Source organism: Pinus tabuliformis, chromosome 3_1 (assembly GCF_031772625.1).
Source record: "Pinus tabuliformis cultivar Carrire ecotype Pingquan chromosome 3_1, CPIR1, whole genome shotgun sequence".
NCBI classification, from domain to species: Eukaryota; Viridiplantae; Streptophyta; class Pinopsida; order Pinales; family Pinaceae; genus Pinus; species Pinus tabuliformis.
The window spans coordinates 112,720,268-112,792,356 of record NC_142301.1 but is presented as its reverse complement, the minus strand read 5'-3'; the positions used below and the strand labels follow the sequence as shown (position 1 = coordinate 112,792,356).

Genomic DNA, 72,089 nt, shown 5'->3' with positions numbered 1-72,089 from the left:
AACCTAGACTAGCACCGAACCTTTACCATCAAACTTATGTGAGAAATTTGGGAATTAGAATTCTTAAGTGATAACAGGTTCCAAGAGTGGGGGGATTGCCGAGTAGCTACTCGATGGAGGTGCCGCTGATGTTGTTGCTTAAGGGGTCCCTAGTACCGGGGTCGGGTTTCCAGGGGGGTTGTTTAGAGAGCCGACAGATGAAGGTGGGGGAGGGTAATGAAAAGATTCAAACATAGGATTAGGGTGAAGGTAGTCAGATGCAAAGTTAAATGCAGAGGGAGATTGCGGCAGGGAGGATGGTACCGGGCATACCGGAGGAGGCTCGGAGAAGGTCACGGTGGAGTTGGACGGTCCCTAGATCGAGGGTAGTCCAGCGATGATGGTCGTTAGATCACAACAAAAGGGGAGAAGGTCTTCCACGGTAGAGCGAGGAGTTCTCCAGATGCTAACATCCTCCAATGGGTCCTCGTGCGTTGATGTGATTGAATCCATAATCACATCAACACAAGAGGACACAACATTTTATGTGGAAGCCCTTAAAGTAGAAAACCAAAAACTATTGTTGTTGTTATTCTTCAATTCATTATATATATTTTTAGGCACTGATTTGCTATAGGAACACAGGTACCCAAGATGTGAAGGAAGCTACTTGTAATAGGCTACAACTTGATTGAGGCACCAACCTTGAAAATGTGTAAGCAACCACTTTTTATAGGCTACAACCTAATTGAGACACCAACCTTGAAAATGTTCAAGCTTCTACTTTTTGTAGACTTCAACTTGATTGAGGAACAAACCTTATTATAGGCACCCACCTCCTTCTCAAACTTCGTGTGGACCAATTTTTAAAATATTTAAAACTAGATCCACATACTCTCAAAATAATATAAGTCTTCAAAACTAATCATGATACTATCAAAATGAGTTTATTAAGCTGTCATATCCTATTAATACCTTGTTACACCTTGTTCATAAATATGGTCACATAAAACTCGTCTTGGAATATGTTTTGGCCATATACACAACACTTATTGCACCCTGCTCATAATCCCATAGAACACATATAACTGATTCTAGGCATCAAAAATATATCATCAAGGATTTAATGCTTTCAAAATTCTTCACAATCAAATACTAATCATCATTCTTCTTTCATAATCAAATTTGGCTTCATAATGACCCAAAAATCATATAAAAAAAAATAAATTAATTATTCAATAGAAAGGCAAAATATGGGCACGCCCTACAAAATGGACAAAGTTTGGTGGACATTCTACATAAAGGATACTGTAGATGGCTTAATTATTCGAAAAAATGTATTTCCATAGAAAAATAAAAAAAAAATTAAATCATCTGCATGTTTGAACCTATCAGTTCACAAAACATTAATAACATTTTAACCAACTGTGCTATACAATACCTTGTGCAAGGGTTGAGCTTCCAATTTATTTGGGTCAATTCAGAGAGGCCTTTCCATGTCATGACTTGCAAGATAATAATTGGGCTAAGCTCATCACAATTATGATAAATATGGGCCAATCAATAGTGTTAAGCTATCACAAGAGCCACTTAATAGTGCCAAGTTATCAAACCAAAAACACAAGAAAACTCTGAGTCAATCAATAGTACGAAGTCGTCGTGTGAGCTAATCAATAGTGATAAGTCATTGTGTGATCCAATCATCAGTGCCAATTCATCATGCGATCCAATCAATAATGTTAATTCATCATGCCAAAAAAATTGAGCCACTCTAAGAAAATCAATAGTGCCAAGTAATCGTGCCAAAAACGACAAGCCAATCTAAGCCAATCAATAGTGCTGAGCCTATCGAAATTCCTTGTAGATACGAATTGCTAATTGTAATTTACTAAAACAATAGACTTGAATCCACTCTACTCATTAGTGGAAATAATTAAACAATCTCAAAATCGCAAAGCACACAAGAGAAATTATTCAATCAACACATTATACAATGATTTCCTGGGGAAGGCCACAGCTAAAAACTCCCGCTATCCATATATTGCATTATTAAAAAAATATCAGAAGATTACAATGCTTTGGTCAAGCCCAAGAAACCTCTGCGCTATCTCTATCTATCTCACTACTTCCTAGACAAGCCCATTCCAATACTTAACTAATTTTTTTCTTTCCCAAGTCCCTATTTCCTTGTATTGTTTCCTTGGGAATTAACCCCCTATTAATTAGGGGAATTCCTCAATTAGAATTGTGCAATCCTCTTAGGAATTTCTCTAAATACATGCACCACCTGTACAATTCAAATGATTATACAACTGATAGTACATTATCCCTGAACTCCAATCTCAACCGGGTAACTCTCAGATTTGACATGCATGAGTTATTTATGAGTGAATCATTAGTTAACCGGTTGAGCACATGAAGCAACACCCCACTATCTAACCTCCTACTAGTTACTCCATCAGTTGGAACTAGTTTAACTTACTTTAAATCAGTTAAACTAAACTTATTAATTACAACTCAAAATAAACTCAATCAGGGCTCCTATAATGTACACGACACTCCACATGACACCAATTAGACCCTCAACTCGAATTAACTGGGCTAACTAATTCAATTTAACTTAGTTAACTTTTACAAGTTGTCTTGTGATGTGGAATTACAATTTTTTTCCTAATTTAATTCAAGGACAAAATTAAATCAGGATTTTTTTATTGCATTTTCAACACTCCCTCTCAACAAGAAAGGGATTATCAGATACCCCAATCCTGCCTCTATGGAACTCAAATTTTCCTCTTGACAGTGCCTTAGTCAAGATGTTTTCATCTTGTTCCTCTGTAGGAATGTACTCCAACAACGTGATTCTCCTCTACACACAATCTTGTATATGGTGATACCGGATGTCAATATGCTTGGACCGATCATGAAAAACTATATTCTCAGAGAGTTTGATACAACTCTGATTATCACAGTAAATCACTGTAGGATCCATATGCTAACCAAATAACCCAACAAGGATATTCCTCATCTAGATATATTCACAAGATGCTTGACTAGCATCCATGTACTCTACTTCTACAGAACTGAGCGCAAATGATATCTACTTCCTATTGTACCAAGAAATTGTTGCTGACCCAATACTGAAGATCACCTCTGATGTGGTCTTCCTTTTGGATGGACTCCTTGCCTAATTTGCATCTATGAAGCCTTGAAGCTTCACACCTCTGTCTGTTTGTACGAAAGATCAAACTGAGTGGTGCCTCTGAGGTATCTCAACACATGTTTACCTACCTTCCAATAAATTTCGGTTGGCTTAACCATTGCTTGCTAAGATGGTTAAATACAAAACATATGTTTGGTCGTGTGTTCACCAAATACATAAGTGAACCCACAAGGTTCTTGTAAATAATAGCCTCCACTACTTCACCTGAAGTAGCATTTTTTTCCTCCATTTCCCTACTAGAGGAATCTCCATGGGTTTTCTTCTCTCCATGTGGAACTTCTTCAGTATCTCATTGGCATACTTTCCCTTTGAGAAAAATAATTCCTCATCTCCTTGCCATACTTCCATACCAAGGAAATATTGCATGAGCCCCAGGTCCTTCATCTCAAATTCTCTTGGAAGATCCTCTTTGCAAGATTTTACCAACTTTTCATCAGCTGTTAGAATTAAATCATCAACATATAATACTATAATCAACAATTTACCTTCAACCACAATATGGTAAAAGTTTGCATCTGCTTCACTTTTGGTGAAGCCCAACCTAGTGAAATAGTTGTCAATCTTGGTGTACCAACCACGAGGTGCTTGTTTCAATCCATACAATGCTCAATTGAGCCTTCACACATGAGACTCTCTATTGAAGGTCCCAAATCATTCTCGATGCTAAATGTACACCTCTTCCTTAATCATTCTTTTGAGAAATGCTAGCTTCACATCCATTTGATGTATATTCCATCCCATCTGTTCTTAAGTGCTAGAATAGATATGATTGAAGAGAACCTTTCTATTGCATTAAAGGTGTCTTTGTAATAAATTCCATCCACCTGAGAGAACCCTCTGGCCACAAATATGGCATTTTGTTTCTCCACACTCCCATTTGTTGCTTGGTTTACCTTGTAAAGCCATCTGGAACTCACCACTGATTTGTCTGCTGATCATGGGACCAATTCCATAACTTTTTTTTTTTTATAATGGAGTCATACTCCTCTACCATGGCATCAACCCATACTAGTTGTTGCGCTTCTTCCTCGAATGAGGATGGCTCAATCTCTACACTCACGCTCATTAGAGCCATGTAGCCAATGTATTGATCTGGTGACCTCCTGTGTCTGTGCTATGATGATGGTTCTCCCACAGCCTCTCTAGCATCATGCATCAATCTGTCAACCTCTTTGTTGCACTTCCTTCCATCTCTAAAAGTCTCTACATGAGTGGGTGCTTACACTCTCTACTCCTCTGCATGTGGCTACTCCACATCATCCTAAGGTTCTTCCTTTGGATCTAAATTATCCTCATATCCATGCAACTGAAGCTCCCTCTCAAGGGAACATATGATGGCCTTCTCTTCATAGAACTTCACATCTCTATGAACCACTATCATCTTGTGAGATGACAGGTACACCCGATAGTTGTGAGGTGTATCAATGTATCCCACAAATATTCCTAACTCAGTTGTTGGAGCTAGCTTTTTCCTTTCATCGTTGGTAACATAATAGTAAACTGATGAACCAAAGATCCTGAAGTGTCCCACATCTAGTTTCTTACCTGGAAAATATTTTTTGGTGTACTCATCCCGAGAATCGGATGAGGACTCTAGTTCTACACATATACAACTATGTTGCATGATTCAGTCCACAAGTGAAATGGTAGGCCCTGATCATGTAACATTTCCTGTCAGCTCCCAAAATACTTTTGTTCTTCCTTTCAACCACCCCATTCCGTTGTGGGTTATGGGGTGCTATTAACTCCCACTGAATTCATTTTGATGCACAAAAGTTCTTGAATTCATTCAAAACATATTATCCACCATTATCACTCCTGGGATCCTTGATGTTCCTACCAATGTCTTTCTCAACAAGTGCTTTAAATTCTCAAAATTTAGAGAACGTCTGATCTTTCTTCTACAGGAAGAAAATCTAGTACTTACGAGAGAAATAATTTACAAATATTACATAATACATGTGCTTGGCCATGAAGGCTTTTGAGAATGGTCCACACACATTTGAGTGAACTCTTTCAAGGATCGCTTGCGCTTAACTATCCTTATCATGAAAGGTGGATTTTGTGTACTTCCCCAATGTACACCATTTTCATGTATCTCTATGCTCTAGTGCACCCTTGGGAAGTCATGTAGAAATCTGTTGTATGATCTTCAAAGCTCCATGGTGCAAGTGACCTAATATTCTATGCCACAATTCGTTGATGTGCCAACTTTTCACCTTATCTTCTTTTCCGCTCAAAGTAGCACAATATTCTACATCCAATTTGTAGAGGTTATTCACCTGAAGCCCAATCTGCTTCATTTTTCCTGAGGCTATGTGACGAAGAAAACCTTTCCTTTGATAAATATCACATCGTAGCCATGGTCCTCCAGCATAGAAACTAGAACCAAATTCTTCTTCAGACCCAGAACATACATGACATATTTTAATGTGAGAGGAGAACCAGACTCCCTATAAAAAGTAACAGTATCGATGTCATTTGCATTATACCTTCCATTACCTCCCATTTCAATGTGCATATGTAGGTCCTTCTCCTCTAATTAACTAAAGAATTCTTTATTGCAAGTCATATGGAATGAGGCTCCTCTATCAAGATACCACACACTACCCATCATTGATGTCACCATGCAAGCAATGAGGGTGAAATCCAACTCAAATTATGAAGCAAGAGCTTCACTTGTCACTCTTCTTGAGGGATTCTTTCCAGTCTTCTTGTGAAGACACTTTGTGGCATGGTCTCCTAGCTCATGACAGTGAAAACATTTAATCTTCGACAAGAACTTCTTCTTGCCACCCTGAATGGAATATGATTTGGAATGGGATGAATTACCTTTCCATTTATTTTCCTTTCTAGCTAGGGCACAGTTCTCCTCATCATCATGCTTGGATGATGATCCATCTCTGGTGTTCTGTCGAATATCTTCTTGCACCAAGTCGAACCACAAATTCTCCCACTCTGGTGGATTCTTCGTCCCATTTACCAAATATTGGTAGTTGTGCCAGCTTTGGGGAAGGCCTAGAAGTGTTATGCTGACTAGATCATCTTCAATGATTCTAACACCAACACTTCCAATCTCATCCCAACATTGTGTGAACTTGGTCAATTACTTTGGTATTGTATTACCCTTCTCTATATTTAGTTTCCTAAGCTTTTCCTTCAGTGATAGCTTCCTACGGTCATAGTTATTCTGAAATAGGTTTTTCAAGACCTTCCACATTGCATATGGAGTCTTCTTCCCGTGAAATCCTTATAGTATGATCCTTCTTTCCTTTTCAACATATTTATTCCACTCTACGAGATCTTGAGCCTTTTTTGTTGGAGGCTTAGGAATATCAGTGTCTATGAATTCCTTCAGCCCGTTATCTTCCAACACTACCTCCATCCTATCCTTCCAAGCAATATAGTTTGAATTACCCTCAAGGGAATATTCAAGTCTCAATACGTAGAATGAAATCTTGCTGACTTTGAAGAATCATACCGCAAATTTGATTTCACCTACAAAAGGCAAAATCATATTCTGATCTTCTAAAGTGATTTATGCTCTGATACCATGTATAAATTCCTTGTAGATTCAAACTGCTAATTGTAATTTACTAAAACAATAGACTTTAATCTACTCTAATCATTAGCAGAAACAATTAAATGATCATGAAATCACAAAGTATACAAGAGAAAGAATTCAATTAACACATTACACAATGATTTCCTAGGGAAATCCACATCTAAAAACCCATGCTATCTGTATATTTCATTGGTCAGAAAATATGATAAGATTACAATGCTTTTCTCACGCCTGAGCAACCTCTGCATCATCTCTATCTGTCTCACTACTTCCTAGATAAGCCCAGGCCAATACTTAACCAGTTTTCTTCTTTCCCAAGTCCCTATTTCTTTGCATTGTTTCCTTCAGAATAATTGCTTATTAATTAGGGAAATTCCTCAATTTGAATTGTACAATCCTCATAGGACTTCCTTTGACTGCATTCACCACTTGTACAATTCAAATGATTATACAACTAATATTACACTAGCATTGAACTCCAATCTCAACTGGGTAACTCTCAGATATGACATGCATGAGTTAGTTATGAGTGAATCATCAGTTAACTAGTTGAACACATGAAGCAACACCCTATTGTATGACTTCCTACTAATTCCTCCATTATTTGGAACTAGTTTAATTGAACCTAACTCAGTTAAACTGAATTAATTAATAACAACTCCTAATAAAATCAACCAGGGCTCCTATAATGTAAGAGACGCTCTACATCACTCTAGTTAGAACCTCAACTCAAATTAACTAATCCAACTAATTCAATTTAACTTAGTTAACTAGTACAAGTTGTCCTGTGATGTGGAATTACAATTTCATTCCTAATTTAATTCAAGGACAAAACTAAATCATGAATTTCTTGTTTCATTTTCAACAAATTCATCATGCCAAAAACAACGAGTTAGTATGATCCAATCAATAGTGCTAAGTCATTGTGCCAAAAATAATGAGCTAGGATGAGCTAATTAATGGTGCCAAGTCATTGTGTGAGCCAATCAATAGTGCCACATCATTGTGCCAAAAATAGAGAGCTAGTATAAGGAAATCAACAATTTCAAGTCACCAAGTCAATTCTGAGCCAATAAAAATGAACCAAGTCTAAGTCATATGATTCAATCGATAATTCCAAGTCACCAGGCCAAGTATGACCTAATAAAAATGAGCCAATTTTAAGCCATATGAGCCAATCAACAACGTCAAATCATTGTTCTACAGGGTTTTGACCCTGCGATCGATGAACATAAGCAATTTAGAGTCACCATTAAGACATGCCTTCACATATGATCATTGTTCACGATCCTTACTCTTAGTCACAATCATGCCTCCCATATATATACATGATAAGGGCCACATTTTATGGATGAGCTCACCCATGCAACCATGTTGTTGGAGGAGGCATTTGACTTATCCCACTAGTCAGACAGAAAAAGTGCTAATTGTCCCTACCAACTAACCCCAGTCAATTCAACAGTCTACATTGTAATATAAGATTAACTAATCATAGCTTAAATACCATAATCAATCAAACAATTAGACCTGGGTAACTATTCCAAAAGTACATATGTGTGTGTGTGTGTGTGTAGAGATGTAATGACCGTCTTCTGATATATAATAAGAATATATCTATTTTCTGCTTAGCTATCTCTCCATTACTATTTTCTCATACCTTTATATGCTTACTGTATAATTGCTTGAAGTTTGTCTACTGGTAAACATGTTCTCCATTCACTAAATTACAACATGGGTTCCATTGTCGGTAGTCAAAACTAGATTCATATATGGTGCAATAATAAATGTTAACCTTAGATGAGATACAATTATGGTGGGAAGCAAAGATTAATAATTATTTGAAGAATTACCCACGTAGAAATCTCTTGTTGTTTGCAGAATCCAGAAGTAATTTCTTTACAAAAGCACATGAGAACTTTATAGAAGGTGCTCCAATAGAAATCAAAATGCTTCTCGACAATTTCTCCCATGAAAAATCCTCAAAATGAAACAAATGCATGATTACTACTGAAATCACCGAATGAACCTACATGAGTGGCTCGAGTCAGTTCTAGAAGGCTACTGCGAAGAACAAGCGATAGAAGACCGGACCTCTATTGAACATATAAAAGCTAGATTCTACAACGATTTTTTCTACACAATTCCAACTCTATTACACAACTTTCTTCTTGATAAAGGGAGGATGGTACCGGGCATACCGGAGGAGGATCGGAGAAGGTCACGGTGGAGTTGGAGGGTCCCTAGATCGAGGGTAGTCCAGCGATGGTGGTCGTTAGATCGCAACAGAAGGGGAGAAGGTCTTCCACAGTAGAGCGAGTAGTTGTCCAGATGTTAACATCCTCCAATGGGTCCTCTTGTGTTGATGTGATTGAAGCCATAATCACATCAACACAAGAGGACACAACATTTTATGTGGAAACCCTTAAAGCAGAAAACCACAAACTATTGTTGTTTTTATTATTTAATTCATTATATATATTTTTAGGCACTGACTTGCTGTAGGAACACAGGTCCCCAAGATGTGCAAGAAAATACTTGTAATAGGCTACAACTTGATTGAGGCACCAACCATGAAAATGTGTAAGCAACCACTTTTTATAGGCTACAACCTAATTGAGACACCAACCTTGAAAATGTTCAAGCTTTTACTTTTTCTAGACTTCAACCTGATTGAGGAACAAACCTTATTATAGGCACCCACCTCCTTCTCAAACTTAATGTGGCCCAATTTTTACAATATTTAAAACTAGATCCACATGCTCTCAAAATAATATAAGTCTTCAAAACTAATCATGCTACTATCAAAATGAGTTTATTAAGCTGTCATATCCTATTAATACCTTGTTACACCTTGCTCATAAATATGGTCACATAAAACTCGTCTTGGAATATGTTTTGGCCATATACACAACACTTGTTGCACCCTGCTTATAATCCCATAGAACACATATAACTGATTCTAGGCATCAAAAATATATCATCAAGGATTCCATGCTTTCAGAATTCTTCACAATCAAATACTAATCATCATTCTTCTTTCATAATCAAATTTGGCTTCATAATGACCCAAAAAGCATATAAAAAAAAAAAATTAATTAATTATTCAATAGAAAGGCAAAATATGGGCATGCCTACAAAATGGACAAAGTTTGGTGGAAATTCTACATAAGGGATACTATCGGTGGCTTAATTATTTGAAAAAATGTATTTCCATAGAAAAAAAAAAAAAAATTAAAAATCATCTGCATGTTTGAACCTATCAGTTCAAAAAACATTAATAACATTTTAACCAACTGTGTTATACAATACCTTGTGCAAGGGTTGAGCTTCCAATTTATTTGGGTCAATCCAGAGAGGCCTTTCCATGTCATGACTTGCAAGATAATAATTGGGCTAAGCTCATCACAATTATGATAAATATGGGCCAATCAATAGTGTTAAACTATCACAAGAGCCAATTAATAGTGCCAAGTTATCAAACCAAAAACCCAAGAAAACTTCGAGTCAATCAATAGTACCAAGTCGTCGTGTGAGCTAATCAATAGTGATAAGTCATTGTGTGATCCAATCACCAGTCCCAAGTCATCATGCGATCCAATCAATAATGTCAATTCATCATGCCAAAAAAATTGAGCCACTCTAAGAAAATCAATAGTGCCAAGTCATCGTGTCAAAAATGACAAGCCAATCTAAGCCAATCAATAGTGCTGAGCCTGTAGAAATTCCTTGTAGATTCGAATTGCTAATTGTAATTTACTAAAACAATAGACTTGAATCCACTCTACTCATTAGTGGAAATAAGTAAACAATCTCAAAATCACAAAGCACACAAGAGAAATTATTCAATCAACACATTATACAATGATTTCCTGGGGAAGGCCACAGCTAAAAACCCCTGCTATCTGTATATTACATTAGTCAAAAAATATCAGAAGATTACAATGCTTTGGTCAAGCCCGAGAAACCTTTGCACTATCTCTATCTATCTCACTACTTCCTGGACAAGCCCATTCGAATACTTAACTAATTTTTTTCTTTCCCAAGTCCCTATTTCCTTGTATTGTTTCCTTGGGAATTAACCCCCTATTAATTAGGGGAATTCCTCAATTAGAATTGTGTAATCCTCATAGGAATTTCTCTAAATACGTGCACCACCTGTACAATTCAAATGATTATACAACTGATAGTACATTATCCCTGAACTCCAATCTCAACCGGGTAACTCTCAGATCTGACATGCATGAGGTTTATATGAGTGAATCATCAGTTAACCGGTTGAGCACATGAAGCAACACCCCACTATCTAACCTCCTACTAGTTACTCCATCAGTTGGAACTAGTTTAACTTACTTTAAATCAGTTAAACTAAACTTATTAATTACAACTCAAAATAAATTCAACCAGGGCTCCTATAATGTACGTGACACTCCACATGACTCTAGTTAGACCCTCAACTCGAATTAACTGAGCTAACTAATTCAATTTAACTTAGTTAACTTGTACAAGTTATCTTGTGATGTGGAATTACAATTTTTTTCCTAATTTAATTCAAGGACAAAATTAAATCAGGATTTTTTTGTTGCATTTTCAACACTCCCTCTCAACAAGAAAGGGATTATCAGATACCCAATCCTGCCTCTATGGAACTCGAATTTTCCTCTTGACAGTGCCTTAGTCAAGATGTTTTCATCTTGTTATTTTGTAGGAATGTACTCCAACAACGTGATTCTCCTCTACACACAATCTTGTATATGGTGATACCGGATGTCAATATGCTTGGACCGATCATGAAAAACTAGATTCTCAGAGAGTTTGATACAACTCTGGTTATCACAGTAAATCACTGTAGGATCCATATGCTAACCAAATAACCCAAAAATGATATTCTTCATCTAGATAGATTCACAAAATGCTTGACTAGCATCCATGTACTCTACTTCTACAGAATTTAGCGCAACTGATATCTACTTCCTGTTGTACCAAGAAATTGTTGTTGACCCAATATTGAAGATCACCTACGATGTGGTCTTCCTTTCGGATGGACTCCCTACCCAGTTTGCATCTATGAAGCCTTGAATCTTCACTCCTCTGTCTGTTTGTACGAAAAATCAAACTGAGTGGTGCCTCTGAGGTATCTCAACACATGTTTACCTACCTTCCAATAAATTTTGGTTGGATTAACCATTGCTTGGCTAAGCTGGTTAAATACAAAACATATGTTTGGTCGTGTGTTCTCCAAATACATAAGTGAACCCACAAGATTCTTGTAAATAGTAGCCTCCACTACTTCACCTGAAGTAGCATTTTTTCCTCCATTTCCCTGCTAGAGGAGTCTCCATGGGTTTTCTTCTCTCCATGTTGAATTTCTTCTCTCCATGTGGAACTTCTTCAGTATCTCATTGGCATACTTTCCCTTTGAGAAAAATAATTCCTCATCTCCTTGCCATACTTCCATACCAAGGAAATATTGCATGAGCCCCAGGTCCTTCATCTCAAATTCTCTTGGAAGATCCTCTTTGCAAGATTTTACCAACTTTTCATCACCTATTAGAATTAAATCATCAACATACAATACTATAATCAACAATTTACCTTCAACCACAATATGGTAAAAGTTCGCATCTGCTTCACTTTTGGTGAAGCCCAACCTAGTGAAATAGTTGTCAGTCCTGGTGTACCAACCACGAGGTGCTTGTTTCAATCCATACAATGCTCAATTGAGCCTCCACACATGAGACTCTCTGTTGAAGGTCTCAAATCCTTCTCGATGCTAAATGTACACCTCTTCCTTAATCATTCTTTTGAGAAATGCTAGCTTCACATCCATTTGATGTATCTTCCATCCCATCTGTTCTTAAAGTGCTAGAATAGATATGATTCAAGAGAACCTTTCTATTGCATCAAAGGTATCTTTGTAATAAATTCCATCCACCTGAGAGAACCCTCTGGCCACAAATATGGCCTTTTGTTTCTCCACACTCCCATTTGTTGCTTGGTTTACCTTGTAAAGCCATCTGGAACTCACCACTCACTTGTCTGCTAGTCTTGGGACCAATTCCCAAACATTTTTTTTTATAATGGAGTCATACTCCTCTACCATGGCATCAACCCATACTGGTTGTTGCACTACTTCCTAAAATGAGGATGGCTCAATCTCTACACTCGTGCTCATTAGAACCATGTAGCCAATGTACTGATTTGGTGACCTCCTGTGTCTGTGCTATGATGATGGTTCTCCCACATCCTCTCTAGCATCATGCATTAATCCGTCAGCCTCTTTGTTGCACTTCCTTCCATCTCTAAAAGTCTCTACATGACTGGGTGCTTACACTCTCTGCTCCTCTGCATGTGGCTACTCCGCATCATCCTAAGGTTCTTCCTTTGGATCTAAAATATCCTCATCTCCATGCAACTGAAGCTCCCTCTCAAGGGAACATATGATGGCCTTCTCTTCATCGAACTTCACATCTCTACGAACCACTATCATCTTGTGAGATGACAGGTACACCCGATAGTTGTGAGGTGTATCAATGTATGCCACAAATATTCCTAACTCAGTTGTTGGCCCTAGCTTTTGCCTTGCATCCTTGGTAACATAATAGTAAAATGATGAACCAAAGATCCTGAAGTGTCCCACATCTGGTTTCTTACCTGGAAAATATTTTTTGGTGTACTCATCCCGAGAATCCGATGAGGACTCTAGTTCTACACATATACAACTATGTTGCATGATTCAGTCCACAAGTGAAATGGTAGGCCCTGATCATGTAACATTTCCCGTCAGCTCCCAAAATAACTTTTTTCTTCCTTTCAACCACCCCATTCCATTGTGGGTTATGGGGTGCTACTAACTCCCACTGAATTCATTTTAATGCACAAAAGTTCTTGAATTCATTCAAAACATATTATCCACCATTATCACACCTGGAATCCTTCACATTCCTACCAATGTCTTTGTCAACCAGTGCTTTAAATTCCCGAAATTTAGAGAACGTCTCATCTTTCTTCTACATGAAGAAAATCCAGTACTTATGTGAGAAATAATTTACAAATATTGCATAATACATGTGCTTGGCCATGAAGGCTTTCGAGAATGTTCCACACACATTTGAGTGAACTCTTTCAAGGATCGCTTGCGCTCAACTATCCTTATCATGAAAGGTGGATTTTGTGTACTTCCCCAATGTACACCATTTTCATGTATCTCTATGCTCTAGTGCACCCTTGGGAAGTCATGTAGAAATCTGTTGTATGATCTTCAAAGCTCCATGGTCCAAGTGACCTAATCTTCTATGCCACAATTCATTGATGTGCCAAATTTGCACCTTATCTTCTTTTGCACTCAAATCAACACAATATTCTACATCCAATTTGTAGAGGTTATTCATCTGAAGCCAAATCCGCTTCATTTTTCCTGAGGCTATGTGACGAAGAAAGCCTTTCCTTTGATAAATACCACATCATAGCCATGGTCCTCCAACATAGAAACTAGAACCAAATTTTTCTTCAAACCCAAAACATACATGACATATTTTAATGTGAGAGGAGAACCAGGTTCCCTATAAAAAGTAACAGTATCGATGTCATTTGCATTATACCTTCTGTTACCTCCCATTTCAATGTGCATATGTAGGTCCTTCTCCTCTAAGTCGCTGAAGAATTATTTATTGCCAGTCATATGGAATTAGGCTCCTCTGTAAGGACTCTTGACACCACATATCTCCACAATGGTATGATATTGTCCACTTTGGGCCTAAGCCGTCATGGATTTGTTTTTGGGCTTTACCCCAAAAGGCCTCATACCAATGGAGATATTTGTCCATCCTTATATACCCATGATCCTCCCCACTTCTAGTCAATGTGGGACTTTGGTCGTATACCCAACAATCCTCCCCTCGAACAAAGGACCATTGAGCCTCCCCTTGAACGATTATCCATCCGTCCACTCTCTACCAACCAGGATTCCCCGCTCCAATGCGTTGGAAGCACACGCCTTACATGGAAGCACCACCTGCCTCGAGAGCTTGCTTTAACTGAGCTCATCCACGGATCCCATTGTGATATTACTGGGGCTCACCACCTTCGTTCGCATTCCGAGGATTCATCAACTTGGCTAACTTCGAATGATTCATCAACTTGGCTAACTTCGAACCTTGGCTCCGATACCACTTGTAAGGACTCTTGACACCACATATCTCCACAATGGTATGATATTGTCCACTTTGGGCCTAAGCCCTCATGGATTTGTTCTTGGGCTTTACCCCAAAAGGCCTCATACCAATGGAGATATTTGTCCATCCTTATATACCCATGATCCTCCCCACTTCTAGTCAATGTGGGACTTTGGTCGTATACCCAACATCCTCTATCAAGATACCACACACTACCCATCATTGATGTCACCATGCAAGCAATGAGGGTGAAATCCAACTCAAATTATCAAGCAAGAGCTTCACTTGTCGCTCTTCTTGAGGGATTCTTTCCAGTCTTCTTGTGAAGACACTTCGTGGCATGGTCTCCCAGCTCATGACAGTGAAAACATTTAATCTTCGACAAGTCCTTATTCTTGCCACCCTAAATGGAATATGATTTGGAATGGGATGAATTGCCTTTCCATTTATTTTCCTTTCCAGCCAAGGCACAGTTCTCTTCATCATCATGCTTGGATGAGGATCCATCTCTGGTGTTCTGCCGAATATCTTCTTGCACCAAGTCGAACCACAAATGCTCCCAATTTGGTAGATTCTTCGTCCCATTTACCAAATATTGGTAGATGTGCCAGCTTTGGGGAAGTCCTAGAAGTGTTATGCTGACTAGATCATCTTCAATGATTCTAACACCAACACTTCCAATCTCATCCCGACATTGGGTGAACTTAGTCAATTACTTTGGTATTGTGTTACCCTTCTCTATCTTTAGTTTCCTAAGCTTTTCCTTCAGTGATAGCTTCCTACGGTCATAGTTATTTTGAAACAGGTTTGTCAAGACCTTCCACATTGCATATGGAGTCTTCTTCCCATAAAATCCTTATAGTATGATCCTTTTTCCCTTTTCAACACATTTATTCCACTCTACGAGATCTTGAGCCTTTTTTGTTGGAGGCTTAGGAATATCAGTGTCTATGAATTCCTTCAGCCCGTTATCTTCCAAGACTGCCTCCATCCTAACCTTCCAAGCAATATAGTTAGAATTACCCTCAATGGAATATTCAAGTCTCAATACGTAGAATGAAATCTTGCTGACTCTGAAGAATCATACCGCAAATTTGATTTCACCTACAAAAGACAAAATCATATTCTGATCTTCTAAAGTGATTTATGCTCTGATACCATGTATAAATTCCTTGTAGATTCAAACTGCTAATTGTAATTTACTAAAACAATAGACTTGAATCTACTCTAATCATTAGCAGAAACAATTAAACAATCATGAAATCACAAACTATACAAGAGAAAGAATTCAATTAACACATTACACAATGATTTTCTGGGGAAATCCACAGCTAAAAACCCCTGCTATCTGTATATTTCATTGGTCAGAAAATATGATAAGATTATAATGCTTTTCTCACGCCTAAGCAACCTCTGCATTATCTCTATCTGTCTCACTACTTCCTAGATAAGCCCAGGCCAATACTTAACCAGTTTTCTTCTTTCCCAAGTCCCTGTTTCCTTGCATTTTTTCCTTGGGAATAATTGCTTATTAATTAGGGAAATTTGTCAATTTGAATTGTACAATCCTCATAGGACTTCCTTTGACTGCATTCACCACTTGTACAATTCAAATGATTATACCACTGATATTACACTGGCATTGAACTCCAATCTCAACTGGGTAACTCTCAGATATGACATGAATGAGTTATTTATGAGTGAATCATCAGTTAACTAGTTGAACACATGAAGCAACACCCTATTATATGACTTCCTTCTAGTTCCTCCATTATTTGGAACTACTTTAATTGAATTTAACTCAGTTAAACTGAATTAATTAATAACAACTCAAAATAAAATCAACCAGGGCTCCTATAATGTAAGAGATGCTCTACATCACTCTAGTTAGACCCTCAACTCAAATTAACTAATCCAACTAATTCAATTTAACTTAGTTAACTAGTACAAGTTGTCCTGTGATGTGTGTTTGGTCAATTTAGTGTGATCTAAATTGCTATTTATAATGTCAATCCGGGGTTCGTAAACTGACGAAGTGAAGTGTACTATATGTACTAGATAACCATTTCCTTAATCTTTTGTCGTTTTTGAGTTTTTAGTTTATTTTTGGATTTATCTTTCCCTAATGTGTGATGGTAAGAGTGAAAGTGAAGTGTGAAGTATGGATGGTGATGGTGGTTTCTACGGTGATTTTCTCAAACTTGAAAGTGCTCAAGAAGAAAGCTTTAAAACAACTAAACTGAAATCAATTCTTAAGAGAAAGTAAATGCATCAAAAAGTGAACTAATGACAATGGCCCAGTATCCTTGCTGCTGAATGAAAAGAAAGTAAAAACTGAACTTAAAGCAACTCAAACCAAAAGCAAAGCAACTAATTCACACTACTTAAACTCTTCAGATCCTTTACCCTTCAACTCAATCTACCTTGTGGGAAGTAATCATGAATAAGTCAAGCAATATGCTATCTAAATGGCAAGAAATTAAATTGCATAAAAGAAACTAGTCACACTACTTTAACTCTTCTGGTCCTTTACCCTTCAGCTCAATCTACCTTGTGGGAAGCAACCATGAATAAGTGTAAGCAATATGATAACTAAGTTGCAAGAAATTAAATTGCAGAAAGGAAACTAATCACACTACTTTAACTCTTCTGATCCTTTACCCTTCAGCTCAATCTACCTTGTGGGAAGCAATCATGAATAAGTTTAAGCAATATGATAACTAAATCACACTACAGTTAGTGATATTCTGATTTCTTGCTAATAGAGTCACTTCACTATAGAAAGAAACCATAAATTGATGAGCAGTATGATATCTAAATAACAAAAAAAATAAGTAAGTAAATCACAACTTGAAAAAGACAGTGCTGAAATTAAACTTCAGAAAATGAAAGTTAGCAGGAAGGACAAGATGATCTCATATGCCAATAGTTATCAAAAAGATGAAAATTTGCCCGGGCTGCCTAAGAAAACCTGCAGAAAAGCACTGATCAGTTGACAGTTATAAGAAAACAGGGGTGAAAATCTAAACAGCAGTGAGTTAAGAAACATCAAATGAAGTGTTATGTACAAGTTAATGATACAAGATCATAATAAAACCAAAGGAAAACTTTACAAGGCTTCAGCGCGCAGGGGCCCTCTGCCACTTCAGCCGGTCAACAAGTAATCACACAAATAAGCTCAGAAAAGTCTTCTCATATATTAAACAACAATATGTATAAACAGTGGGGTGACAATACAACAGTTCAGAATTTACATAAGGGGAAAAAACTCCTTTACAGCGTTCATCGACGCTTTATTTATAATGACAAAATGCTGAAACTATCTAACTAACTCCTACGCTATTGACTGTATTGCCAAGGACACGTAGATCCCTTCAGCCGAAATCTAGCGTAATTGTCATCATGTTTATTAAATCTCTGGAGTGGTTGCTGTTAGATTCCGGTTACAGAAGTGATCTCCAGGTGTGCTGGTGTCTTCGTGAGCTGAGGACTGTGCCACGTAACGTTCACGTGCTGAAAACAGAGACGTGCCACCGCTGAACTCTTTGGTTGGCTCTACCTTTGACCTTCGTTGACCGTGACCTTCCATGGATGATTTGGCTGCTTCGAAGGGACACGTTCCATGTATCCATCACCTGGAGCTTGCCCATGTGGCTCGTTTCTTCATAGGACACATGTAGCACAACTTTTAACAAAATAGCTGCGGAATCCTGTGCTTGCTGCGGAAACCTGTGCTGGCTGCGGAAATTGACAAGTTTCCGCAGCTGCATGAACAAAAAACTAAACCAAACAACAGTCATAAGTATAGTCAGAAAACCATGTAAAGAGCTCTTTTTAAACTATAATGCAATGATTTAACAGCTGGGTGGATGCAATAAGTGGAAAAGGAAGGCTGAGAGGGTGTATAGGAAGGTGCAGGTTTGAGGCTCAACATACCCCCACTGTGAAGGTGTTGCATGTCCTCATGCAACCAAAATTGAGTTATTTCCCTCTAATCCATGTGTTCTGATGCTTCTGCAAGGACATCTAGCCCTCTTTTCTTCTTCCTTGATGCTAATATCATCCTTGGCTTCCTGACTAGGCATTTGAACTTGAGGTTAATCAATGCTCTGCTTAACTTTTTGCACTTCTTCTTCAGTTTTCTGTTTTTCTTTTGCCACAGTCCTAAATGGAGCATAGTATTATCATGGACAATCTTGTCTACTTTACTCTGCTCTTTGAGTGCTTCATTTTCTTGTATGATGTGCCTATTTAGGACTTCTAACTCAAATATTTCCTGTTTCAAAGACTGAACTTCTCATATGTGTGTGTGTGTGGGCGAAGGGGGCGGAATCCTCTTAAACATGTGAGGATGATAATATTCACGTATATTTAAGGAACTCTTGTTTCACAATAGTAATATAAAAATCAACACATTTAAAACTATGTTTTGACACTTGAAGTGTCATATATGAATCTGGGTTTATAATTAAATGAGTGTGTAGTATTATGAACCCAAACAATAGGAAAACACATATACACACCATTATTTTTGGCATCATTGTTGGGTAGGCACGCAAAGAAATAAGACTTCTACTTTAGAATAGATATAGGAAAGATACCAGATCAAGTTAACCCTATGTAATTTTCAACTACCCTTTTGATAACCCTTGTTCAAAGTATCCTACATTAGGTAACATTAGATGCATAGAAAAGAACAATACCAAGCATCTTCATGCAGCGTAATAAGATCCACCCATCTATTGAGCATTGGCAGGAAAACGAGGTAATCCTCAAAGTGGTTCGAGAACCTAACCCAAAAATCCAAAAGAATAAATAACACCCAATATAATAAGTGATCTCCTAAAATTGAGTCAGTAGCCAACATAATCATTGATACCCCAATGGGGTATCTCTCTTCCTTGTCTTCACTCTCCCTCATGCTTGACTCCCAGTCATAGAGCTTTCCCAGTCTTTCTAACGACACTGGATTTCACTCATTATTCAACTTCTATGTTTGATAGTTTGAGTGACCTTGGAGAGTTAACTCTCCACTCACCTATTCAAAGGCCCTAAAGAACTTAAACTTGTTGGTGTTGTTAATGACAAATTAAAAAGTTCTAGTTATTTTTATTAAATCACTTGATTTTAGAGGGCTGCTCTTTAAGTCAAAGGTATAAAAAAAGTGAAACTTATGATGTTTTCAACACAAAACAAATCAATAGAAACTTAACTATATGCATGCAATTATTTTCTTTCGATGAACAAAGACTTCTACTTGGTTTTATGAAAAGCTTATGTAAGCAAAATACTCTCTTCTTTTAGTTTTTCAGAAACACTCCACAGACACTCAAAATCTAAAAAGACTAAGAATTCTTATGATGCAAACTGACCTAATGCAATTTTAAATGATGATGCAATATCCTATGAATACTCATACGATAAGAAAACGTGCTTCTTTATAATATCAATAAGCCAACTTGACAATAAAGAGGGCAAAAATTTAATAACAAATTTCCCTCAAAACCAAGAAAAACAAATTGAAAAAGTTAACAATTTCTAAAAAAACAAAACAAAAGAAACCAAAAAACCAAAAGTTTGGAAAGAAAAAGAAAGGAAAAAGCTATGTTTTTGTCTTTTTCTTTTAAAAACCCAAAGAAATTTTCGAGGTCATAAAAAGACTACTAAATTTCAAAGATCAAGAAACAAGCACCAAGAGTCCTTAAACTTCGCAAGTTATACAACTCATCAATAAAATGAAACTTGAAACGAGAAAGGACTACAAACTTGCACAAACTGATATGAATAGCAGTAAAATACTTCAGCAAACCGACAAAATGTCAAGAAAGACTCTCAAGATTGCCAAAGAGACACTCAAAAATCACAAAAAACAAAAAGGTCAACCAAAAGGGAAAGCAAAGCAAAGAAATTTGAAATTTGGGTTATAAACGAAATTAAAACCAATTTCTTGTTTTGGAAAGCTAGAACATCCAAGAACTTCAGACAGAAGCCTTGAACCCAAGACACAAACCAAAACCTTACTCAAAAAGCAATCCTAGGCCAACTAGGTTTTCACTGAGAAGGAGATTCGAAATTGAAAACTTGCAAGAGAACAGAGTTCTACAGACAGTGGATGACTAGAAAATAGCAGAAGTCACCAGGCAACAGACCTAACTAGGAAAAATATTTTGAAAAAACAATTCAAAATTATGTATACGTGACTGTGTAAAGACACAGAGGTGTGCACACGCATTTCAAACACAGGAAACTCGCGTATATATGAGTCTATTTGAGGAAACAAGTGTGTATACATGACTGTATCCCAAGAAAAACACATATAAAAAGATCAATCAAGAAAACAAAAAATCAAGGCCTGATCCAAAAGATCAAACTTGATGCCTAGGAAGCTAATAAGTCAATGACACTGTAAAAACAAGAAATCCAGAAAAAAAACCTTGATAAAGACCAAACAACCCAAACTAGGAAAAACAAGAATGTTTTCCCCAGTGGAGTTGCCAATTTTGTTGCGGGTGGAAACACCCTAGGGTGTTGGGTTGAAAACCCCAAAAGAGCGGAGGGCATACATCAGAAATAAATGTGTAGACAAACAGTCTAAATGCTTAAACTACTAAAGTGGGAAGAGGTGGTATTACCTGGAGGTCCTATGTTCGAGGTCGATCCCGCAGGGTCCAAACCCTCTTCTCCTTTCGATGCCTTTAGAACCTGTAACTTATCTAAGAAAAGGATATACAACAATAGTAACAGAGAGCATGTTCATAATATATGTGTTAGATCATATAAGCAAATGAACAATTGAGCATTAATATAAGATTTATAAGCAAATCACAACATGGATCAATGCATAAACATGAAAAATATCAGGAACATAAACATTTGTTTATTGATGTAAGCTAAATGAAAGGTGGAAAACTACAACCTGAGTCTTCCTCTAGCTCTAAGAGGAACCGTCCTCTGGATCCATCCTATCCCGACCTCAACAATATTCCTCCATCGATACACACAAGGATGTCATACGAGGGATGAAGGACATCTCAAAAGAGGAAACAAAGGTTTCCTATAACTTGGGAGTGCAGGAGGCACAGGGATTTCTTCAGACTCGATCAAGGATCAATCAACTATAATATCAATATCTCATCTCTTCTCCCCTTAGGCCTTCCCATGGAGGTTTATTTATACTTCTCCAAATTAGTTTTTTTTAGTTGGGAAATAGTTGGGACACAGGCTATAGTAGGTGAGTAACAGGTAAAACCCGTAAACTCCGCTTGAATTTAAGGAGATTATTTATTTTTTAGTTTTTTAACACATATACGCAGGTTGGGTATATACTAACCCGCATGTACATGCTTTTAACACAGGGTAAAGTAGCATATGAGAAGTAAAACACTGTTTTTTAGAATTTGGAACAAGTCTGAAAAGGAAGGGTTGCCCTAGGCCATAACCAGAGCATCAAATCTACTAAGAGTGGTAAATGGTGCTATAACACTTAATATTTTTCTTATGCAGTTAATGATTTATGTTTGTGATCAATAGTTATTGAATTCCTTTTGAAAGTTTCAAGGAGAGAGGTTTGGCGATTTATTTATCAAGAATTCAAAACATTCACACAACATGCAAGAATAAACACATGAAGACACCAGATGTAAGTGGAAACCCCAGAGGAAGAAAAACACGAATTTTAGGTTGAAAGTGATGTGAAGGCAAGTTGCTACACTTTATTACATCAGATTTTTGTAGGCTCCAACCTACGAGAGGCTCCTACCTTGAAGGAAGCTCCAACTCCCACAAGTTTTTTGCAGGCTACAAGCCACAGGAGGCTCCTACTTGAACATGCTACAACCTGTTCCTTTTCAAGCTACAACATAGAAGGGGACAAAAATATCTCAATCGCAATGTCATGTTACAAATGTTTGTTACCTCATTTACAGTTCTGCTATCAAGTCTACTACTGCATTTCTTCTCCTTTTCACTTTGCATCTCTTTCCTTGGTGCTCATCCTCTTTCTCATGCAGATTATTTTTCTTCAAAAAGTTCTCTTTCCATTCTACATTGTATGATTTATAGGAAATCCATATGGGTTTTTTGTATTCTTTGTAGGAATATGAAATGAAGAATTGTCTCCTGGGATTACAAAAATCCGCATACACTTGTCCCTTCATTTTTAGTTCTGAAAGAAATTTTGTAATATAAAATAGAGTTGAAATAAAATAGCTCAAGTAGCAATGGTTACATGAGACAAATCGGATTTGTATCATACATTTTTCTATTAATAAAAGCATATATTTTTCCAACTTGTGTTTCAATAGCTTTTGTTCAATTTGGCAATGTTTAGCCTTCACATTGATAATCATTGCCTTTGCACTTCACATAACTTTCAACCTTCTTCAATTCAAGCCATCTAGCATTCAACATAAATCAAACTTTAAGAAACATTCTTGCTCATAATATGCATACAACAACATAAGTCAACATTTTGATTCAACATCCCAAGCTCAAAATTCTGATTCACGTAGCTTCTCCTTTGCCATCAATGTCAATAATGGCAACAATCTCTCCCTTTGGCATCGATGGAAACTCATTCATCCTCCCCCTTTTGTCTTGAAAGATATTTCTCATTACTGCCCATAACCTCTGATTACCTCCCCCTTTGACATCAATGGAAAGGGGCTATAGATTCCTTGTATACCTTTAATCCACATTTATCCATTTTCATTTTTCAGCTCACTATAAAAGAGTGCTGCAAAATATTGTTGTGAAAACACTCTATAAAACATTTCAAGAATAATTTTGAGAGAACACTTTGTAAGGAGAGAATGATATGTATGATAATTCCATTATATTGAGAAAAGTCCTTGTGTAGAAGTGCAAAGAATATAAGAATAAGGCAATAATTTTCATCTCCTGATGGACAAATCATTGTTACAAATATCCAGGAAGGATGTTCCATAGTGAGCTGTGAGGGAATAAGCATGTTAGGGCTCAAAACCCTAATTCATAAAACTATGCTTGAGAATGTATTAAAAATATTACCAATGCATCAATTTTCAATGTTGCTTAATGTATTAATCTCCAAGGCTTCCAAGATTTGCAGCATTACACAGTGTTTAATGTAGTAAGGTAGGAGAGCAAACTTATATCATATGGTTGTCCACAATTTATCCACCTGGCTTCAAAATAATTCCCAATGAATTAACATTATATTACTGAGAATGACTCCTTGCTTTCTATAGGTTCCGAAACATGTAGTCTTCTATACATATCATCATATGATATATTCATCCTCAAACATGGAAAGTTTTAAAAAAACCTATCAGCATATGATGGATTCATTCTGAAATCATATCAACCCTTGAGCCAATGACCTTCAATCCATGAATTCAATGGTGGTAAAAATAAACACATACTACCAGTAAACCAACATCCTTCAATGAATGACTTCAACGGGGATAAAAAGAAACACATACTACCATTTAAACCAGTTGCATCATTATGACCTTTGACTTCATGCATCCAATTAGCTTTACGAATGGCTTAGAAATTTGTGCGCTTCTTAGAATATGGGCATCAATGGAAATATAAACACAAGAACAATGGAGTCTATAATCTTCATTTTCACACTGCGTTTCAGGCTTTTATATGTGTGATATTCTAAAGTAATGTGTTCTTCACCTTTTTGTCGCATCAATCACTCAATGTGAAATATTTGAATGATACTTAGAACGAGTATACCCACAATATTTGAGTTTCATTTCCATAACATATACTCAACCTCCATTTTCTTGGAATCGATGATCCACATGGACATCTACCTTAACTACGTTTGAGCCCACGAGAAGAATTTACATCTATCCTGTAACTGCCAATCGACATCGAATTTTCTTATAAAAATGACCATCGTTAGCATACTGAAACTCACGTTTTGATATTATGTAATATCAAAGTTGGTATTAAAGTGGTAATTGAAATGAGTTGACTTGCATTTTTTCAGCTTTTCCTTCTACTAACAGGGAGGAATTCAGTGCATTTCCACAACACCAAGGAGGCTTATGCTCCACGTGATGATTAGTCTCAAAATTCTAAGCTTCCCGCTGATGATCAGTCTCAAATTTAGAAATGCATTGTGGTGGGGCCCAGTATTGTAGCAATAATGCTACAACTCCTGGAACTCCCTTCTTTAATTTTATCAACCCGGTAGTTTGTAACGAACTTGGAAGCGACGGTGCTGTATGCACAAGTACTAGCTCTTGCCGCAGCTGTCACTTGGTCAGCTGGCACAAGTCCGGTAGGGGCTTAAGCCAACCTCTATGAGCTCTTAGAAGAAGCTTTTTAACTGATGGATGAAAGCTAACTCAAAGGAAGCTAATCTACTTGCAGAAAGAAACTGAAAGCCAAAAAGAAACGCAAACCCTAGCAAACCCTAATTCTACCAGCTAGTCCTACTGACGCAAAGGAGAGCATGCAAACTACTGAAAGAGATGCCATTACTTCTATGAAGGTAAAATACATGTGTCTAGACTACCTCTATCTGAAGAAAACATCTTTTTGTATTTTTGTTCAAGTTGTTGGAATTATCATGCATGTGCTTCTAACTGGCTTTTTACTGTGCAGGGGTAGATCAAGGGGAGAAATGCTTGGGAAAGGTTGGGAAGGTTCAGAGAGGGTCTAAGGGGTCCCTAGCACCCTTCCAGAGAGTTTCACAAAGTTTGGCTGCCAAGAAACCGCGTTTATGAACTTCTACAGGAAGTTTGCAGGGGTTCTACAGGATGTTCTGGGATTTCTACAGGATGTTTAGTAATGGAATTTTGGAGCATGGATGGAGGGAAAAAGGTGGAGGAATGAGTATGGAGGTGAAATAGGGGTGTAGGGGAGTTCAAGGCTTGGAGGATGGAGTTGAGGAGAAGGTGTAGATGGCTGGACTTGTTCCAAGAAGGCTGGAATAATGCTGCACAAAAGGTAGGGTTATGAGGGCAATGTGGCAACGTGAGGCAAGAAACCAAGTTAGGAGATGGAGAAGATGGGTTTGAGGGAGTCTGGGCAGATAGAGAAGTGGTATAGGTGCTCTGCAATTTGTGTTTCCAACTGAACCAACAAAGACATGCAAGAAAACAAAGATCTAGCTATGCTACCCTAATATGTTCTGGCTAACAGTAACGAGAATGGACAACATCTTTATTTGCAAGGAAACCATGTATGTTAACTATGAAATGAATCATTTAAAGATCTGAACATGTAACCAACCTCTGCAAATGCAAACAACACACTAAGGATTGCATGGTAAAGCAAACTAGTGTTTTTGTTTGGGACAACACGGTTATTCCAACTCCAGCCCCTGATCCAATAAGGAAGAGGTGAAACCAAAAGTGTTTGCTGACCCTTTTTTGGAGCCTTTTTCTTGTTATTATCCTACCAATCTATTCTAAACATGAGAAGCTACTTTAACCATCAAAATAAATCTAAATAACAAAGCAAGATTTAAATATAAATAGCAGATTTTATTCTAAGAATGCAACAAAAACACATAAAGATAAACAAAGGAGGTACTGGGCGCTTGAGATGGGCCCAAACCCAAGAGCTACAACCTCCTAAGAGAGATTTAGAGCTGGTGCAAAGCTGGATTCATATTTATTGAGCAAGAAAAGAAGAGTTACATCAAAACTGTCCACAAGGGAAACTTGAAAATGTGCTGAAAGCAAAGCTAATCTACTACCTAAACATCGAACTACAGACTAGCTAACTTCTACCTACAAAATGACTAACCATTGGATACAAAATGACTAACCACTAGCTAACCAAAATGAGGCCCTAAGCCTTCTTATTTATACAAATTGAGGACCCCAACAGGCCTCCTAAACTTTAGGGACTCGGCTGCCCAAAACTTGTAGTTAACAACAGTCCTACTTGACTTGCTTGGCTGCCCTTGTGCTAATTGATTTGGTGGCCCTTGAACTCCGAGCTGATGGTGGAGAATTCGAGGTAAGGGCCCATAAATGAAGGGGACACCTTCCTACAAATCCTCTCCCTTGTTCTCCCACGAATTTGGCTGCCAAGTGCTCATTAAGACCTTCAATTTTGTCTCCAAATTGACCAAAAAGGCTACACAAAGCACCCATTAGACTTGTTGGCATAATGACTAACCCAATTCACTCTATTAGCATAAATATAATCAAAAACATGCAATAAACTAATGAGAATGGTGGATTAAGTTGAATTAAGAGGTTGAATGAACCCAAATAATTATCCATTTTTGGGGCTCATCATCACCCCCTACTGAAAGTGTTGCTCATCCTCTGAGCAACCAATCTATCTCCTCATCTTTGATGGCCCTGGTGGCCTCCCTGTCATCCCAAGCTTCTGAAGTGATTTCCTTTTCTCGGTCATGAAACCATGCTTTTCTCTCTGGTTCTTCCCACTGCCTGCTCATTCAATCATATGAAAGGAGATGAAACCAGTGGAGGATGGAAGAAAAGAGTGGTTGCATGCCTCCTCAACAGACTTCATGCTTCAAATCCCTCTTCATAATTGATTATGGCCTGCCCAAAGGCTCTACAGGATGTTTCTGGTAGAAATACAGAACTTCCTGTAGAAAGTCCTATAGCTTCCTGTAGAAGGTTGACCCATGACTAGATTGTGTCCGAACCCTGAAAAAAATGAGTGTTCATGGAGGGGATGGATGTGAGGATGCCTGGGAACTTGGTAGGGACCCTTCTGCTTGTGTTGGGAGGCCCCCTTTCGGCATTGTGTTCCTGCAACATCTTCAGAATTAACTCCCACAACAGCACATTGACATTGGTGTCTCCTGTAATGTTACCCAAAAACCTCTAAAACAACATAAAAGGAGCAAGCACCATTCCCCTAAACCAAAACTTAAACGGCCCCTCTGAAAAATGGTAGCTACATGCAGAGCCTCAGTCAATCTTCACTGATGAGTATATTGTCCGCACAAACCAAAGGCATGCATAGAAACCTATTGTACCGGTCAGAGCAAAAAATGAGTATGACATGATGGGCATGTAGCCAAAATATAAAATTCCATAAACAAGCTTTGTCATCTCCATCTTGGTGAAGAAATAGAATGTGGCATATAGAAACAAGTAAAATGCTGAGGAGCCTGTAGTCAAATAAGATCTCCACCACCAGTTGTAATCTTCACTGCACAGTTGGAAGTAGCACAGGACAATGGTGATCTCTGCACATGTAACAATGAGGATCAAAAAGACAATGAACAGGAACCCAAATATATAGTAGAACTGATGAAGCCATATTGAAGTTAATATGAAGAACAATTCAATGAATACAGCTCCAAAAGGAAAAATGCCTCCAATTGGTATTTGAGAAAATGGGCTGCATATACCAAGCTTGCTCTGGAATCTGCCTGGGGATTTTATTGGTCTTCACTGGATCCTCAATTGCAGGTTTCTTGTAGCCAAAGTAACTGCCCACAAAGAGCAATGGCACAGAAATTCCAAACCATAAAAGGACCAAGGCAAACATAGTCCCGAAAGGAACTACACCAGATGATTTTTTTCCCCATAGCAGTGCATTGAGAATAAAGAAAATGCAAAAAGTAATGCCTGGAAACAAGAATGATGTCTTCAGCGTGTTCCTCCTCTATTCTGTGCCCTTGAACATATTATATAGACGTGACGATGCACACCCTGCAAACAAACCCATAAACACCCATAATAGCAGCATAGTTGTCATTAAACCTCCACGGTTCGAAGGAGAAAGGAAACCAAGGACTGCAAATATCATTGTCACTGGTGTCATGGCAAAAAAAACTGAACTCCAGTTCCCACATAGACACAAAGTAAGCTTGCATTGGTTGGGGCCCTGACCACATCTCCATGGACCGACTTCCATCCTGTTTCCTCTTGAGCCTCACCCTGTGTTTCTAATTGGTTGTATTTTGAGATATCCCGGTACAATGTTCGCATCATGATCATTGCAACCATTCTGGAGAGAAATAAAACAATCATCAATGAGTTGATGATAGAGAACCAATGGATCTGATCATCTGTCATAAGAAGGTAAGTATCCCAACGTGATGCCCATTTCATAGGGCTCTCCCGGAAAGTAACATCACAAGTGAATATAACTTCTTTGTCTTCTACAACTTCTTGGGGAATCTCAGAATTTGGCACTGTATGCTTGGTATTTGGATCACAAGTTGTCAAATGGGCTTTGACATTATCCCATGGTTGTTCATACTCATGCTTTACACTCACTGAGAATTGCCACCCTTGACGTGAACAATCCAAGCTTCTTCGTATGTTGGGTTTCCTGTGGCGCAGATTCCTGTAGAAACGCCTGTAGAGTGCCCGGCTTCTGTAGGATGTCTCTGCGCCTTTGAACAATCTTGGTATGCGGGAGAATTTTGAACAAGCTGAAAAACTTGGCGAAGGACGTCAGTTTAACAGAATTTAGAGGCAGAGGATTCAGCCGAAGAGGTTTGCAAGTGTAAATGAATCAGTAGTTAACGTGAGTCCTCAGCCGAGCATTCCTTTCATTACTGCGTGATTTGTGGTGAGGTGGCAGAGACGTGCGCTTCTCATGCAAACTGTTGGTCCCCTGCAGTGCCATCTGCCCGTAATCCCTTACCCTTAGTTGCACTGGAGTTTAAAATATCCACAACTGTCTGTGTTTTTTTCAAATTTCACGTGAGTTGTCTAACACATACGTTGCATGATTCCTGGCTGATTGATAGAGAATTGGAAAAGGAACTATCAGCTTAATCTTGCTATATTCGTGGCTCAATTCCACCATTCCATTCATTCATGCAGTTTTTAAATTAGATTTGTGCAATAGAAGAACGAGGTTCAGTCACGTACCTGAAGTCAAATGGCTGCTGTGAGGTGTTGACGCTAGTCTTTGCTGCATGCACTGGTTTCTTTGGTTGTATGAGGGCTTGGCTAATGATTTTTGGTTGTTTTCTTTGTGCATGTGTCCTCTGGCCGGATGCATGCTGCAGGAGTTCATTTCCACGCTTAGATCTGCACCTTCAAGCTGCTGCTGCTGAATTTTCACAGGACCGGAACTTGTTTTCACCATTGCTCCCAAACGGTAAGCCGTATCGATCTGAAACTTGCTGAGCACGTTCCTATCATCATGATGCACCTCCCATAGCAAAATCGAGATCAATGGATGCACAGATTTTGAGAAAAATGGAAAATAGTTGAAGATTTCAGAGATCAATTTCTCGGAAACCGTGCATCGGAATTGGCTGAAACTGCTTGGGTAGGTTACTATCACCCATATGCACCTCCCCATGAAACAGGTTTTGAAACGGATGCACGGATATGGAGAAAATGCAAAAATGGATGATGGTGATGGAGGCTGATTTCTTGGAAACCGTGCACTGGAATTGGCTGAAACTGCTCAAGCATGTTGCCATCACCCCTGTATGATTCTCTGTAAAATGGTTTTTCAAATGGATGCATGGTTTTCAAGTTAGGGAAAAAACAAATTTTGTTCTAGGTATTTTTGCTTCAAGGCATTCTGCAGTTTTGTTGCATGGTAAGAAAAATGAACTTTGGATGTGATACAGGTATGGAGATTATGGAGGATGAGTTTGAAGATTGCAGGAGGACTTCTAAACCCTTTAGGAAGCTACCATGTTAACCAAACCGCCTCTTTGAAATCCATTTCTAGCTTCCTACAATTTCTACAGGAACTTCCTGTAGAAGCACAATGAGGTGGAAAAGATAATGGAAAAGGGTGAGGAATGGGAACATGGATGCTTGCAGGCATAACCAATGGATTCCAAGCTTTAGATCCCCTTCCAAAATCGAATCTGGCTCGCTTGAAGGTTCTACAGGATGTTTCCTGTAGAAATATAGAACTTCCTCTAGAAGGCACAAAAACTCCTTTGTCTTTGTTTTGAGTAATCCTCCTGACCTGCAATGACATTGCTGCAACTTGAAATTATTCAATGGAAATTAGATTTATTTTTCTTTTTCTTTTCTCTCTTTTTTTTTCGAAAAACAACTAGGGCGCCTCATGGAGGTTTTCACCCTAATTGCCTGCCCTGGGCGCCTCCACGGGAGGTTTTCACTCAGACATCTTATTCTCTTTTCTCTTTTTTCCCAACCCATTGACCGCCTCATGGAGGTTTTCAATCAATGAGCCAATCTAAGGCACCTCCGAGGAGGTTTTCACCTTAGATTTTTATTCTCTTCTTATTTTCATTTTTTTCTCTCATTTTTTTTTTTCTCTACCCTACCCTACTTGAAAAACAAAATCATTTTCAAGTGTAAGAATACTTCCAATGGAGCCATGTGCACATCGAGATTAGAGACAAGATGATGTGAAGGCTCGAAATGCATGCTTTGACAGGTATCCGGATTTCAGAGACCAAATGATCTGACTTTGAAGGGATCAAACATAGCTGAAGAAGATAGTACCGCTGCAACTTTGTGACTGTCTGAAACCATATCTCAATATAGCTCTGATATCCTTGGTCCTTTTGCTGATCTGGATCATTCTTCATGTCACCTTCTATCATGACCTTCACATATTCCTCTTTTTGCTGACTTTTCTCTTGACTACATGGAGGGTTTGATGGTAACCATGAGGGATCTTTCTTTATCTCTGCTTCTGATGTCTTCTCTTCATCAAGTAAAGCCCATGGTTCTTTGATTTCCTCTTCTGAATCTTCTTTTGCCTGATGTGGTCCTTCAATGCTTTCAATATAGTCTCTTTTTTGCAATACTCTTCCTAAGCTATGGTGAAGATCATTGAGCTCAAGAGCAGTTGTTTGGACATGTTGTGCCTCAGCTTTGCAATTAGGTTGAGCTATTCCAATGTGCGGGTTTGGAAATGGTGGTATGGGTAGCTGAGTGGGGGTGTATATTTGAGATGGATGCGGATGGGGTTGTGGTTGGGTTGGCATTTGGGGTTGCCTTGGTGGAGAAGGAGGTGATCGTTGCGGTTGAGCAGGTGGTGGAGGAAAAGAAGTGGGAGGAGTGTTGTACTGGGGCCTCCACCCTTGATGAGGTGCATTCCACTAAGGTTGTGGCTGAGCATAAGAGTGAAACGAATGAGCAGCTGGTTGGGCATAATATGGATCTATAAAGGAACAAGGAGGAGGTGTGAACCAGGAAGGATGAGCAGGGGGACCTCAAGAAGGCATGAAAGTGGCTTGATAGGGGTCATAATAGGTCTCGGATGTCCCTTGCAGTTCCTGCTGATAAGATCTAGGTTCATGTGGCCTCCTTTGGTTCATATAATAGAGTGATTCAGTGGCTACTTTGGCTCTCTGATATGCAGCTTTGATTCTGGGTAAGGAAGGGCACTGATCTGTAGGATGGTATTCTTCACAGACAAAACACACTTCTATGGAGTACAATGGACATTCGTTCCTAGGATGCTTTCTAGTGCACCTAGGACAAAAAATGGCCAAAGCCCTCTTGGCTTCTTCTTGCTTCTTTTGGATCCACAAGGTATCCAGTTGCATGGCAAGAAACTGCCTCATATCACTCTTGAGATCTTCGATCTGATTTTCAAATTCGTCTTTGGACAAGGTGCTGCTCCCAACATTTCTGCTTGTAGCCATTTGCTCCAGAGGAATGGTTTCTTCTTCTTCTTCCCTTGAGGTTCTTCAAATATGTCTTGTTGTCCACCTAAGGGTTCTTTAATCACATCCATCGAAGAAGAGAGAATGTTGGCTGTGTGAAGCAATGGGGGGGTTGTGCTATCATTTTTCTAACTTATCTCTACTCCTACAAGGCATGAAATGAAATCTTTTTAGTTGAATTTTTCTTTTTTCTACTTCTACCTGCAAAACTGAAATAGATTGAACTGCAACTAACTATCTTGCTAAAATGAAAATGCAGAATTGAAATGAAAGCAGGAAAGGACTAATCTATTTTGCTCAAATGAAATTGCAGGAATGAAATGCTAGTCTATGAAAGTGGGAAATGCTAATATACTTTTGCATAAACGAAATTGCATAATGGAAATGAAATAAACTACTTAGCAGAAGATTGTAGTGGAAAATAGAAGAAAAGCGACAATCACCAATACTCTGACGCTTCCCCCACAACGGCGCCAAAAATATGGTGAGCCCCAGTATTGCAGCAATAATGTTGCAACTCCTGAGACTCCCTTCTTTAATTTTATCAACCCGGTAGATTGTAACAAACTTGGAAGTGACGGTGCTGTATGCACAAGTACTAGCTCTTGCCGCAGCTGTCACTTGGTCAGTTGGCACAAGTCCGCTAGGAGCTTAAGCCAACTTCTATGAGCTCTTAGAAGAAGCTTTTTAATTGATGGATGAAATCTAACTCAAAGGAAGCTAATCTACTTGTGGAAAGAAACTGAAAGCCAAACAGAAACGCAAACCCTAATTCTATCAGCTAGTCCTACTGATGCTAAGATGAGAATTCAAACTACTAAAAGAGATGCCGTTACTTCTATGAAGGTAAAATACATGTGTCTAGACTACCTCTACCTAAAGAAAACATCTTTTTGTATTTTTGAATCAGTTATTAGAATTATCATGCATGTGCTTTTAACTAGATTTTTACTGTGCAGAGGTGGATCAAGGAGGAGAAATGCTTGGAAAAGGTTGGGAAGGTATAGAGAGGGCCTACGGGGTCCCTATCACCCTTCCAAAGAGTTTCACAGAGTTTGGCTATCAAGAAACCTCATTCGTGAGCTTCTACAGGAAGTCTGCAGGGGTTCTACAGGATGTTCTAGGATTTCTATAGGATGTTCTGTAATTTTTCTACAGGATGTTTAGAAATGTAATTTTGGAGGATGGGTGAGTGAGGTAAGGTGCATGAATGGATAGGGAGGCAGGGTAGGGGCCTGAAATGACCCAAGGACTGATGGATAGAGTTGAGGAGAAGGTGTAGATGGCTGGACTTGTTCCAAGAAGACTGAAGTAATGCTGCACAAAAGGTAGGGTTATGAGGGCAGTATGGCAATGTGAGGCAAGAAACCAAGTTATGAGATGGAGAAGATGGGTTTGAGGGAGTCTGGGTAGACAGAGAAGTGGTACAGGTGCTCTGCAATTTGTGTTTCCAACTGAACCAACAAAGACATGCAAGAAAACAAAGATCTAGTTATCCTACCCTAATATGATCTAGCTAACAGTAACAAGAATGGACAACAGCTTTTTTTGCAAGGAAACCTTGTATATTAACTATGCAATGAAACATTCAAAGATCTGAACATGTAACCAACTTCTGCAAATGAAAACCAAACACTAATGATTGCATGGCAAAGCAAAGTCAGTGTTTTTGTGGGCAGAAAAGTCATCCTAGTCACAGCTCCTGATCCCACTGAGGGAGAGGTGAAACCACAGATGTTTGTTGGCCCTTTTCTTGAAGATTTTTCTGTTAACAACCTATCAACTAAATCCGAGCATGAAAAGCTATTTTACTCATCAAAAAACAAACTAAATAACAAAACAAGATTTAGATCTAAATAGCAGATTTTATTCTAAGAATGCAGCAAACACACATAAAGATAATCAAAGGAGGTATTGGGCGCTTGAGATGGGCCCAACCCCAAGAGCTATAGCCTCCTAAGAGAGATTTAGAGCTGGTGAAAAGCTGGATTCATCTTTATTGAGCAAGAAAAGAAGAGTTACATCAAAACTGTCCACAAGGAGAACTTGAAAATGAGCTGAAAGCAAAGCTAATCTATTGCCTAAAAATCGAAATACAAACTAGCTAACTTCTGCCTACAAAATGACTAACCATTGGATACAAAATGACTAACCACTAGCTAACCAAAATGAGGCCCTAAGCCTTCTTATTTATACAAATTGAGGACCCCAACAGTCCTCCTAAACTTTAGGGACTCGGCTGCGCAAAACTTGTAGTTAACAGCAGTCCTACTTGACTTTCTTGGCTGCCATTGTGCTAATTGATTTGGTGGCCCTTGAACTCCGAGCTGATGGTGGAGAATTCGAGGTAAGGGCCCATAAAGGAAGGGGACACCTTCCTACAAATCGTCTCCCTTGATCTCCCACGAATTTGGCTGCCAAGTGCTCATTAAGATCTTCAATTTTGTCTCCAAATTGACCAAAAAGGCTACACAAAGCACACATTAGACTTGTTGGCATAATGACTAACCCAATTCACTCTATTAGCATAAATATAATAAAAAACATGCAATAAACTAATCAGAATGGTGGATTAATTCGAATTAGGAGGTTGAATGAGCCCAAAATAATTATCCATTTTTGGGGCTCATCATCACCCCCCTACTGAAAGTGTTGCTCATCCTCTGAGCAACCAATCTATCTCCTCATCTTTGATGGCCTTGGTGGCCTCCTTGTCATGCCAAGCTTCTGAAGTGATGTCCTCTTCTCTGTCATGAAACCATGCTTTTCTCTTTGCTTCTTCGCGCTGCCTGTGCTTCTTTTCCTAGAGAATTCTCAACTTTGGTATGATTGTGCAAGTATATTCAATATGGTGGCAATGTTGGTGAAAGGAGATGAAACCAGTGGAGGATGGAAGAAAAAAGTGGTTGCATGCCTCCTCAACAGACTTCAAGCTTCAAATCCCTCTCCATAATTGATTCTGGCCTGCCCAAAGGCTTCTACAGGATGATTTTGGTAAAAATACAGAACTTCATGTAGAAAGTCCTGTAGCTTCCTGTAGAAGGTTGAACCATGACTAAATTGTGCCTGAACCCTGAAAAAAATGAGTGTTCATGGAGGGGATGGATGTGAGGATGCCTGGGAACTTGGTAGCTTCTAACTGGCTTTTTACTGTGCAGGGGTAGATCAAGGGGAGAAATGCTTGGGAAAGGTTGGGAAGGTTCAAAGAGGGTCTAAGGGGTCCCTAGCACCCTTCCAGAGAGTTTCACAAAGTTTGGCTGCCAAGAAACTGCGTTTATGAGCTTCTACAGGAAGTCTGCAGGGGTTCTACAGGATGTTCTGGGATTTCTACAGGATGTTTAGTAATGGAATTTTGGAGCATGGATGGAGGGAAAAAGGTGGAGGAATGAGTATGGAGGTGAAATAGGGGTGTAGGGGAGTTCAAGGCTTGGAGGATGGAGTTGAGGAGAAGGTGTAGATGGCTGGACTTGTTCCAAGAAGGCTGGAATAATGCTGCACAAAAGGTAGGGTTATGAGGGCAATGTGGCAACGTGAGGCAAGAAACCAAGTTAGGAGATGGAGAAGATGGGTTTGAGGGAGTCTGGGCAGATAGAGAAGTGGTATAGGTGCTCTGCAATTTGTGTTTCCAACTGAACCAACAAAGACATGCAAGAAAACAAAGATCTAGCTATGCTACCCTAATAAGATCTGGCTAACAGTAATGAGAATGGACAACAGCTTTATTGCAAGGAAACCATGTATATTAACTATGAAATGAAGCATTCAAAGATCTGAACATGTAACCAACCTCTGCAAATGAAAACAACACACTAAGGATTGCATGGTAAAGAAAACTAGTGTTTTTGTTTGGGACAACACGGTTATTCCAACTCCAGCCCCTAATCCAATAAGGAAGAGGTGAAACCAAAAGTGTTTGCTAACCCTTTTTTGGAGCCTTTTTCTTGTTATTATCCTACCAATCTATTCTAAATATGAGAAGCTACTTTAACCATCAAAAGAAATCTAAATAACAAAGCAAGATTTAAATATAAATATCAGATTTTATTCTAAGAATGCAGCAAAAACACATAAAGATAAACAAAGGAGGTACTGGGCGCTTGAGATGGGCCCAACCCCAAGAGCTATAGCCTCCTAAGAGAGATTTAGAGCTGGTGCAAAGCTGGATTCATCTTTATTGAGCAAGAAAAGAAGAGTTACATCAAAACTGTCCACAAGGGAAACTTGAAAATGTGCTGAAAGCAAAGCTAATCTACTGCCTAAAAATCGAACTATAGAAGTAATGGCATCTCTTTCAGTAGTTTGCATGCTCTCCTTTGCGTCAGTAGGACTAGCTGGTAGAATTAGGGTTTGCTAGGGTTTGCGTTTCTTTTTGGCTTTCAATTTCTTTCCGCAAGTAGATTAGCTTCCTTTGAGTTAGCTTTCATCCATCAGTTAAAAAGCTTCTTCTAAGAGCTCATAGAGGTTGGCTTAAGCCCCTAGTGGACTTGTGCCAGCAGACCAAGTGATAGCTGCGGCAAGAGCTAGTACTTGTGCATACAGCACCGTCGCTTCCAAGTTTGTTACGAACTACCGGGTTGATAAAATTAAAGAAGGGAGTTCCAGCAGTTGTAGCATTATTGCTACAATACTGGGGCTCACCATCTTTTTGGCGCCATTGCCGGGGAAGCGTCAGAGTATTGGTGATTGCTGCTTTTCTTCTATTTTCCACTACAACCTTCTGCTAAGTAGTTTATTTCATTTCATTTCCGCAAAAGTAGAGTAGACATTTCCTGTTTTCATAGATTAGCATTTCAATTCCGCAATTTCATTTCTGCAAGCGTAGATTAGCATTTCAATTCTACAAGCGTAGCCTAGCATTTAATTCCTACAATTTCATTTGAGAAAAATAGATTAGTCCTTTCCTGCTTTCATTTCAATTCCGCATTTTCATTTCAGCAAGATAGTTAGTTGCAATTCGATCTATTTTAGTTTTTGCAGGTACAAGCAGAAAAAAAGCAAAAATCAACCAAAAAGATTTCCTTTCATTCCTGGTAGGAGTAGAGATAAGTTAGAAAAATATTTTCACAACACCCCCTTTTTCTTCACATAGCCAACCTTCTCTCTTCTTCGATGGTTGTGACTAAGAAGAACCCCTGGGTGGACATCAATACATATTTGAAGAACCTCTAGGGGAGAAGAAGAAGAAAACATTCCTCTGGAGCAAATGGCTACAAGCAGAAATGTTGGGAGCAGCACCTTGTCCAAAGACGAATTTGAAAATCAGATCGAAGATTTCAAGAGTGATATGAGGCAGTTTCTTGCCATGCAGCTGGATACCTTGCGGATCCAAAAGAAGCAAGAAGAAGCCAAGGGGGCTTTGGCCATTTTTTGTCCTAGGTGCACTAGAAAGCATCCTAGGAACGAATGTCCATTGTACTCCATAGAAGTGTGTTTTGTATGTGAAGAATATCATTCTACAGATCAGTGCCCTTCCTTACCCATAATCAAAGCTGCATATCAGAGAGCCAAAGGAGCCATTGAATCACTCTATTATATGAACCAAAGGAGGCCACATGGACCTAGATCTTACCAGCAGGAACTGCAAGGGACATTCGAGACCTATTATGACCCCTATCAAGCCACTTTCATGCCTTCTTGGGGTCCCCCTGCTCATCCTTCCTAGTTCACACCTCCTCCTTGTTCCTTCATAGATCCATATTATGCCCAACCAGCTACTCATTTGTTTCACTCTTATGCTCAGCCACAACCTCAGTGGAATGCACCTCATCAGAGGTGGAGGCCCCAGTACAACACTCCTCCCACTTCTTTTCCTCCACCACCTGCTCAACTGCAACCATCACCTCCTCCTCCACCAAGGCAACCCCCAATGCCTACCCAACCACAACCCCATCCACATCCATCTCAAATACACACCTCCACTCAACTACCCGTACCACCATTTCCAAAACCATACCATGGAGCAGCTCAACCCAATTGCAAAGCTGAGGCACAACATGTCCAAACAACTGCTCTTGAGCTCAATGATCTTCACCATAGCCCAGGAAGAGTATTGCAAAAAAGAGACTATATTGAAAGCATTGAAGGACCACATCAGGCAAAAGAAGATTTAGAAGAGGAAATCAAAGAACCATGGGCTTTACTTGATGAAGAGAAGACATCAGAAGCTGAGATAAAGAAAGATCCTTCAAGGTTACCAACAAATCTTCCATGTATTCAAGAGAAAGATCAACAAAAAGAGGAAAACGAGGAAGTCATGTTAGAAGGTGACATGAAACATGATCCAGATCAAAAAAAAAACCAAGGATATCAGAGCTATATTGAGATATGGTTTCAGACGGTCACTAAGTTGCAACGGTACTCTCTTCCTCAGCTATGTTTGATCCCTTCAAAGTCAGATCATTTTGTCTCTGAAATCTTGACAGCTGTCAAAGCATGCATTTCGAGCCTTCACATCATCTTGTCTCTAATCTCGATGTGCACATGGCTCCATTGGAAGTATTCTTATAATTGAAAATGATTTTGTTTTTCAAGTAGTGTAGGGTAGAAAAAAAGGAAAAAATAAAAAAATAAAATAAGAAGAAAAATAAAAATCTAAGGTGAAAACCTCCTCGGAGGTGCCTTAGATTGGCTCATTGATTGAAAACCTCCATGAGGCGGTCAATGGGTTGGATAAAGAGAAAAGAGAATAAGATCTCTTGGTGAAAACCTCCCTTGGAGGTGCCCTGTTATAGACATTTTTGTGCCTTGCATCACTGAGCATGAAATGTCAATAATCAAGGGGTCCAAAGTCCCTAAACATGTTGTTCCTACTCCTAGAGGAACAAGGCCAGCAAACCACAGCAATTCACTGAAGTTCTCCACCTGAAAACACTCAAAAACAGGCCAATTCTAGATCATGTCAACTGCTCCACTGAGCATCTGCGCTGAATGTCAACTGATCCACTGTCTACCTGCGTTGAATGTCAACTGCAAAGAAGGCTACCTGCGCTGAGCGTAACTGGACAAGTGGCAGGCTCATTTCTCAAGGTGTCAATGCCCAGGAAGCTTCCAAAATGACACTTGGATCAGGGAATTCGACTGGTGATGAGTAAGAGGTTCCAAATCTCCAAGTGGAAGCAAGAACCTCCAAGTGGACTCAAGAACTGGGAGAGGGAGAGGACACTAGTCACTTCTCAAGCTGACTCATCCTCTCTCCAAAACTCCTATATATAGATCTCTCTCCATGAGGTCAAGGAGGCTGGAATGTTGTGATTGTAAAGAATTGTTGTTGGTTTGTGGTTGGATCATTGGGTGTTTATGCTTTGAAAGGGGCTGAAGAAGGAATTCCATTCTGCCGGGAAGGAGATGCTGGGTTGGAGCCCTATGGGTTGTATCTCTTCTTGAACCTTGTTTATCAATCAATAAAGCTTCTTGGTTCTTTCCTATATGATTGTGTATTTTGTATGATTTGCATTAGTATATTTGATTTATTTCTAATCCTGAACCATTTATGAATATGTATATTTGCCTTTGTGTTGTGTCCTTCTCTTGTCGCAAGTAGCTGTTCTCTTGTCACAGGTAGCTGGTCTCTTGTGATCTTGTGGGCATCAAGTAGTTGTTCCCTTGAGCAAGCGAGGAGGCGAGTAGTTGTGGACACCCAAAGAGGAGAGGATCTAGATCGAGGGACAACCGGAAGATAACGGTAAGTCTACCAATCTCCTGTCTTTCATATTTCATAAAGGAAGAAACCGAAGTAGCTGTATTCGTTTGTTGCTAAGGTACTGTCACACCTTAGGTGGATAGGATCGTCCTGCATAGGCATTTTTCCCCACAAAAAATTGGCGACTCCGCTGGGGAGATTTTTTTTGTCATTTTGTTTGTGTTTACATCATTGTTTACTTCATAGACTCAACGGCAACAATCGAACTGCTTTGCAAAGTAGAATGTTGTTGCTTTGATCCTTCACTGGGTTCTTGTCTATGATCTCAACAATGGACTCACAAATGACTTGATGATCCTTTGTGATAGTCTTTAGTACCCTCTCAAAGCATCCCTCTGTTTATACCTTGCTTGTGTTTCTGATTTGGCCTGAAACAGTTGATTTTTGAGCATTTTATGACCCAGAAACCAAGAGAAACAAGAGTTTCTCCTTTCAGCGCAGACACTGTGAAGGCAGTCTGCATTTCAACGCAGGTCCCGTGAAGGCTACCTGCGCTGAATGTCAAACTGACAGTGTTACACCTGCGCTGAACCAGTGTGGCCTTGTGCAGCTGGGGTTCCTTGCTATCTTTTGCCCTGTTTTGATCTCTGTTTTTGCAGCCTTTGACCAGCATAGGTACCACTTCTGATAACCCCTTTTCTTTGCTTGAATTCCGCCTCATTTTTGTACAAAAAGACTGTAAGTTTTTTTATGTGTTTGTGACGTCATTTACAGTTTTCCTTTGCATGAGCAAAATAGTCATCCTGTAGCCTTGATTCAGATCTGATTGATTGGTTGATTGTGATCTTAGGAGAGAGTTCATTGGATGTTTGCAGTTTGATTATCATTTGCTTTTGCTTATTGGTTTGAATTTGTCACTTTTAAGTGTCGAAACAAGTATTTATTTCAAAAAATCGCAAAGTGATTGTAATCTCTTCTACCCTTGCTGATTTGGGAAAAAGTAAACTTGTTTATTTTCAGTCATTTAAAAGCAAATTCGAAGTTGTACAAAAAGCTTTCTTTGTAGGCATTTATACTAAGAAAGTGGAAAACAAACACCTGCATTGTGCATTTGCATTTTGATAAGTTTGCATGTTGGATTTAGGAAGAGTGCATTAGAGTGTGCTGATTGCTCTTTGAGAAAAGATAGTCGCTCTCTTTTCCCTTAGTAGCTAGGATTTTCAAAGTTGAAAGATTATAAAGCTTGCTTATCATCTTAGACTGCATTTAGGAATTTGTACCATACATCTCGTGGTGATCCTGAAAGACAAACTTTAAAAAGATCAACTTAAAATATATTGAATGAACCTAACAACGCTTTGCAACATAACACACAACATAGAGGTCTAGGTAGAGACGTGTTCCGGCGTCGTTAAATGTAGTGACTGTCGATCTCTAAGAAGGTGGGTGATTCCTCCTGAGGGACGATAGCACTAATACGAACTTGTGCTCCCACGTACCGTCGCGTATATATTGGGAGACCCCTATAGGCATATATCCTTTATCCTTAGGAAGCCGTGTCGGCCGCCCTACTGATCGCAATGCAGTGAACACAACATTCACGAAGATCGACCACCCGTACCGTAAAACGTATTCTGTGGTTTTGCGAAAAGTTTGGCACACCCTCTGCCTAGATCTCCAGAGCAGTTTCTTTTGGCCTTTTTCAGACTCTATAACAGAAAAAGTCCATCCGAGCATTTGTCACTTCGGGCTCGTTAAAACATCGAAGGAGACTAGAGTCATCTTTAGCTTTTTCTCGACTCTTTAAAACTGAAAAAGCAAGTTGTGTCTAAAGCGTCGTTAACAATTTATTTTAAACGGAACAATCACCCTTATTCCCGCGTTGATCTTTGGGTTGAAAAGATGGAGCACACCAACCAAGGAGTTCCCCTTGGTGGAAATCCTAGTCCCTTCTCCTCTTGGGGAGATGTTGGTGCGCCCCAATGGCCACATTGTCGCTTCCAGGACTGACAATTGGCCTACCAGTTTGGCTCTTTTCAACCAATATCGTTCAGAATGCCGCCATTCCTGAACAGTCGAGTCAACAGTTAGATCAGACAAGAGTTGCCCACCAGCCTTCTACTTCATCTTCCTCTCCTCCTTCCTCTTCGCTTGACGGAACTGGTCGGTCAAAGAACCGGGTTCCTAAGGAGAAGAAGGAGAAGAAGAAGAAAGAAAAGAAGCAGAAGGAGCCTAAGGCGACTGGGGGAAAACAAGCGTCATCTAACAAAAATCCACACACAGCACTCGTAAGGCCTAAATCGCCATGCGTCATATGTAGGGGAGACCACTTCCATAGAGATTGTCCATGTATCCCCCGGATACTAAGAGACTGGTCCCCCCATTTGCACAATTCGGTAGCATCGACCTCTGATAGCCATGTCGATTGTTCACCATCAACTAGTGGGAGTGAAGCTCCAGGACAGAGCGGGAAAGCTAAATTTCCCTGCAGACTGTGTGAAGGCGATCACGCCATCCACCGTTGTCCCTTCTTAGACGAGGCGAAAAGAGTTCTGGAAGATCGCCCGATATTACGAGCGAATCTTCCTCCTGGATATCAAAAACTCTTGCCAAGTCCCTCACTAGTTGAGAATCCGGTTGACCCGCCCAGGTGGTCAGCCGAAGCACCTGTCATTGAAGATGAACCGTCTGAATCCATACCTGACGAAAGTCTAAAGGTTGAAATGGCAGTTGACCCGGTTTTGCCTTCAGAGGCTCTATCTTTGGATGACACCATCACAGAGGAGAATAAAGACGACACCGTCCAAATTCTCTTCATCAGCACTGACTCTGATGATCAAGGGGGCAATGCCACCATTCCTTTATCGCAGGAAGGAAGTTCATCAGAGCGCTATCCGGCCGTTTACTCGGTCCCACCACCAAGCAACCTGGTTGTGTCCTTTAACTGGAACCAACTAGGCAGACCCCGCTTGCCAGCTAGCATACCATTCAGAATTATTGTCAAAATATACAGAATGGTAATGGCCGGTACAGTTATTGATGAAGGGGCATCTGTGAGTATCCTTTCCTCTATTTCTTGGAAAGCGCTTGGTTCGCCTGCGCTTTTGCCTGAGATGAGAAATCTATCAGGCTTTGATAAGGGAACCAGTCGCCCTTTAGGGATCCTCCCAATGTGCCAATAACATTGAAAGGGAAGACCGTTCAAATGAACATGATGGTCGTTCAAGGACCCTTGGATTATAACCTACTCCTTGGGCGAGACTATATATATTGCATGGGAGCAATAGTCTCCTCACTCTTTAGAGTAATGTGTTTCCCGCATGGAGGAAGAATGGTCAAGCTCGTGGACCAACTTTCGTTTCCCGGATCACACATCGCAAATAGTCATATACCATCCCTAAATGGTCTATTCACGCAAGAAGTGTCTCAACCCACGGTCCGTCCTCCTGATGAGCGCGAGTAATTCGGGAAGATATGACTGGAACCCAGGGGGCATGCGTCCTGGTCTGCTTCGGCAGAGAACTTTGGGTATAAGGTAGGTTTCCGCGGGAGAATATGACTAGTCTGTACCCCATCTGTAGAGGAAAGAGGGTTGTTCTAGAATAGGATTCTTTTGTCAAAGTTACGTGAGGTTGTGGGATGCTGAGGAAGTGTTTTGTTTAACGAGACAATCTTTAGGTAACCTGAAAAAGGTAAGCCGAGGAAGTGTTTTGATTAACGAGACAATCTTTGGGTAACCTGAAAGAGGTAAGCCTCTCCCGGTAAAACGAAAGTTTTGGCGGAAAAGAAGTAGAGGTAACCTTGAAACTCTGTCTTATACCTGGGGGCATGCAAACCTTTTGGAGTGCTTGCAAGGGGCGACTATTTATTTTTTAATTTTTTTGGTCCTTCCCTTTAAACCTGTAGGTCTAACCCTTTAAACTCGTAGGATTAGTCGCTTCCAAGCTTGCATAACGAAAGGATATGGAGCAAAGCGTAGGGAGATGAAGCTCCATAAAAAATAGCAATCTCCCATGAGACACTCTTATCATATGACTGGTATAATCGAGCAGTTTTACCGCGGAATTTATGCTCGTTAAAAAATAGAAAAGCGAGATCCGAGCAGTTTTAGCACATAGTTCATGCTCGTTAAAAAATAAACATAAGATTGAGCAGTTTTAGCGGCGCATTCAAGCTCGTTAAAAAATAAACCCATCCCGGTAAATAACCATTGAGTATGTAACCTGATCAACCATAAAAGCCTTGGTCGTGTTTGTGCACCGTCACCTCCACTTTTCATTTGGCCGATCGTTTACCTCCATATGATTGTTTACCCATTTTGAGGAACAACTGCGCAGAGTGATTTCACCTAGCCATCCTTGTGACACTGCCGTGATTGGAAAATTCCAACCTGTACCTGGAATCAGCTGCGAACCCTGTTCATCACTCGTTCCTCAAAAGACGAGTCTTCTTTAAGCCCTTTTCAATTGACTCGTAAATATGAAAAGATTGCCGAGTTTTGGCCTTCCAGCTCGTTAAACGACCGGAAGAGCTATCCCTCCTCTAGATTTTAATCTTTTTGGACCTGAGGGATTATTGCACAAAAAGATCGAGCGCTTGTTTTGTTCGGCTCGTTAAAAATACCGAAAACTCATCCCTTCTGTATTGTTTTATACTTTTTCAGACTTAAGGGATTAGATGACGAAAAAGGAATTTTGGAGTTAACTTTATGTACCTTTTCAGACTCTCTAAAAATGAAAAGGGCCAAGTTTTCCTTGTCGTTAGACTCGTTAAAATCACTAAATAGCGAAAAACTTGTCTTTAGACGAGAACGAGTTTCACTATCGCTAGGCTCGTTAAAACATAGCGATGGGCTTGCCCGAAGGGCAAGTTATAGAACAAGCATATGTTATCCTCCTCAAGCTTGACAAAAATAAAGAGGTACTGGTCAGCAATGACTGGGGAAAAATTGGGAAAAAATCAAGAAGTCTTTGATGGTAGCAGGTCGCTCTTGAACATGACACTTTTCCTCCGTACCACATCGGGTTGGGTTGTTTCATTCACCGGTCACATCACCATGGTCTCGCCATACCATCCATACTTGGGGTAATGCTACCAATCCATCGCATCAGTGTCGCCATATGTTCAAGAGAAGTCATTCAGAAAGAGTCAACTAGGTCCCATCCACTGCCATACATTATCCTTCATCCATTCATGACCGCCACCCTGAATCATATGTCACAAATTGTTTTCACCTCCACTAAAATCATTAGCTCCGTTCCGTGTCACTGATGTGGGATTCATTAAGGCCCTCCTTTGACGGATCGCTTCTTGTCGACATCAGCTCATTATCCAAGAAGTTGATCTAGGAACAACCCCTTCAGTACTTTGAAGCTTGCATGCCTCAATGGCAAGTTTCTCACTTCCGGCGACAGGTATACATCAATGACCTTCGACCAGAAGATTTTGCGTGGTGTTCGACGCCAAGTCCTTTATTCACACCACGTGAATTGTACTGCAGTACCTTGAGGGTCATTATCATTATCAGTGATTCCTCTCGCGCTTGTTAACGGTTTACATCATTGACCAGTAATCAAGCGATGTCTTTCCATGTTCGACTTCAGCGCAATTCTCACATGGATCAACTTGTACTTAGAGTGAAGATCGAACGAGTTTTGAAGACCCCGGATCTAGTTTCATCCATCCGGGCTGCGATATATATTCAGGAAAATAAAGACATTTGACATGTACATCATTGCAGCAGATGATCATCCTACTCAAAGGATGATAGTTTCACCAGAATTATCAGTCTACCATCAGACGATCGTCTGTTCTATGTACCAAAATGTATTTATAAAGCTGAGCATGGGAATGCCCGCCTCAGCTAGATCATGAAATCAGAATGAATCATAATGTATTGTATTGTATCTTATTACAGGTCTCCTCCCAGCAAATGGATGAACTTCGGACTCCCATGGATAAAGCATTTCACCCGATAAACGGCCTCATACTTTAGGGGGCAACTGTTATAGACATTTTTGTGCCTTGCATCTCTGAGCATGAAATGTCAATAATCAAGGGGTCCAAAGTCCCTAAACATGTTGTTCCTACCCCTAGAGGAACAAGGCCAGCAAACCACAGCAATTCACTGAAGTTCTCCACCTGAAAACACTCAAAAACAGGCCAATTCTGGATCATGTCAACTGCTCCACTGAGCATCTGCGCTGAATGTCAACTGCTCCACTGTCTACTTGCGTTGAATGTCAACTGCAAAGAAGGCTACCTGCGCTGAGCGTAACTGGACAAGTGGCAGGCTCATTTCTCAAGGTGTCAATACCCAGGAAGCTTCCAAAATGACACTTGGATCAGGGAATTCGACTGGTGATGAGTAAGAGGTTCCAAATCTCCAAGTGGAAGCAAGAACCTCCAAGTGGACTCAACAATTGGGAGAGGGAGAGGAAACTAGTCACTTCTCAAGCTGACTCATCCTCTCTCCAAAACTCCTATATATAGATCTCTCTCCATGAGGTCAAGGAGGCTGGAATGTTGTGATTGTAAAGAATTGATGTTGGTTTGTGGTTGGATCATTGGGTGTTTATGCTTTGAAAGGGGCTGAAGAAGGAATTCCATTCTGCTGGGAAGGAGATGCTGGGTTGGAGCCCTATGGGTTGTATCTCTTCCTGAACCTTGTTTATCAATCAATAAAGCTTCTTGGTTCTTTCCTATATGCTGGTGTATTTTGTATGATTTGCATTAGTATATTTGATTTATTTCTAATCCTGAATCATTTATGAATATGTATATTTGCCTTTGTGTTGTGTCCTTCTCTTGTCACAAGTAGCTGTTCTCTTGTCACATGTAGCTGTTCTCTTGTGATCTCGTGGGCATCAAGTAGCTGTTCTCTTGAGCAAGCGAGGAGGCGAGTAGTTGTGGACACCCAAAGAGGAGAGGATCTAGATCGAGGGACAACCGGAAGATAACGGTAAGTCTACCAATCTCCTCTCTTTCATATTTCATAAAGGAAGAAACCAAAGTAGCTGTATTCGTTTGTTGCTAAGGTACTGTCACACCTTAGGTGGATAGGATCGTCCTCCATAGGCATTTTTCCCCACAACATGCCCAGGGCAGGAAATTAGGGTGAAAACCTCCATGAGGCGCCCTAGTTGTTTTTTTCAAAGAAAAAAGAGAAAAAGAAAAGAAAAATAAAGCTAATTTCCATTGAATAATTGCAGGGTGTAAGAAGGACATTGCAGGTCAGAAGGATCACTCAAAACAAAGACAAAGAAATTTTTGTGCCTTCTAGAGGAAGTCCTATATTTCTACAGGAAACATCCTGTAGAACCTTCAAGCGAGGCAGATTCGATTTTGGAAGGGGATCTAAAGCTTGGAATCTATTGGTTATTCCTGCAAGCATCCATGTTTCCATCCCTCACCCTTCTCCATCATTTTTTCCACCTCATTGTGCTTCTTTTATGAAAACTGTGTTTTCTACAAGAAGTTCCTGTAGAAATTACAAGAAGCTAAAAATGGATTGCACAAAGGTGGTTTGGCGAACACAATAGCTTCCGCAAGGGTTCAGAAGTCCTCCTGTAATCTTCAAACTCCTCCTCCATCATCTCCATACCTGCATCATAGCCCAAGTTCATTTTTCTTACCATGCAACAAAACTGCAGAATGCCTTGAAGCAAAAATACCTAGAACATAATTTGTTTTTGCCCTAACTTGAAAACCATGCATCCATTTGAAAAACAGTTTTACAGGAAATCATACAAGGGTGATGGAAACATGCCTGAGCAGTTTCAGCCAATTCCGGTGCATGGTTTCCAAGAAATCAGCCTCCATCACCATCAGCCATTTTTGCATTTTCTCCATATCCGTGCATCCGTTTCAAAAATTGTTTCATGGGGAGATGCATATGGGTGATAGTAACCTACCCAAGTAGTTTTAGCCAATTCCGATGCACGGTTTCCAAGAAATTGATCTCTGAAATCTTCAGCCATTTTCCATTTTTCTCGAAATCTGTGCATCCATTGATCGCAATTTTGCTATGGAAGATGCATAATGATGATAAGAACGTGCTCAACAAGTTTCAGATCGATCCGGTCTAGCGTTAGGGAGCAATGGCGAAAACAAGTTTCTGTCCAGTGAAAATTCAGCAGCAGCAGCTTGAGGTTGCAAATCTGAGCGTGGAAATGAACTCCTGCAGCATGCATCCGGCCAGAGGACAGCTGCACAAGGAAAACAACCAAAAATTAGCAGCCAAGCCACATGTAACCACAAAAACCAGTGCATGCAGTAAATGACAGGTCACAGCAGCCATTTGACTTCAGGTACGTGACTAAAACTTGTTCCTCTATTGCATGAATCTAATTAAAGAAATGCATGAACGAATGGAATGGTGGGGTAAGCCATGAATCTAGCAAGGTTAACCCCGCATACAGTTCTCTAGCGCTCAGGCAAAAATCACGCAACATACGTGTATGGTCATTCACGTGAAATTGGAAAAAACACAGACAGTTGTGGATATTTTAAACCCCAGTGCAACTAATCGTAAGGGATTACAGGCAGACGGCACTACAGGGGACCAACAATTTGCATGAGCAACCCACGTCTCTGCCATCTCACCACAAATCACGCAGTGATTAAAGGAATGCTCGGCTGAAGACTCGCATTAACTGCTGATTCATTTACAATTTCAAACCTCTTCGGCTGAATCCTCTGCCTCTGAATTCTGTTAAACTGACGTTCTTCGCCAAGTTTTTCAGCTTGTTCAAAATTCTCCCACATACCAAGATCATTCAAAGGTGCAGAGACATCCTACAGAAGCCGGCCAGCATTCTACAGGAAGACGTTCTACAAGAAATACAGTATATCCTTCTGAAGCAGAGAAACCCGTGTCTGTTGCGTCGGAATTAGAAATCTCAAAACGAGGTAGGCTCGAAAAAACTCCTCTATGCATGGTATGTTTTGAAAAGGTGGTGAATTGAACAGCATAAGATTGGGGAATCAGAGAAAAAATCTGCCTGTGAATTGGAAGAAAAATGTTTTCCTGTGTATTGCACTAGGTTTCCCAGTTGTTTCTGCATCAAGATTCTCCTCCACGTTTCCTGTTTTTTTAAGAAAATTCTCCTATAGGGAAGATATATGCAGCTGCGGAGGCCAGCCTGTGTATGAAAAATTTTAAATATGCATATCTGTACTTTGTCTGTAAAAACAAAATTCTTCTTTTCAAAAGCAGAGAGTCAAATTCAGGATAAAAGCAGTTTAAAACAAAGGGAAATATTGCAATTTGATGTTGTAAGGAGAAGAACATGGGGAAATTCCTTGTTTGGTTTCAGAAAAAGGTGAAAATTCAGCTATCCCTCTGTTTTCAGTTCTACCTTCTTTCTCACCTGAGCATTTTATTTAGAAAAAAAAACACTCAACACCACATGGAGGACAAGCTAAAGGAATTAAGAGAACAATTGGCCATGGTGAGACACATTGAAAGCATTACAAAAATCCCAGCTACAGGAGGAAAATGCACTGCTGAAAAAGCAGTTAGAGCAACACGAAGGCATAGAGATTTCTACAGGAAGTGAAGGGAAAGAACAACAAAAAGAGAAATCCCCTGAAATGTTGGCAAGGGAAGCAACAGCTGTGCTTGCTGCATTAAGGCCAAGAAAAGCACAAGAATTCAAACAAGCAGAATAGGAGGAGCAGTGGAAGGACATGGAAAAGAAACACAAGACAGACCACCACAGAAGGAACAAGAAGAATGAGTGAAATGCCAAGCTGCTGAGGCCAAAACTATGGGTGGAATGAAGGCACAAACACCAAGGGAGAAACGATTGCAAACACGGGCAGAGAGGACTGAGAATGTCCAAACAAATAAGGGCACACCCAAGGCAACCAAAACACAAGTCAAAGAGAAGGCACCCCCAGCTAAGCAAGCCAAATCAAGGAAAACTGTTTCTACAGGAAGCCAACTGACTGCTTCTACAGGAAGCCAGAAAATGGCCTCCCAGCACAAGCAAAAGGGTCCCTACCAAGTTCCCAGGCATCCTCACATCCATCCCCTCCATGAACACTCATTTTTTTCAGGGTTCGGGCACAATTTAGTCATGGTTCAACCTTCTACAGGAAGCTACAGGACTTTCTATAGGAAGTTCTATATTTTTACCAAAAACATCCTGTAGAAGCCTTTGGGCAAGCTAGAATCAATTATGGAGAGGGATTTGAAGCTTGAAGTCTATTTTTTTTTTTATCGTTGAAACTACACTACTTCTATTATTTACATTAACAACAGCGAGCAATTACATCCAGGATTACAAGTCGACAGAGGCCTGGGGTGGCACTCTGGATCATAGAGATTCACTAAGACAGCTACCCGCGCAGGGGCATTCTCCTTTGTAACTAAGCACCCACGCAGGGGTGATATCATTGAACCCACAACTGAAACTGGAAGCCCACGCAGAGGCTGTGGAGCTTTGAAAACCAAACAAAACAAAAATGTCTATCCCACGCAGGGGCAAAAGAGAGAAGTTGAAGAAATTCATCAGAGTCCCTCGCAGGGGAATGGACATGCATTGAACAGCATAATTGACTAACCAAACAAAACTATTCACGCCTGACATTAAGCATTGTTGATAGGGGAAGCAGTTAACAAAAAAACCTGAGCTCGGGCTGAGGACTGAAACTTGCTTGAGCCAGCATCTATTCATCCGAATCTTCTTCCGAATCTTCCGGATAAATCCAGTATTCGCCTTCTGGTGGGGGTCCCCAGTCATACTTGGCTTTGCCTTTCGCGGGTGCTGGTTGAGAGGCTGGTGGAGCAGCTCCTGGCTCAGATTGTGCCCCAGCTTTTTCCTCAGCAGCCTTGGAGCTCTCTGCAGGATGAGTTGGGGCACTGGGTTGCTCCCCCCCTTCTTCTTTCGCCTCTTCCATGAATAATACTGAAACATGAGCTTGAATGCTGGAATTACCTTGGGCGTTGCTGAAAGAGAAAATCGCTGTGCCAAATGCAGGTAGCGGGGCAGCTCTTGGGTCCTGCGGCCTGGCATCCAGAAATTGCTGCGACTGGATGGGGTTGGCTTCCTCCACCCTGTGGCACAGACAACGGCAACAATTTGAAGACGGGTTAACCGGGGGGCGTGAGGTTCCGCCTCGTCCTGTACCGCGACGACTGAAGGGCCTCTGTCTCGGCGCCATGGTTTCCAAACTACCTGCAATCCCTTTTGCTGCCCGTTCACCGCTTCCGTGAACCAGAGGGAGTCTTCGTGCCTGCGCTCTGAGCCTTGACGCACAGAGACCCTCCTCCACAAATCGAACAGACAAACATTCCCAATTCTCTCCAGTCTTATGCTGCAATGGTATGCATTGGTTCTGGTGAGCCATAACTCGCCTCTGCCACAGTGTATGGAGCGCAGCTGCTTCCATAAATGGTCGTCCCCTCGATCTCTAGCTCTCACGCTTGCCCACCAGGGCGGCGTAGAGCATTTAATTCCAAGTTTGAGCTTGAGCCCGCCCATGTAGACCATGTGGCGTACTATCCTCCCCCTGCGTGGCACCCGCATCTGGGTAGGCGTTGTCATTTTGGAGAAGCTTGTCCAGTTCCTGGGCTTGAGCATTGTCTGAGATCACTGTTGGGCCCCCTGTGAGGAGTGTATGTTTATGATCTGCCCCTATGTTGGCAAGAAGGTCGGCGACTTTGTTGCCTTCTCTTTTTGTGTGAGAAAAAGAGATTGCCCTGTTGCTGCGTAGGGCTTGTTCAATTGCTTCTAAACGTGCTGCCAGTCGCCAACTGTTTGTGATTTTTTTCGCTTGAGAGCCATTCTGCATTTTCTTGGCCATGTTTATAAGAATCTGGGAATCTCCTTCCACAATCAAGGGCTGCAATTGGAGGTTTTCAGCTAGGAGGAGCCCTTGCCAAAGTCCTTCTATTTCCGCTGAATTGTTTGTATCCCAGCCCAGGGATCCCAAAAATATTTTCAAGGGTGTGCCTTCATGATTTCTGAGGATGCCTCCAAAGCCTGCTTTTCCGGGATTGCCTTTGGAGGCTCCATCAAAATTGAGCTTGTAAGAGTATTTAGGTGGGGCACTCCATGTATCTTTGCTTGAGTCACTGCTAGCGGAGATACTATTCCCATGTTGGGATTGAGGGATGTTCAATTGCCAGTTGCTTAATATATCTTTCTCATTATCCAGAGAGGGAAAATCTTCCCTTGTCCAGGATTGGAGGTTCAGCGTTTCATTCAGGTTCCCACATAACTTGATCCAGACCTCCTCAATCCTTGTGCTTTGATTTTTGAAGATCCTCTTATTCCTTTCTTTCCAAATACTCCAGGATATGAGGCCCGGTAGCAGATTCCATAAGCAATTGAGGAGTTCACTCTTATAAGGGTTCTGCGGCCAGTGCCTTAGTGATTCAGTGATGTCGTCTTGTGTTCTACATCTTTTTTGACATCTGAAGCCCGCCTTTTCCCATAGTTGATTAGCTAGGGGGCAGGTATCCAAGAGGTGTTGAAGCGTTTCCTCATTTTGGCCACAGTTGGGGCATCGCGAGGGTCCATGAAAATTCCTTCTTCTTAATTTATCCCAAGTGAGGATTCTTTTGTGACTGACTAGCCATAAGAAATAGGAGATCTTGGGCCATGAACCGAGGCTCCATATTTTGCTCCAAATGGGGTCAGGGTGGATATTGTTGTTACAGAGTATCTTATAAGCTTCTGAAGTAGTGAAGTCACCTTTTGGGTGATATCCCCATCTCAGGATGTCGGCTTCTTCATTATATCGGATTCTTCTTTTATCCAGCTCCTTCTCTAGAACCCCTATATTCTGCACATCTGTGGTAGTGGCCCATTGATTTCCGTGTTTCCACTTCCTGAATCCATGTTCCGTTTCTGGCCCCCAGTAGTTGTGGATCTTTTCTTGCTGCTGCTCTTGCCTGACTTGTTCCAAAGGTAGATGGAGGGTGTGAATGAGCTTTGGCATCTGATTCCAAGCATCTGTCCAAAACCTTGCTGTTTGACCATTTCTCACTTCCCAAAAGCTGTGTTGTTGTATTAAGTGGTAGTGCTGTTTGGCCGCGTTCCATACAAGCGAGCCTTTCTCACAGGGGATGAACCGGATGAGCTCCTCCTGGGGTCTGTTGTTAGCATATTTAGCTGTCCAGATTCTGGCCCAAGGCTTTTCCGGAATAGTAATCCAGTGCCACCAAATTTTTGCGCTCATGATGGCATTACTGTGCTTCGGATCCCTCAGCCCTATACCTCCTTTTTCTTTTGGATGGCATACTGTTGGCCACTTGACCAGGGCCCATTTCCTATTGGTTGCTGTTCCTCCCCAGAGAAAGTTGCGTTGAAGCTGCCTAATTCTCTTCAGGACCCATTTGGGAGCTGCAAGAATTGAAAATAGGTACAACGGCATAGCTTGGAGGACAGATTTAATGAGCACCACTCTACTAGCTAGGTTGAGAGATCTATGAGTCCAAGAGTTGAGCCGGGATTCCATTTTCTCTATGAGAGTGCGCCAAGCGGAGTGCTTAAGAGCTGAGGCTATGAGAGGGGCTCCAAGGTATTTTGAGGGGAGAGAGGCGCTGGGGAATCCAAGGATGCGAATGATGGCTGATTTTACAAGGGGAGGCGTATGAAAGAAGAAAATCTGCGATTTGGTACAATTTACCTCCATGCCTGAGGCTTCAGCAAAGTCAGTGAGCAAGGATTTGAGGCGGGCAGGTTCCTGGGCTGAAGGGTAGCCAAAAAGCATGGTATCATCAACAAATTGCTGATGTGAGGTGGCTGGGGAGTTGTGAATGGAAAGGCCCTTGAGATGATGAGATTGGAGAGCTTGTTTGATGTGACGTCCTAGTCCTTCTGCCATGAGGACAAAAAGGAAGGGGGATAGGGGGTCCCCTTGCCTAATTCCCCTTGAGGGTTTGAAAGGCTTTGAAGGAATGCCATTTACTAGGATGGAGAACTGAGACGAGTTTATCAGACTCATAACCCATCGAATCCACATAGCGCTGAAACCAAAAGCTTTTAACATTTGCTGTATAAAGGTCCAGCTGAGTTTATCGAAAGCTTTTGAAAGATCTAGTTTAAGGAGCATACCTGCCTGTTTGGACTGCTTGAGGGAGTGGATGATTTCATGCGTGAGAAGAATACCATCCAAAATTTGTCTGCCCTCCACATAGCCTGATTGTTCCTGAGATATCAGCAACGGTAGCAGAGGCTTCAGCCGATTGGCTACTACTTTAGAAACGACTTTGTATATAACATTACAAAGAGCAATCGGCCTGTATTTGTCAGGCGTGATGGCTTCCTTCTCCTTAGGGATCAGGGCTATGAACGTTGTGTTGAGAGCTGGTAGCATCCAGTGGAGGGCTCTCGATTCTTCCACCATTTGCCAAACCTCTTGTTTGATCAGCTCCCAGAAGGTGTGAAAGAACGTGGATGTGAATCCGTCAGGCCCTGGTGCCTTTCCTTCTTTGAGCTGGAACATTGCTTCATCTACCTCCTGAGGCGATATTGGGCGAAGGAGAAGCTCATTGTGTTCTTCCTTGACGATTCTGGGAACTTTGCTGGTGATTTTTTCGATTGCTATTCTCCTGTCTCCTTCGGGCTCCTGTAGGATCTGATTGAAGTGATTACGTAATTCTGCTTCTATTTCCTCATGCTTTTCTAGCTTTTCTCCTCCTTGCTTCTGGATGAATGGGATATTATTATGCATTCTTCTCTGTATTGTGGTTCGATGGAAGAATTTGGTGTTGCGCTCTCCTTCCTTCAACCATCTTATTCGGGATTTTTGCTTCCAGTATACCTCCTCCTGCTTCTGCCTGTCCTGAAGCTGACTATGGATGCGCCTTTCCTGTTCTAGAGTCCCTTCAGTGTGCCCTTCTGTGATTATCTTCTGATGGAGGTCTGTTAGTTCCAAGTTGAGAGATTGCTGAGCTTTGAAGATGTCTCCAAAGGTTTCTCTGTTCCATCTCTTTAGGTGGCCTTTGAGGTACCTGAGCTTCTGCTGAAATTGATACATCTTGGATCCCTCTGGAGGAGTGAAGGAGGTCCATATGGATTTTACAAAGTCTTTGAACTCAGGGTGCGTGAGCCAAAAACCTTCAAAGCGGAAGGGTCTGCGCGTTTGATCCCCAGGTCGTTGCCATTGAAGAGCTATCGGCCAGTGGTCCGAGCCCGTGTGCTGAAGTATAGCTGCTGAAAAGTCTCCTCCCAAATGAATCGCATTATCTGAGATGAGGATGCGATCGAGTTTGGAGGCGATTTGGTGTTTTCCAGCTCTGCGGTTGCTCCAGGTGAACGTGCCATTGCAGAATGGCATGTCTATGAGGGAGGCATTTTGTATGAAGTTCTTGAAGTGGTTGGTTTCTTGTTCCAGTCTGTTCCTCCCTCCTTTCTTTTCCTCTAGCTTTGTGATCATGTTGAAATCTCCCCCGACAATCCATAGAGGGTACCTTCTGTTGTTGTTCAGTGCCTCTATGGTATTTAGAAGTGTTATTTTTCTCCCTGTGTCCTGTGGGAAGTACACATTTGAGAGGTTGCCATGAACATTCGTGCCCAGAATGTGGAAAGCCGCCTGTATTAGATGGTGGGAGGCGTGGAAATCTGAGAGGTCTATTGCTTGTTCATTCCATGCAATGGCTAACCCCCCTGATGCTCCAGATGCGTCTACTGCCACTGAGCGGCAACCTGGCCATGCCTTCGTGAGGATGCTACCTAAGGTATTACTGTTACATTTTGTTTCCTGGAGGAAGCATATTTGTGGCTTCTCCATTTTGATCATGTTTTTCAACATTCTTAGTTTCCTTGGGCTGTTGAGCCCCCTTAAATTCCAGGAGACTAGCTTCATGGTTCACTATTTGCAGTGGGTTTGTAATACTTTGTCAATTTCGCATACCTTCCAGAGTCTAGCAGGAGCCTCCCGATCTCAATGGTTCTCTGCAGATCTGTTTTCCTTCCTCTTTTCTTTGATTCTTTTGGGGGTTGGCTTCCATCCCATTGGCTTCCAGGTTGAATCCCTAGCTGTTGCTGCTGATAAGCTCTGGAAATGACTACCTCCAGCTTATTGAGTTGGGATTCAGTGATGTTGTCATAGGTTTTTGTTTTCCATGCTAACTCCAGCTCTAGAATGTTCAATCCATTCAGGTCGATGCTCTCAGGTTCTTCTTCCATAGGTTTCACCTGATTGCGCTCTTCCTCATTTGGCATTGTGCTTGAAGGTGGATCCATCGTGCTCCCCAGCTCCATTTCCTTGTCCATTTCGGCCAGAACCTTCTTATCTCCACCGGGGGGATCTGGGGCGATTTCCGGGGTGCGACGGGTGGGGGAGGAGGGTGGGGGTGGAGGGGGGGTGGAGGAGGATGGCTGGGAGGGGCGGAGCTCCGAGGTCGTGGGCATATCCTCTGAGGAGTGAGCTAGGATTTCAAAGCTATTCTTAGAAGCTTGGCCGCTAGTGCCATTTTGCTGGGCCTTTTGCCCATTGGAGGTCTTCTTGTGCGCGCGCTTCCTGCTGCGGGCTTTAGTGAAGCCGTCTTGTGTGGATGTGGCTGAGGGGTTCATAGATGCTTCTGTGGCATTCAGAGGGCAGTCCCGGAACAAGTGACCAAGAGCATGGCATCTCCTGCAGCGGAAGGGCACATGCTCATAGTCCAGGGGCTGGATCCATTCTTCATCCCAGTGGGAGAGCGTTATCGATTCTGGGAGTGCCTCATTTAGCCTTATGAAAACACATATGCGAGCGTACGAGATGAACCTGCGTGTTTTGGTCTCTTCTGCTGTCCTGATATATTCTCCAACTCCATTTCCAATCTTCCTGAGCGTGTCCTCGTCCCAGTATTCGTCTGGAAGCCCATACATTCGGATCCAAACTGGTGCCCAGGTGAGGTCCTCCTTGTCCGGGTTGAATCTTGGTATCCAATCTCGCATGTACAAACCTGCTGCATTGAAGAAATGAGGCCCTGTTCCCAGTACTCTGAGTTTATCTTCAATGCAGTAGAAAATAATTGTGAAGAAGCCCTTTGGTCCTAATTGTAACAGGACATCCCCTTTTGGTTTCCACTTGGCTGCAATCCAACCATATAGGGCTCTTTCCATAGGCCAGAAACCTATGAACTTCCCTATAATGGCGTGTTCCTTCATGAACTCGATGCGAGCATTTATCAGGTGTCCCGGTAGTTCTATTCTTGGCCTTTCAGCAGCTACTGGTTTACAGGTAGCCGAAGTGACCTTTGGCGCATCCTCCTTGCTTTTCCCCTTGTCCTGAGTGACGCTGGCATGGCCAGGTCGTCCTCCTGACTGCGTATTCTCGTGCTGTGGTGTATTTCCGTTATTCAAAATCTCCCGGTTGATCGAGCCAAACAGGAAATCATTTTCCAGATCGTGCTGCATTGGGGAGGGCTCTGACGCCCCCCCCTGCGGCTGCTCCATGGTGTCTGACTAGCGCTGTTCTGTCGCTCTTTTCGCCCAGGGGTACGATTTGGTGTGGGTGCAGGGCCTGCGCTTCACAGTCTGCGCCGTCACGAGTTGCAGAGAAACCCTAGTTGCAGAGAAACCCTCCTCTCCTCAATATCCTTTTTTTCTCCGAAGCTTGAAGTCTGTTGAGGAGGCATGCAACCACTTTTTTCTTCCATCCTCCACTGGTTTCATGTCCTTTCACCACCATTGCCACCATCATATTGAATATACTTTCACAAGCATACCAAAGTTGAGAATTCTCTAGGAAAAGAAGCACAGGTAGTGGGAAGAAGTAAAGAGAAAAGCATGGTTTCATGACAAAGAAGAGGACATCACTTCAGAAGCTTGGCATGAAAAGGAGGCCACCAAGGCCATCAAAGATGAGGAGATAGATTGGTTTCTCAAAGATGAGCAACACTTTCAGTAGGGGGTGATGATGAGCCCCAAAAATGGATAATAATTTGGGCTCATTCAACCTCCTAACTCGAATTAATCCACCATTCTCATTAGTTTATTGCATGTTTTTGATTATATTTATGCTAATAGAGTGAATTGGGTTAGTCATTATGCCAACAAGTCTAATGTGTGCTTTGTGTAGCCTTTTTGGTCAATTTGGAGACAAAATTGAAGGTCTTAATGAGCACTTGGCAGCCAAATTCGTGGGAGATCAAGGGAGAGGATTTGTAGGAAGGTGTCCCCTTCATTTATGGGCCCTTACCTTGAATTATCCACCATAAACTCGGAGTTCAAGGGCCACCAAATCAATTAGAACAAGGGCAGCCAAGCAAGTCAAGTAGGACTGCTGTTAACTACAAGTTTTGGGCAGCCGAGTCCCTAAAGTTTAGGAGGACTGTTGGGGTCCTCAATTTGTATAAATAAGAAGGCTTAGGGCCTCATTTTGGTTAGCTAGTGGTTAGTCATTTTGTAGCCAATGGTTAGTCATTTTGTAGGCAGAAGTTAGTTAGTCTGTAGTTCGATTTTTAGGCATTAGATTAGCTTTGCTTTCAGCACATTTTCAAGTTTCCCTTGTGGACAATTTTGATGTAACTCTTCTTTTCTTGCTCAATAAAGATGAATCCAACTTTGCACCAGCTCTAAATCTCTGTTAGGAGGTTGTAGCTCTTGGGGTTGGGACCATCTCAAGCGCCCAGTACCTCCTTTGTTTATCTTTATGTGTTTTTGCTGCATTCTTAGAATAAAATCTGCTATTTATATTTAAATATTGCTTTGTTATTTAGATTTTTTTGATGGTTAAAGTAGCTTATCATGTTTAGAATAGATTGGTAGGATAATAACAAGAAAAAAGATCCAAAAAAGGGTCAGCAAAAACTTTTGGTTTCACCTCTTCCTTATTGGATCAGGGGCTGGAGTTGGAATAACCGTGCTGTCCCAAACAAAAACACTAGTTTTCTTTACCATGCAATCCTTAGTGTGTTGTTTTCATTTGCAGAGGTTGGTTACATGTTCAGATATTTAAATGCTTCATTTCATAGTTAACATACATGGTTTCCTTGCAAATAAAGCTGCTGTCCATTCTCGTTACTATTAGCCAGATCATATTAGGGTAGCATAGCTAGATCTTTGTTTTCTTGCATGTCTTTGTTGGTTCAGTTGGAAACACAAATTGCAGAGCACCTATACCACTTCTCTATCTGCCCAGACTCCCTCAAACCCATCTTCTCCATCTCCTAACTCCTTGAGCTCCCTTCTTTAGTTTTATCAACCCGGTAGTTCGTAACAAACTTGGAAGCGACGGTGCTGTATGCACAAGTACTAGCTCTTGCCGCAGCTGTCACTTGGTCAGCTGGCACAAGTCCGCTAGGGGCTCAAGCCAACTTCTATGAGCTCTTAGAAGAAGCTTTATACCTAATGGATGGAAGCTAACTCAAAGGAAGCTGATCTACTTTTAGAAAGAAACTGAAAGTCAAATAGTACCATAACCCTAGCAAACCCTAATTCTACCAGCTAGTCCTACTGATGCAAAGGAAAGGAGGCAAACTATTGAAGAAGATGCCATTACTTCTATGAAGGTAAAATACATGTATCTAGACTACCTCTATTTGAAGAAAACATCTTTTTGTATTTTTGAATAAGTTATTAGAATTATCATGCATGTGCTTTTAACTGGCTTTTCATTGTGCATGGGTGGATCAAGGAGGAGAAATGCTTGGGAAAGCTTGGGATGGTACAGAGAGGTCCTAAGAATCCCCTAACACTCTTCCAGAGGGTTTCACAAAATTTGGTTGCCAAAAGACCTTGTTTGTGAGCTTCTACAGGAAGTCTGCAGGGGTTCTACAGGATGTTTCGGGAATTTCTACAGGATGTTCAGAAATTTCTACAGGATGTTTTAAAATTGGATTTTGGAGGATGGGTGAGTGAAAGAGGATGCATGAATGGATAGGGAGGTAGGGTAGGGGTCTGAGATGACCCAACAACTGGTGGATGAAGTGATGAGAGGGTGTGGAGAGCTTACTTGTCTTAAGGAAGACCAAGGCAATTGAAGAGCAAGAAGGTAGGGTTACATGGACAGAAGAGGAGTGGTGAGACGAGGAAGCTGATTAGGAGATGGAGCAGCTAGCCTGGACAAAGCTTAGGTGGATGAGAGAAAGATGGATAAGACTTGCACGGTGTGTACTTAACTGAGTCAACCAAGTCCTGCATACAACCGAAATCTTAGCTAATTTATCAGAACTGTCAATGAAACGCATGAACAACAACTTTATTCCCAAAGAAAACCATGTACAACACTTAATCAAAGGAACATCTAAAACGTTATATACGCATGACTAATTTCCACAAGTGAAAAAACGTTACACCAATGATTGCATGGCCAAGCAACCTAGTGTTTTTGTTGAGCAGCACTGGCTCCACAATTCCAACCCCTGATCCAATAAGGGAGAGGTGAAACTGAGAGTGCAGGCAACCCTTTTATGGAGCTTTTATCAATATTTGTCTTATCAATCTATTCTATACATCCAAAGTAATTCTATTCATCATCAGTATCCTACTTAACCAACACAACTAAATCCTAGCTCAACAAACCTTGTTCAGATGCATAAAAGGAAAATCACAGTGCTGAAAGGAAAGATAACAATACAAATAAGGAGGCCCTAGGCTCTCAGGTTGGGCCCAACCCCGAGAGCTATGGCTCCTATAAAAATCTCAGAGCTGATATCAAATCCGACTGCTTCCCATTATCAAAAAATAATCATAAGTCAAGAGTTATGCCAATAATGGCTACAAAAGAACAAAACAGAGCTAGCAACACGTAGTGCAGAATGTGCAAAAGTTTTTCAAAAGTCCTTTTCGAAGGCTGGAGCCTTATCATTTATACACTACGAGGCCCTAGCTGGCCTCCTAAGTTTATGGGGCTTGGCTGCCCAAACTGTGAGTGAATAGCTCCTTCGAAGAAATCTGCTTGGCTGCCTTCTAGATCCGGTTTTGGCGGCCTTTGGAGCTCGGAGTTGGGGGTGAAGATCCCGAGGGAGGTTATTTAATGCCATAGACAAACCTCCTATGAATCCTCAACCCAAGCTTGCCTGTCTCCTAGCCCATGTCTGCTCGGTTTTGCTTCCACATGTGTCAAAAATCCTGAAATGAGCACGTGTTAGCCACCTAGGAATAATGACTACTCTTATTCGTACAAATGACATAAACATACTAGAAAATAATGCATAAGTTATGAAAAATGAAGGGTTGAACAAGGGTAGTTAGGCCAAATGAGCCCAAAATGTTACCAAATTTGGGGCTCATCATCACCCCCCTGCTAAAATGATTGCTCATCCTTGAGCAACTAATCCAGCTCCTCGTCCTTCATTGCCTTAACCGCCACTCTCACATCCCAGGCTCCTGCAGTAGTATCTTCCTCACTGTCATGGAACCTGGCCTTCTTTTCCACCTCTTGCCATTGCTTATGTTCTTCTTTTTCTGTGCTTCCTTCTACCAATCCCAGAAGCAAAGGTGGGCTTAGCTTGAGGCCGATCCAGCTGGCCTGGAGGTTCTGCATGGACTTCTTGTAGAGAGGTACCCGTACTAGGCCCTCCCTCATTCTAGTTGGAGTGTGATACTCCCTGATTTTGAGGCTGTGGGACAATGTGTTCCACCTCCGGGTGCAAGCATGAACACAATTGTCCCCTAGTAGTCGCTCCATATCCTCGAAATGTGCTATAGCCTGAGCCTGCTGATCCATGTATTTTAGTAAAGCCTGTGGGTTGGTTGCTAGGTGTTGGTGGGCAGATATCAATGCAGTGGGGTCCCCTGGCTCTGCTCTGATTAACAGTGGTTCATGTAACTCCCGGTTCATAACATCTCTGACCTCTGTCGCTCTCTTTTCTTCGTGGTTTAACCATGAGGTAAATGCTATTAGCTGCATATCTCCCACAACCATGTTGGGATCCCATGAAGTTTCATTAGGAAGGGCAAAATTATGGAGGTAGAACTCTAATAGCTTGGCCTTGTCCTCTGAGGAGCTACTGTTGCATAAATTTGTGAACTGCTGGGGGTTTTGGATCTGGGAGATACCCCTCTGTGCTAATGCATTAATCTGGAATTGCAGCCACTGGTCCCGTAGGTATAGGCCATAAGATTTGGCCGGTTTCCTGCATTGTAAAGCATCCATAGCCCAACTGGCCATGCAGGCCAGTTGTGCCTCTTTTTCTTGCAACTGCTGTTTGAGAGCTTGTATCTCTATGTCTGCTTACAGTTCCCTTTCCTGTAGATGTTGGTTTAGTCCCTCAGGACCAGCTTGCATTCCTTCTTTGCCTTGATGTTCTGTTGTAGTGTCCCCTGAGGCTGTGCCCCTTTCTTTCCTCTGTTCCTGTAGCTGCAGTTTGAGCTTCTCATTCTCTTCCTGTAGAAATACTCGCTGGAAGTTTCCCATGTGCTTGGCCATAGCTAATTCCCTTCTTGCCTCCTTGAGTTTTTCCTCCAAGGGGCCTATATCTGCTACTCCTTTAGATTTAGCTATCCTCATCCACATGTGGGTTCGTACTCTTTCTTCTTCCAATGCAAAGAAGAGCGGTACTGTGAATTTTTGTGGGATAATTTTCCCGGCCTCCAAAAATTTATAATAAGAGCTCAAGCTGGGCTGGGGGCTAGGCTCCATGATGTGTTCTTCCTCTGCTTCCCTTTGTGGTGAGGTAGCCGCCTCCCTCTCCATCCTTTCGGTCTCCTTGAGCTTGGCTAAAGTTTCCTGTAGAACTGCTTCAGCATCTTGTAGAGGGGTTTTTGACGCTGACCTTTCCATTCTCTCCCTCCAGGTAGTTGTCTTGGGGCTCCCCCGCTCATAAGTGACTGATATTTTGGAGGGGGACTTCTCCCTTGGCGAGGTAGGGGTGTCTTCGATGGTAATTGGGTCTTTAGATGGAGGTTGGGGCCTGCCAGTTTTAATTCTCACACTTCTCCTCGCTTTGAAATACAGAGGAATCTCCCTTTTGCGTTTCTCCTTTGGCTTGGGGGAGGTACTTAGGGTGGCCAACACAGCTGCTGCCTCCCGAGCAAGAATTTCGGCCGTCTTCTCCTTCTGTGTTCTTTTCTTAGGACTTCCTGTAGAAAGCCCTGTAGTGGCTGATTTCTGGCTTCCTGTAGAAGCCGTTTTCAATTTTCCTATAGAAACAGATGGCACCGTTTTAGCCTGCTTGGCTGAGGGTTCTTTTTCTTTCAATTTTTCTGAGGCTACCTTAGAGGTGCCCTCACTCACATGGACCTTTTCATTCCTTTCCACTCTGCTTTGTAGCCGTTTTTCCCTAGGGGTTAATGTGGTTTTGTCACCCTCTGTTTTGGCAGCTTGTTTTTCCTCTTGTTTTCCCTTGGGCTCTTTCTTCGGTGCTTTGGCCATGTTTTCTCGGCCTTTTTCTTTCTTTTCTGTCTGAATTGGTTCCTTCTCCTCACTGCTGGAGGAGGTGAGATCCTCAGCCAATACTCAAATATCATCATCTTTAGTCAAATTCCAGAAGGTTTCCCAGGGGAGAGGGACGGTATACATGTGAAGTGCATCTTCCACGAGGAGCTTAATGAGCCCATGATGGGCTATCTGATCTGGCGTCCCCTCTTTCAACTTAGTGGCACACTCGGTCATGGACTACAGGAGGAAGTAAGGGATGCTCAACTTTTTCTCTGAGGGTAGGTCCATTTGGTGTCTAAGTTCTGTGAGCAGCCGAAAATGGTATCCATACACGATGCTGAATCGCCCCTCGCACGTGATATACTTCATAATTTGGAGGCTGACCTCACTCCAAAACGACTGTAGGCTGGTTCTTCGCACTCCATTCATGTCCTCTGAGAATTGCTCCTTCGGCAAAAAGAATTCCTTCTTAGCCTTCTGGCCTAGTTTTCTCTCCTCCTTATCCCAAGGTACCCCCATCGGTAGATCAGTGACCCTGCTAATGAACTGTGGGGTAAGCCTGAGGGTTAAAACTCTGAAGTTGACAACAGCCAACACTTCGGTTGCAAGGATCGAAAGAATTCCTCTGCAACCTCGTCATCGTGACCTTGAAGTTGTCACAGAATGACATCCACCGAGCACGAGAAAACAGGTCTACCACCTCAAGGGTTTCCCGTAGTTTCTTTGAGTCTGTAGGCTCTTTCCTGATGAACCCACCCGACATGGTAAAAACTTGCTGTGGTGGCCTGAGCTGGCTGGCACGTATACAAAGATGGACCTTTGGGATTTCCTCAAAAAGAGTGCAGAGTTACGCCTCCATCATGCACACAGTTAAAAATTTACGACTGTCTACAGGTGAGCCTTGACAGTGGCTCAATTATGAACCAAACCCTGTAGAAAATCCCGCATATACACGACGACGACAATTCTCATGCAGAAATAAGAAGACACTTGCAAATTCATGCACAGACTGAAATTTACGGTTTTCTACCCCTTTTGTACGTCGACTTCACCACCTTCGAACCAATTGCATGGGAGGACTATGTTCAGGCTTACCTCATTCCAGACTTGTTACCTTTGACGTGAACAGTTTTATTTTTCCGTGACGTTGAGCTTCCTGTAGGAGTCGTGCACGGGTTCTGGGGAGCGCTTTAGCGGTTCTGGGCCTTCTGTGCAACAACAGGACGCTGAGCAGGCCGAGAACTCGGAGTATCAACCTTCAAGAAATTGCGGATGCGTACTCGGCTGCAAAGCGGTTGGAATAAATGAGTGTAGTGCGCCATACGCGATCTAGCCGGTAGATTTGAATCTCTGTGGAACTCGTGGCGCGGGGGTGAGCTGTCCCCGTCGGCCCGTTGGCCGACGTCACCTATGATCATACCACTGAAGGTCTGCCTGACCGCCAAATCATTCCCTGCATATCTACTGCCGCCACTCCTGTTAGACCGCCGCTTCTCTCCAACTGGACTCTTCCCACGTGTCCATTTCCTGCCTTGTCGACGCCCCCAAAGCCTTTCGGATCGGACGAGGCCGTCGAGCTGGTTGTGGTGGCCAGTTGAATGGCTACCCGTCTTGCTCAACCCATTCATTTTCATGTTTACACACATTTTAAAGTATTATTCATGTGATTTGACGAAACAGGGTGAGGCACTTACCTGTGCGGCTGTGACGTTATTTTTCTCACGCTTCAGGCCGAGGGTGACGGATCCGCTTGCTGCCGCTTCGTGCACAAGCACGGGAGCTCCAGTTTGCTGACTACTGCTGGTTATGAGACCGGTTGCTCGACTGTGGATAGTGCATGCGCTGGCTCACGAGTTTCAGGTATCTCCATAACATGTGCTTTAGCCGGATCAACTGCTACAGGATTCCTGTAGGACATCCTGTAGTCGTTTCTCCATCTCAGGTGCATGCTGAAACGGTGGAGTCACGTTCACGGTTGCAGGGTCTTCGAATTGCTTTGACAGGTAGCGCAGCGGCCTCTGCATGCTTTGTTTTTCATTTGAAAATGATTTCTTCTGAAAGCCCAACATTCTGGTTTGACTGCGCAGGTATTTCAATCGTATGGCAGCCATGGTGGTGGAAGGAGGCGACACCAGTGGGTGCTAGAGAAAAACATTGGTTGCATGCCTCCTTATTGGACTTCGGGCTTCAAATTTTCCTACACAGTCGGTCTTGGCCCGTTCTAAGATTCTACAGGAAGTTTCCTGTAGAAATACAGAACTTCCTGTAGAAAGTCCTGTAGCTTCCTGTAGGAGGCTAGACAACAACCGGACCGTGCCCAAACCTTGGAAGAGATGAGTGTTTTTGGAGGGAATGTCGGTGAGGTCACCTGGTAGCATGGTAGGGACCCTTATCCTTGAGCTGAGAGGCCTCCTTTTCTGCATGGGATACCTGCAACCTCCATTAACTTCAAAAACTTGAGCCTGTTTTCTGTTACTGCTTTTTTCTTTTTTCTCTTTTTCTTTTTCTCTCTTTTTTTTTTGTTTTTTTTTTTTTTTGAGGAGACAGCAGGGGTGCCTCAATGAGGTTTTCACCCCTACCATCTGCCTTGGGTGCCTCAGAGAGGTTTTCACCCAAGGATATTTTTTGTTTTTATTCCAATTTTTCAAAGAGACAGCAGGGGCGCCTCAATGAGGCTTTCACCCCTACCATCTGCCTTGGGAGCCTCAGAAAGGTTTTCACCCAAGGATATTTTTATTATGATTTTTTTTTTTGAATGCTCAGGGTACACCCAAAACAAAGGCAGAACTCTTCTCTATGACCAGTACAGATTTTTCCACAGTTTTGATGAACTCTTGCCTCGAAAGAGGTTTCCTGTAGATCTTTAGTCGATGCCCATTGACGAGCATGGGGATGGCTTCCTCATCGATGGTCCGAATGAGAACAGACCCATTATCATTACACTTTTCCACTGCATATGGCCCTAACCATCTTGTCCTCAGATTCCCCTTGAAATCCTTATGTTTGGAATCATACAACAGCGCCCAATCTCCCGGTTGGAATTGCTTGTCATTGAGGTGCCGGTCATGCCATATCTTCCTCTGAAGTTGAACCACTTCTGAGTGGAGAAGGGCCTGCATTCTGTGTTCATCTAGCCCGTTTAGCTGCAATAACCTTTCTTGTTGGGCGTGGCTGAGATCTAGGTCCAGCTGAGCTGCCATCCTCAATGTGTTGTACTCGAACTCAATTGACAGCAAAGCTCTCTTCCCATAGACCAGTTCATAAGGTGTGAAATCGGTTGTGGTCTTCCAAGTGGTGTTGTAAGCCCAGGTGGCCTCAACCAGGCGGTCTGCCCAATCCTTCCTGCTGCTGCTCACCACCTTAGTCAAAATCCCTTCTAATGCTCTATTGGTGACTTCCACCTGCCCATTTGCTTGAGGATGATAGGGGGTGGAAGTCCTATGCTTGATCTTGTGATGAGCAAGCAAATCTTCGATTAAGTTGGAGGTGAACTGGCTTCCTTGATCGGTGACTAGCTCTCTTGGGTAGCCAAATTTGTAGAAGATGTTTTCTCTTAAAAACTTAGCCACCTTTTCTTCCGTCGCTGCTTTGATTGCCTTGGTTTCTGCCCACTTGGTCAGATAGTCTGTGCACATAATGATGTAAGACCTTTGCCTTGAAGGAGGATTGATAGGACCCACAAAATCCATGCCCCACTTCTCGAATGGTTCAAGAGTCAGTTGAGGTTGGAGAGGCATTTCGTCCCTTGGGGTTGGCTTCTCCATCCTTTGGCATCGGTCACATTGGCTGATATATCTCTTGACATCTTGATGGAGCGTGGGCCAATAGTAGCCTTCCTGTAGAATTTTTAAGGTAGTCCTCTTGGCTGCAAAATTTCCTCCACAAGGCCCGTCATGACAGGTTAGGAGGATGTCAAAGACTTCCTCCTCCCTTACACAACACCTTAAGATCTGATCGGGGCCAAGTTTGAACAGGTTGCCCCTAATCCAAGTGAACGAGGCACTCTTCCTTACAATTCTGCTTTTCTCCTTGGAAGATAGATGCGGAGGGAACTGTGCTGAGACCAGATAGTTTGCCATATTAGCAAACCATGGGGAGAGTACTGAGATAGAAAACAGATGTTCATCTGGCATCTGGTCATCCACTGTTCCATCTTCACCTGCAGGTAAATCCAATCTAGACAAGAAGTCAACAACAACATTTTCTTTACCTGGTTTGTCAACGATAGTCAAATCAAATTGCTGCAATAGAAGTAACCATCTAATAATACGAGCATTCACATCTAGTTTATTCATTAAATATCTAATTGCAGCATGATCAGTATGTACAAATGTTTGATAGCCAGTGATGTAGTGTCGAAACTTGTTCAGGGCATGGACCACAGCCAAGAACTCTTTCTCAGTTACAGTATAGTTCAGTTTCGCCTTGGATAAGTTTTTGCTGACAAAGTATATGGCATATGGGAGTTTTTGTTCAACCTGTCCTAAGGCTGCCCCTATGGCTTTGTTCGAGGCATCAGTGTGGATGTGGAAAGGTAGGGTCCAGTTTGGACCTCTTAATATCGGGGCGGACACCAACTTGTCCTTTAATTCATTCAGAGCCCTTTGACAGTCGTCCGTCCATTTGAACTCAACATCTTTTGCTAAGAGGCCAAATAGTGGCGAGGATAGCTTACTGAAATCTTTAATAAACCTTCTATAATATCCTGCTAACCCTAGGAAACTCCGAACATCTCTTACTTTCTGAGGAGGTGGAACCTTTTTTATGAGAGCAATTTTATCAGGATCCACCTGCAATCCCTGGCGAGAAATGGTATGTCCTAGCACGGTCCCCTCAGTCATCAAGAATTCACATTTTTCCGGACTAAGGGATAGGTTCATCTCAATGCACTTGGTTAGGACTTTTCCCAGATTGGACAATGCTTCTTGGAAGTCGGACCCATAGGGAGTGAAGTCATCCATATAGATTTCCACCGAATCATGGACTAGCTCAGAAAAGATGCTCAAGACTGCTCTTTGGAAAGTGGCAGGAGCGTTGCATAGCCCAAAGGGAAGGACTTGGTAAGAAAAGGTACCCCAAAGACAAGTGAAGGTGGTCTTATCTTGGTCTTCCGGGCTGATTTGGATCTGGTTATACCCGCTGAACCCATCTAGGAAAGAGAAAAACTTCTTCCCTGCTAATCCATCCACACTTGATCTATGAAAGGCAGAGGAAAGTGGTCTTTCTTGGTGGCTTTGTTTAGTTCTCGGTAGTCCACACAGATTCTCCAATTTCTATTTTTCTTGGGTACCAACACCAGAGGGGACACCCACTCGCTATCCGAGATGGGGTAGATGAAACTTGCATCCAACAGTTTTTGCAGTTATTCTTTGACAATGTCCTTAAGGGCTAGATTCATTCTCCTCTGAGGTTGCCTGACCAGTTTACAATCTTCTTTGATGTAGATGTGATGGGTACAGACCGAAGGGTGGAATCCTTTCATCTCCTTATAGCTCCAAGCGAAAGCATCTAGATGACTGGCCAATAGACTATACAACTCCTTTTCCTGGGAAGGAGATAGGGAGGAGCTGATATTTAACGATCTCTCGGGGCTAAACTCCACATTTTTGATCCTGGGAGAGAGTGGATCGGTCATGAAAAGGTCCACTAAGGTGCTGGCTTGAGCATCTTCCACCAATTTCTCTAAGGACAATGCACTGGGAGGCGGATTCTGAATCAAGGTCTCAATCAAATCATCCTCAGTTTGGGGACCTCCCCTGGTGGTCTCTAAGGTGCACAAGGGTGCAGAGTACACCTCATCCTCTTCTCCTTCTTCCAACCAAAGTGGTAAGTCATGCTCTAATAGAGGTTGGGCAAGAGGGTATAGGACTAGCTGCTTGGACATAGGACCATTTTTGATGGTCATGTTCCCTGCTCGGCAGCTTATGTAAGCATCCGCAGTGGCTAGCCAAGGTCTTCCCAAAATAAGGGGGTATCCAGTAAGCTTTGCCTTTGGCTGAAGAACCAAGAAGTCCGCAGGATACTCCCAAGAGTCAACAGAGACCAAGAAATCTTCCACAATCCCCTCGGGAGTCACAGTGGAGCAATCTCCCAACTGCAAGACTGTCGAGGTCTTCCTTAAGGAACCCTGAAGGTTAAGTTTGAGCATGGTATCCCTGGTCATCACATTAATGGCAGCCCCTAAATCAATCAAAGTGTGGGGGTATGATGGTGCCATTGATGTGGACATCAACTACAGGACTCCCAGGATCCAAATACTTTGGACAGATTACTTGCCCCAACATAAGATCAAAAAGTTGTCCTATGACATTGATGGTTGAGGCATCTCTTTTTTGCCTGCCTGGGTGCCTGAAACACTTTTCCTTAACCAATTTGTTGTATATTGGTACATCTTTGATGGCTTGGAGAAGTGGTATTCTCACACACAATTGTTTGAGTTCTCCCAGAAGCTCATTCTCCTCTGGGTCGGGTTGTGTGGTTACCGTTAGTCTCTCAGGAAAGGGTGGAGTGGCCTTGGGTTCACTTTCCTGTTTGTCTTCCTCGTCCTCTAAGGGAGGAGGTTGGCGATCTGGAAGAGTCTTCCCGGATCGCAGGTTGATCTCCTGGATCTCCACAGTGTAAGTAGGGCAGGTTGTTTCCCCGGTATATACCTGCTGGGCCTGTCGGTTGTTGGGGTTCGGGTTCGGTTGAGCAGGCATTTGGGGTTGTCTCGGAGGAGCAGGAGGTAATGTTTGTGGTTGAGCTGGTGGTGGAGGCAAAATGGCGGGAGGAGTGTTGTACTGGGACCTCCACCCTGGTTGAGGTGCATTCCACTGATGCTGTGGCTGGACAGGTGGGTGAAACGAATGAGTAGTGGGCTGAGTATGGTATTGAGGTGGGTAAGACAATGGAGGAGGCACAGACCAGGGAGGATGAGGAGGGGGTCCCCAAGAAGGCATAGGAGCAGATTGGTTGGGGCTATAATAAGCTTGGGATGTCCCTTGCATCCCCTGCTGGTAGGGTCTAGGTCCATGCGACCTTCTTTGATTGAGGAGCTAGAGAGTTTCACAAAGTTTGGCTGCCAAGAAACCGCATTTATGAGCTTCTACAGGAAGTCTGCAGGGGTTCTACAGGATGTTCTGGGATTTCTACAGGATGTTTAGTAATGGAATTTTGGAGCATGGATGGAGGGAAAAAGGTGGAGGAATGAGTATGGAGGTGAAATAGGGGTGTAGGGGAGTTCAAGGCTTGGAGGATGGAGTTGAGGAGAAGGTGTAGATGGCTGGACTTGTTCCAAGAAGGATGGAATAATGCTGCACAAAAGGTAGGGTTATGAGGGAAATGTGGCAACGTGAGGCAAGAAACCAAGTTAGGAGATGGAGAAGATGGGTTTGAGGGAGTCTGGGCAGATAGAGAAGTGGTATAGGTGCTCTGCAATTTGTGTTTCCAACTGAACCAACAAAGACATGTAAGAAAACAAAGATCTAGCTATGCTACCCTAATATGATCTGGCTAACAGTAACGAGAATGGACAACAGCTTTATTTGCAAGGAAACCATGTATGTTAACTATGAAATGAAGCATTTAAAGATCTGAACATGTAACCAACCTCTGCAAATGCAAACAACACACTAAGGATTGCATGGTAAAGCAAACTAGTGTTTTTGTTTGGGACAACACGGTTATTCCAACTCCAGCCCCTGATCCAATAAGGAATAGGTGAAACCAAAAGTGTTTGCTGACCCTTTTTTGGAGCCTTTTTCTTGTCATTATCCTACCAATCTATTCTAAACATGAGAAGCTACTTTAACCATCAAAAGAAATCTAAATAAAAAAGCAAGATTTAAATATAAATAGCAGATTTTATTCTAAGAATGCAGCAAAAACACATAAAGATAAACAAAGGAGGTACTGGGCGCTTGAGATGGGCCCAACCCCAAGAGCTACAGCCTCCTAAGAGAGATTTAGAGCTGGTGCAAAGCTGGATTCATCTTTATTGAGCAAGAAAAGAAGAGTTACATCAAAACTGTCCACAAGTCCGCTAGGAGCTTAAGCCAACTTCTATGAGATCTTAGAGTAAGATTTTTAATTGATGGATGAAAGCTAACTCAAAGGAAGCTAATCTACTTGCGGAAAGAAACTGAAAGCCAAACAGAAACGCAAACCCTAGCAAACCCTAATTCTACCAGCTAGTCCTACTGATGCAAAGATGAGAATGAAAACTACTAAAAGAGATACCGTTACTTCTATGAAGGTAAAATACATGTGTCTAGACTACCTCTACCTGAAGAAAACATCTTTTTGTATTTTTGAATCAGTTATTAGAATTATCATGCATGTGCTTTTAACTAGATTTTTATTGTGCAGAGGTGGATCAAGGAGGAGAAATGCCTGGAAAAGGTTGGTAAGGTACAGAGAGGGCCTAAGGGGTCCCTAGCACCCTTCCAAAGAGTTTCACAGCATTTGGCTATTAAGAAACCTCATTCGTGGGCTTCTACAGGAAGTCTGCAGGGGTTCTACAGGATGTTCTGGGATTTCTACATGATGTTTTGTAATTTTTCTACAGGATGTTTAGAAATGGAATTTTGGAGGATGGGTGAGTGAGGTAAGGTGCATGAATGGATAGGGAGGCAGAGTAGGGGCCTGAAATGACCCAAGGACTGATGGATAGAGTTGAGGAGAAGGTGTAGATGGTTGGA

The 72,089-nt window shown here is 41.6% G+C and overlaps 1 pseudogene; it reads right to left on the bottom strand.

The window, feature by feature from the left end:
• Positions 1-27,712: 27,712 nt before the first annotated feature.
• Positions 27,713-50,817, bottom strand: LOC149186033 (transmembrane 9 superfamily member 7 pseudogene; annotated as a pseudogene).
• Between the last annotated feature and the right edge of the window lie 21,272 nt (positions 50,818-72,089).